Source organism: Phyllobates terribilis, unplaced genomic scaffold (genome assembly GCF_046119375.1).
Source record: "Phyllobates terribilis strain yellow unplaced genomic scaffold, ASM4611937v1 Scaffold_3__8_contigs__length_932513732, whole genome shotgun sequence".
NCBI lineage: Eukaryota > Metazoa > Chordata > Amphibia > Anura > Dendrobatidae > Phyllobates > Phyllobates terribilis.
In genome coordinates this window covers 881,497,995-881,570,083 of record NW_027362763.1, presented here as the reverse complement: position 1 = coordinate 881,570,083, position 72,089 = coordinate 881,497,995, and the positions used below count along the sequence as shown (strand labels likewise).

The 72,089-nt window shown below is 43.2% G+C and overlaps 1 protein-coding gene across 2 annotated transcripts; it reads left to right on the top strand.

The window, feature by feature from the left end:
* The first annotated feature begins 12,495 nt into the window (after positions 1 to 12,495).
* Positions 12,496 to 70,676, top strand: LOC141258383 (visual pigment-like receptor peropsin). Of its 2 annotated transcripts, none has more exons than XM_073673382.1 (6): positions 12,496 to 12,725; positions 39,874 to 40,079; positions 47,559 to 47,658; positions 58,771 to 58,875; positions 67,237 to 67,355; positions 67,888 to 70,676. In XM_073673382.1, the coding sequence occupies exons 1-6, from the start codon at positions 12,605 to 12,607 to the stop codon at positions 68,338 to 68,340; spliced, it is 1,104 nt and encodes a 367-aa protein (XP_073529483.1). In that variant the 5' UTR covers positions 12,496 to 12,604; the 3' UTR covers positions 68,341 to 70,676. The 2 variants fall into 2 exon arrangements, with proteins under 2 accessions (XP_073529483.1, XP_073529482.1); XM_073673381.1 differs by having other exon boundaries at positions 67,132 to 67,355.
* The last annotated feature ends 1,413 nt before the right edge of the window (positions 70,677 to 72,089 follow it).

Below are 72,089 nucleotides of genomic sequence, written 5' to 3'. Positions count from 1 at the left end.
CGGGCGCCTCAGGGCCTGTAAGATGGGAGGACGTCAATAAAGTAGTAGATCACTGCACTTCCTATATATGGTGCTCGAGCAGGGTCCAATGCCAGTATACATATGATGCAAAAACTAGGCACTCAAGGTTAAGTTTCAAAATTTAATTAGCCAGTAGTTAGAAGAGTGTTACACAGCAGACGTTTCGGTCGTATAGACCTTCATCAGTACACTCTTGGAGGCTGTATGGTAGAATAGATATGGGACACAGTGTCTCAATAGAGAGATATATAGATCATAAATCATGTGCAGCACTTCATAGAAAGTGTGGCGTCCTAAAGCGGTATCCACCGTTTGTCAGTGAGCAGCACTGCATCCTCTTTGATTGTGAGCAGAAAGCATTTCAGAAGAAAGAGAAGTGGGATGGTGACGCTAATTATGGCGTCATTGCTGCTCACCATCTTGGTGGAGTTCTCAAAGTTTTGGAGGATGGTACATATGTCTGACGTCCATGTCCACTCCTGAGGTCTTATGTGTGGAGTCTGAACTGAATACCAACGGCATGGTTGGCGCTAGTAGTCAACAACTGCCCTTTTCTGCTCACAAATCCTTCCCAACATCTGCAATGTAGAGTTCCAATGCGTGGGGACATCACACACCAGTCGGTGAGACGGAAGCTGCAAACGCTGCTGAAACACGGCAAGGGCGGCGGAAGCTGTAGGTGACTTTCTAAAATGGACAGACAGGCGGCGTACTTTGACAAGCAGATCCGGCAGCTCCGGATAGGTTTTGAGAAACCGCTGAACCACGAGGTTAAGCACATGGGCCAGGCATAGTATGTGTGTGAGCTCGCCTCGCCTCAGAGCCGCCACCAGGTTCCGGCCATTGTCACACACGAACATTCCTGGCTGTAGGTTCAGCAGTGTCAGCCACAGATCTGCCTGCTCTTTCAGAGCTGTCCACAACTCTTCAGTGTTGTGGGGTTTGTCACCTAAGCATATTAGCTTTAGCACAGCCTGTTGCCGCTTGGCTGAGGCAGTGCTGCAGTGCTTCCAGCTTGCGACTGATGTGGTCATTTCGGAGATGGATGCTGAAGAGGAGGAGGAGGTGCAGGAGCTGTAAAATGTGGGAGCAACCCTTATTGACCCAGTGCCAGCAATCCTCGGCGTCGGGAGGTCGTGTTCCGTCCCAAGGTCCAACTGGGTTCCGGCTTCCACTATGTTAACCTAGTGTACCATCAGCGAGATGTACTGTCCCTGCCCAAAAGCACTTGTCAATGTGTCCATGGTTAGGTGGACTTTCCCAGTAACTGCGTTGTTGAGGGCACGGCTAATGTTGTGGGACACGTGCTCGTGTAATGCGGGGATGGCACACCGGGAGAAATAGTGGCGGCTGGGGACCGAGTATGGAGGGACGGCTGCCACCATCAGGTTGCAGAAAGCTTGCGTCTTCACGAGCCTAAAAGGCAACATTTAGAGCGCAAGCAGTCACGAAATGTGTGAATTTAGTAGTGTGACCTGTGGGGTATTGGCTGCGTATTTGCGCTTGCGTTCCAAGTATTGGGGTAGGGACAACTGAACGATGCGCTGGGACAAGGACGTGGACGTGCTTGCTGATGGTGCTAGTTGAGAGTGTGCAATGACAGGTGCAGGGCAGGAGGCATCTTCACATGCGCCATGGACAGAGAATTGGCTTGCACGCACAACAGCGGAAGAAGCAGTGGTGCCACCCGCAGACACTGTTCCTGGACCCTGGGGTTCGGCCCACAAAGTCGGGTGCTTTGCTGCCATGTGCCTGATCATGCTGGTGGTGGTCAGGCTGGTAGTTTTGCTAACCCTGCTGATGCTGGCCTGGCAGATGGTGCAAATGGCCTTTTTGGGGTTATCGGCAGAGTCTTTAAAAAACAATTAGACTCGGGAAGACCTAACAGTTGTACTGGCAACTTCCGTCGTGTTGATGTTACGGGGAGCGGTTGCGCGCCTTCTGTCTGCGGCAACCACACTGCTTCTTCCTGCCTGTTGTGGTGCTACGCCTCCCTCCCCCTGTGTGCTGCTGTCCTCGCTCTGTATGTCCCCCTGGCAATTGTGTCTCATCATCATTCACCTCTTGTGACAGTTTCCCAACGTCGCCTTCGTGTGACCGTGGCTGCTCAAATATTTGGGCATCGCTACATGCTATCTGTAACGGGTCTGGGAGGCGGAACCTCTGAGCTATTATACAAGGGGGCGGCCCTTGTAAGGGAGCGGGTGGCAGTCTCTGGGTGAACGGACAGGGAGTTACGGCAAGTGATCAGGGCAGTCTCTGGGTAAGGGGTAGGTACGACCTGTGATGGCAGAGCCTCCGGGTAGGCTAGCAGGCAGATGGTAGATGTGTGCTCCCAGGTGAGCAAGCGAGAGTCTCTGGAATAGCAGGTGGTCACGGCACGTGACGGCGGAACCTCCGGGCTGGCAGGCAGGTAGGTAACGGAGAAGCGCTCCCAGGTGAGCGGGCAAGAGTCTCTGGAATAGCTGGTGGTCACCGCACGTGACAACGGGACCTCCGGGCTGGCAAGTAGGCAGGTAACGGAGATGCGCTCCCAGGTGAGCGGGCAAGAGTCTCTGAGATAGCTGGTGGTCACAGCACGTGACAACGGAGCCTCCGGGCTGGCAAGCAGGCAGATAACGGAGAAGCGCTCCCAGGTGAGCGGGCAAGCTGGTCCATAGACAGACTGACCGGAGTAGTAAGGCAGACCGTCGGACCTCAGGCAAGCAGGCAGGTAGCTGATATGCGCTCCCAGGTGAGCGGGCAGGCTGGTCCTTTAGATAGACTGACAGGAGTAGTAAGGCAGACCGTCGGACCTCAGACTGGCAGACAGGTAACAAGTATTCAGGCAGGAATCAGGCAGGTAACTAGCAGGAAACTGGCAGGAAACTGGCAGGTAACTGGCAGGTAACTGGCAACGGGACCTGAGGGCTGAAGCACAGGTGAGACACAGGTGCAAACAACATTGCTCGGGCACCTCCATCTTGGAGGAGGTGCCTTATATATGATGAAGTCCTCCGGCCATTGGCCGGGGACTCCTTAGGACGGCGCGCGCGGTCCCTTTAAGAGGAGGGGAGCGCGCGCGCGCGCGCCCTAAGCACAGGGGCCGGGAAGGAGCGCGCGCTGAGAGCAGAGCGGGAGGAGGACGCCGGGAAGGAGCGCGCGCTGACAGCAGAGCAGGAGGAGGACGCCGGGACGGAGCGCGCGCTGACAGCAGAGCGGGGAGAGGACGCCGGGCACGGAGCAGAGCGGTGAGGGGAGCAGCGTCCCTGCCTAGCAGAGGGCAGGGACGCCAGCGCTACAGTACCCCCCCCTTTAGGCCCCCCCTTTTTTTAGGCCAGACAGAAATTTAGCTAGGATGAGAGGGGCATGGATGTTCTCCCGGGGCTCCCACGTTCTCTCCTCAGGACCAAACCCCTTCCAATCTACCAGAAAAAAGGTCTTTCCTCTTACCCTTTTGGTGGCAAGAATGTTCTCTACCTCAAACTCGTCCTCAGCAGAAACCGGAGCAGGAGGCGTACCTGTAGACTTGGAAAAAGAGTTAAGCACTACAGGTTTGAGGAGAGACACATGGAAGGAGTTAGGGATCCGTAAGTTGGCCGGGAGTATCAATTTATAGGCCACCGGGTTGATCTGACTGATGACCTCCAGTGGGCCGATGAACCGAGGCCCTAACTTATAGGAAGGGATCTTGAGCCGGACATATTTGGACGAGAGCCAGACTTTATCCCCAGGGCGGAATTGAGGAGGGTCCAGACGTTTTTTGTCAGCGTGTCTTTTCATACGCTCGGATGACAGAAGGAGTGCGGACCGGGTACTCTCCCATATGGAGGAAAATTTGTTAACAAGAGATTCCGCAGCCGGATTGTCCGCCGAGGTGGAGACGGGAAACGGGATCCGAGGATGCTGACCGTAGACTATAAAAAACGGGGATTTGGAGGAAGACTCGCTCTCGTGATTGTTGTACGAGAATTCGGCCCATGGCAGGAGATCCACCCAGTCAGAATGGTGGGCATTAACGAAGTGCCGAAGGTAACTGGTCAGGTTCTGATTGATCCGCTCCACTTGACCATTAGACTGTGGGTGGTAAGCGGAGGAGAAGTCCAGGGTGACGTCCAGCAATTTACAAGTGGCTCTCCAGAAACGGGAAGTGAACTGTACCCCACGATCCGACACGATGTGACGGGGCAGGCCATGAAGACGGAAGATGTGGTGGATAAAGTCTTTAGCCAGCTCGGGTGCAGACGGAAGACCTGGCAGTGGAATGAAGTGAGCCATCTTGGAGAAGCGGTCAGCGACCACCCAAATGACCGTACAACCGGCAGAGACGGGTAGATCAGTAATGAAGTCCATCGCTATATGCTGCCAGGGGGCAGCAGGTACTGGCAGAGGTAGGAGGCGGCCGGCCGGCAGGTGTCTCGGAACTTTGTTGCGGGCGCAGGACACACAGGCAGAAACAAAGTCTATTACATCCTTGTGCAGGTTAGGCCACCAGTAGTGCCGGGTAATAAGCTGGAGGGTCTTTTTCTGACCGGCGTGGCCAGCTAGTTTAGACGAATGACCCCAGTGTAGGATCTTCTCCCGATCAGGTACTGGTACGAACGTCTTACCAGGAGGAAGACGATTTAGACTCACGGGAGCCACCTGCATTACTCTGGCGGGATCGATGATATGTTTCGGATCCTCCTCGAGATCAGACACCAGAAAGGACCGAGACAAGGCGTCCGCCTTGACGTTTTTGTCAGCCGGGCGAAAATGAAGGACAAAATCAAAACGAGCAAAAAACAAGGACCACCGGGCTTGGCGCGGGTTAAGTCTCTGGGCATGCTGGAGGTAAGCCAAGTTCTTGTGGTCAGTGTAAATTATTACCGGGTGAAGAGCCCCCTCGAGCAGGTAACGCCACTCCTCCAATGCCAGTTTGATGGCCAATAACTCTCGGTCTCCTATGGAATAGTTGCGCTCAGAGGAGGAGAAGAGTTTAGAGAAGAAGCCACAAGTTACCATCCTCCCGGAAGATGATTTTTGAGTAAGTACCGCTCCGGCTCCAGAGGAGGAGGCGTCAACTTCCAGGAAGAACTGTTTGTTGCCATCTGGGCGATGCAGCACCGGGGCGGAAGAGAAGGCCTGTTTAAGGGAAAGAAAGGCCTCCTCTGCTTCGGGTGGCCACTCTTTGGGATTAGTACCTTTACGGGTGAGCGCAGAAATTGGGGCCGTCCGGGAAGAGAAGTGTGGTATGAAGAGGCGGTAGTAGTTGGCGAAGCCCAGGAATCGCTGAATGGCCTTCAACCCCTCCGGTCGGGGCCATTTCTCGATGGCAGACAGTTTCTCAGGATCCATTTGTAGGCCGGTCTGAGAGATAATGTAGCCCAGAAACGGAAGCGAGGTCTGCTCAAAGAGGCACTTCTCAAATTTAGCGTAGAGATGGTTCTGCCTTAGCCTGAGCAGGACCTGACGAACGTCCCTCCGGTGAGTCTGGAGATCCGGAGAGAAGACCAAGATGTCGTCCAGGTACACCACTACGCAGGAGTAGAGAAGGTCCCGGAAGATGTCATTGACCAACTCTTGAAAGACGGCAGGAGCGTTACAGAGACCAAAGGGCATTACCAGGTATTCATAGTGGCCGTCCCGGGTGTTGAATGCCGTCTTCCATTCATCCCCCTGACGAATACGAACCAGGTTGTACGCCCCACGAAGGTCCAGTTTGGTGAAGATCCTAGCCCCCCTCAGGCGATCAAATAATTCTGGAATGAGCGGAAGGGGGTACTTATTCTTCACCGTGATCAGGTTTAGGCCTCTATAGTCTATACAGGGACGGAGAGAGCCGTCCTTCTTTTTGACGAAAAAGAAGCCTGCTCCCGCCGGGGAGGTAGATTTCCGGATGAATCCTCTGGCCAGATTCTCCTCAATATATTCGGACATTGACCGGGTCTCAGCAGCGGATAAAGGATAGATACGCCCACGGGGAGGAGTAGTACCGGGTAGCAGATCGATGGGACAGTCGTATGGTCTATGTGGTGGTAATGTCTCTGCCTCCTTTTTATTAAAGACATCTGCATAAGACCAATATGGAATCGGAAGTCCAGGTAGATTAGCTGGGGTAGGAGAGGGACGGACGGGATGGACGGGAACCAGGCAGGTTTTATGACAGTCTTGTCCCCAGCGAAGGACCTCTCCGGTTTGCCAGTCTAGCACGGGTGCATGTCTCTGGAGCCAGGGCAGACCTAGCAAGAGGGCGTGAGAGAGTCCAGGCAGAACATGAAAGGAGATACTTTCAGAATGCAGCATTCCCACCTGCAGGGTAATGGATTCGGTGATGAGTTGAATGGGGCGAGGTAAGAGGCCCCCATCCACGGCAGCGACAGACAAGGGTACAGCCAGAGGTTTGGTAGGGATGCGGTATTTCTCAACCAGGGACTGTGAAATAAGGTTCCCGGCTGCTCCAGAGTCAAGTTGGGCTAGTTCGAAATAACGGTTCTCCCCGTAGATGATCGAAACTGACAACAGCAGGGATGGAGAGGATTTATTCTTGTCTAGGTGGACCTCTCTGAGCGAACCTAGACACAGGCGTTTTCCGACCTCTCCGGGCAGGCACGGATCCGGTGCTCCTTACTGCCACAGTAGAAGCAGCTCCCCTCGGCACGGCGTGAGTCCTGACGGGTTTTGACCATCTTGGTCTGGTCGACCTGCATAGGCTCAGGAGAGTGTACCTGGGGAGAGATGGAGGGAATGACGGGTTTCTGGAAAGTAGGAGCTAAACGTGGAATCCTTCTCTCACGGGTGACCTCTTTGGCACGCTCCTGGAACCGTAGGTCAATCCGGGTGGCAAGGGTTATTAGATCATCGAGAGAGGTAGGAATGTCCCGACCAGCAAGTTCATCTTTAATACGACCGGACAGACCCTCCCAGAAGACGGATACCAGAGCGTCGTTATCCCAGGCCAGCTCCGAGGCAAGGGTGCGGAACCGTATGGCATATTGGCCCACGGTGAGACCCTCCTGACGGAGGCGTAGCAGAGAGGATGCGGATGAGGTCTTCCGTCCGGGTTCGTCGAAGACTTTCCGGAAAGCCGAGAGAAAAGCAGGCAAGTTGGACACCAGGGGGTCTCCTCTCTCCCATAGAGGATTTAGCCAGGCCAGGGCCTCCCCGGTGAGATGGGACATGATAAAGGCAATTTTGGCCCGGTCGGAATTAAACTGATGGGACAAAAGTTCAAAGTGCAGGGTGCACTGATTTATGAAGCCCCGAGCCTGGACGGGGTCGCCTCCGAAGCGAGGAGGTGCAGAAAGCCGGGGTCCGGGGTAGGATACCATAGTATTAGTGGGCAGCGGAGCTGCCGGATTGCAAGATATGGCACTGGCGGAGGTTGTTGGTGGATCAGACAGGGTGTTCAGGCGAGTATTAACATTCCGCAGATGGCCCAGGATGGCCTCCTGTTGGGACTTCTGACGGGACAGTTCAAGACAGAGGTCCGAGAGCGAGGGAGCTTGGGTGCCACCGGGTTCCATGGCCCGAGCAAACTGTAACGGGTCCGGGAGGCGGAACCTCTGAGCTATTATACAAGGGGGCGGCCCTTGTAAGGGAGCGGGTGGCAGTCTCTGGGTGAACGGACAGGGAGTTACGGCAAGTGATCAGGGCAGTCTCTGGGTAAGGGGTAGGTACGACCTGTGATGGCAGAGCCTCCGGGTAGGCTAGCAGGCAGATGGTAGATGTGTGCTCCCAGGTGAGCAAGCGAGAGTCTCTGGAATAGCAGGTGGTCACGGCACGTGACGGCGGAACCTCCGGGCTGGCAGGCAGGTAGGTAACGGAGAAGCGCTCCCAGGTGAGCGGGCAAGAGTCTCTGGAATAGCTGGTGGTCACCGCACGTGACAACGGGACCTCCGGGCTGGCAAGTAGGCAGGTAACGGAGATGCGCTCCCAGGTGAGCGGGCAAGAGTCTCTGAGATAGCTGGTGGTCACAGCACGTGACAACGGAGCCTCCGGGCTGGCAAGCAGGCAGATAACGGAGAAGCGCTCCCAGGTGAGCGGGCAAGCTGGTCCATAGACAGACTGACCGGAGTAGTAAGGCAGACCGTCGGACCTCAGGCAAGCAGGCAGGTAGCTGATATGCGCTCCCAGGTGAGCGGGCAGGCTGGTCCTTTAGACAGACTGACAGGAGTAGTAAGGCAGACCGTCGGACCTCAGACTGGCAGACAGGTAACAAGTATTCAGGCAGGAATCAGGCAGGTAACTAGCAGGAAACTGGCAGGAAACTGGCAGGTAACTGGCAGGTAACTGGCAACGGGACCTGAGGGCTGAAGCACAGGTGAGACACAGGTGCAAACAACATTGCTCGGGCACCTCCATCTTGGAGGAGGTGCCTTATATATGATGAAGTCCTCCGGCCATTGGCCGGGGACTCCTTAGGACGGCGCGCGCGGTCCCTTTAAGAGGAGGGGAGCGCGCGCACGCGCGCCCTAAGCACAGGGGCCGGGAAGGAGCGCGCGCTGAGAGCAGAGCGGGAGGAGGACGCCGGGAAGGAGCGCGCGCTGACAGCAGAGCAGGAGGAGGACGCCGGGACGGAGCGCGCACTGACAGCAGAGCGGGGAGAGGACGCCGGGCACGGAGCAGAGCGGTGAGGGGAGCAGCGTCCCTGCCTAGTAGAGGGCAGGGACGCCAGCGCTACACTATCTCCTATTGCCCCGCTTCAAGTGGACCGGGCAAGAGGCCTGAATCTATGAATGGAAAAGTGAACAGCTCTTCGGAGTGTCCAAGTGTGGGATCAGTTGTCTCTGGGTACTCAGCATGGTGGGAGGAAGGAGGATCAGGGTGAGGAATATGCAGTCCAGACTCACGGCTACTGAGACTTGACCGTGTGGAAGTCAGGGTGGTGGTGGTGGTGGTGGTGGTGGCTAAGTGACTGGAAGCATTATTTGCTATCCAACCAATATCCTTTCACACTGCTCTGTGTTCAATAGTAGTGTTCTGCGGTCCCCTATTAATTGGGACAGGAAGGTCGAGCGAGAAGATGTGAGTGCTTGTTGTTGCGCAATTTCAGCTAGCCCACGGCCTCGGCCTCGTCCTCTGCATGCACCATCATCACTATCATGTCCACTTCCCCGTCCCTTGCCACGCGCCTTACCCATTTTAAATGGAAGACAATATTTTCCACGTTCACTACAAAAGGCTGGATTTGAATTGCAGTGATATGTGATACGTGTGATGGAAAACCACAGTTTTAAATAGCTGGCCTGTAGGTAACTATTTTTAACAGCAAACTAGTGTTAATAACTTCACTAACACACTGCAACAAAATTTCAATGGAGGCCAGAAATGGCAGATTTTTCAGCACACTTATATGTGATCCGTGTGACGGACAAACCACAGTTTTAAATAGCTGGCCTGTAGGTAACTATTTTTAACAGCAAACTGGTGTCAATAACTTCGCTAACACACTGCAACAAAATTTCAATGGTGGCCAGAAATGGTAGAATTTTCAGCGCACTTATATGTGATCCGTGTGACAGACAAACCACAGTTTTAAATAGATGGATTTTTAGCGCTGTGATATGGAAATGATCTGGCTACATTCTGCAGTGCCAACAAGCAAAAGGAGCTGAAAAACGGTGGATTGCTTTTTAAGCAAATAATCAGGATTAAGATAAAAAAAAAAATTATTCCTGGCTACTGATACCAGGGGCTATTTCTAGAAATATCAGTAAAAGCACCAGCTGCAGACAGAACTGGAATGGACCCTATTGCTATATGCACTGTAGTCTGCCACATACACTGCCTGCCTGCCTAGCACTGATATCTATGCAGCTGGATTAGTGTTCAGAAGGACTGTTAGTTGAGATGGATATGTGTATAATATATGGTGGTATACCTACACTAACTAAGAAACAAGCAAATCTCTCCCTAGCTCAGCAACACCTCTCCCTACACTGCCTGATACCAGAGTAGACTGTGACGAGCATGGCGGCGCCAGGTCTGATATAGACCTGATGACGCTGTGCGGCCAGCCAATCACTGTAATGCCACAACCAACATGACCCTTTGGAATAAATAAATGCAATCAATCGCTTCCTATAACCATCAACAAGCTTCTTAAGCCTCTGAGCGGTAATTTTGGACCACTCTTCTTTTGCAAACTGCCCCAGGTCTCTCATATTTGAAGGGTGCCTTCTCCAACAGCAATTTTAAGATCTATCCATAGGTGTTCAATGGGATTTAGATCTGGAATCAATGCTGGCCACTTCAGAACTCTCCAGCACTTTGTTTCCATCCATTTCTGGATGCTTCTTGAAGTATTATTGGGGTCATTGTCCTGCTGGAAGACCCATGGCCTAGGGCGCAAACTCAGCTTTGTTTACTAATGCCATAGATGTATAGGTTCCCATACACATTAGATGGATGTCAGCCAAACTCACAATTGTGAGCTAACCATTTAATGTTTCTGCTGTCCTCTTGACTCTCCCCTTAGAAATGATGGAGGAGAAATTATGATTAAGCCATTAGAATTCAACTACCCAATCTTTTTTTTTCAGGAGAGATAAGCCACTGACAGATTCTGCTCTCCTCAATGAAAACACATGGACGCTGAGTGTTCTTTTCGCTGTAGAGATAGCTGTATACTAATCAAAACAATCAGCAGACAGTTACAGTATCTCTTGAATAATTGGTACAATCGCAAAGTACTTCTTAATTATTATTAAAAAAAAATCTCAGATCTCAAGAATGAAGGGATTTTTAATTCTATACTATTACAGTTTGTTGTCTAGATTACCAACTACCTCTGCAGTCTATCAGCAGTGGCCAGTCTCCTAGGCAAGGCACTCGCAATTGCAAACTCATGGCTTTAGAGCTTTTATACACTGCTCTGAGGCTGGTTGGATCACTGGATCCAACCGGTTTAAGGCTATGTTCACACATTGATGAAAAATTCCGCTACTGATTTGGTTACAAATCCACAACAAATCTACAATTAATCTGCACGTGTTACTTTCAGACTTCGTTGTGGATTTAGCTGTGGCTTTCACACTACCGCATATACTAAACATTGAATAGGGTGTAAACTGCAATGGAAATACAATATAATAATGAGATATGAAATTTGCACCATGATATCATTTTCATGCAAATTTTTTCCTCAAAGTGTGACTTGGTTTTTGAAGAATCCATTTGCAAATCCATGATGTATGAACATGTCCTTAGTTTCTTTGTGGTCTACTGGTGCTACAAAGGCAAAGCACAGTTTGGACCAATGGCGTGACCATTCCGCTGGTCCAAAAAAGTCAATCTTCAGGAGCACACCGCCCCTTGGCATGCAGGAAGTCAGGAGGTTGGGAATAGAAGATGAGAAAACTCCTTTAAGGCTGCTACTTCCTGTCTTAGAAACAATTTTGTGTGTTTAAACTGCTGCAGGTTTTATTATAGTGATTTTGGAGCAATCACATTTTTAGCTATAGATGGAGTTACTGTACACTTTAGAGTTAAAATTGTATTTCTTAAGTAAGAAAAAAATAAAAGAATTCCCATTTGTTAAGGTTTAGCTTGCATGTAGGCGGCAATTTAATGTGATTCTAATTGGAAGTTCTGTTGCGCAGCCCTAAAACAAAGTATGTAGTGTCACATATTTGGGCAATACCGAATTCCTGTGTAAATGTAGAAATTTTTCCTGTGAAGTAAAATGTAAATCCTCATATTTTTTTCTCGTGTAACTTAAATAGCTTAAGCCCTAATGAGATTAACCTCCTCTTACCAGGAACTTAAGATAGCAATAATATTCTTGGAACTGAATTCTGTTTTAATTTGTTCTGTGCATTCTAAGAGTGGTCATAAAGGTGGTATAGCTAGGATCCGGAAGCAGGTCATTTACCGATATTGCTGTCAACATCAACTAGTAGAGCAAATTTCCAATTTTTTTTGGAATGACAATACTTTTTTCTTTTCACCATTTATCTACTGCTTTTAATAGAAAACCAAAACACAATGAATGAACCAAGGTTGGTACTAGAGAAGAGCGGTAAACATAAATAGGATGTTTATAAAGTAATAAATGCATAAAAATAATCAAAAATAAAAATAAATCTAAAATTGAACACAAATATCTTTCTTCAAGCCCACTTATTCCACCATGACAATCCAGTTCAGTCTTACTTTTCAAGTACAGTACATTACATGCCCATTCAATGACAAAATCAGAATGATGGAGTCTTTTGGCCAAGTCATCTCCACGTATTACCTATTTTAGCAATTGTTAAATATTGTCATTTATTAAGAAGGCTAATGGTGCCTTAAGTAAAAGCACTCTATAATTAGGACTCAGTCTGCCCTGTCTTAATTTGATCTATATCCAGTAATGATAACAGACATCTCAGGTAAACCTATCTATTATATATGCTGTTCAGTGACATACTGTGATGTATTTATAGCCTGGATTACAGAATGAGGAGGAGGGGGTCAAACGTTTACACAGCTCCTGTCTGCTGAGAAGATTTTCATCCTTAATTTGTTAATCTTGGAACGCAAGCCACAAGCAAGTTCTAAATGCTGGACAGAAGGAAAATTCTCTCAATTCATGCCATCCTATAGGTAATTCAATATTTTCATCCAGACCCCATATAAAATGTCCATACAGTTTCCGCGGCCAGCACCATGGAGGAATAATAATATGACTCTACCGCAAAAAGAAAATCCACTGTCAGAGCAAGGGGAGACGATAATAGGCGTATATCTTCTATCTCTAGGTAAGTACAGTTAATAACATGTATAATTATTAAACATTATTCTTTTTTTGTGTATGGCCAAAACTCTCTATCCAGCTTTCTATCCATCCATCCATCCATCCATCCATCTATCTGTTTGTCTATTTACTTATCTATCAACCTTAACAGCAGGATTATGGTAATACAATATATTCAATGTACATAATGGTTCTTTCATTGCCCTTAGTTTTTTTTCACTGTTAATTTTCTAGCATTTTTCAATGTTATTTTGAAGTTAACGTTGTGAGTAATATCACTATTACCATTTGTTTGATACTTACTGCCATACAGTTGTTACATATTCCAATTCATTGGATACAACAATTCATCTACCAGCACAACAAGTAGATCTGTCATTAATGTAAGTGAATCTGTCAGGATAACTGAGCAACAACCTCTTTTACTACACACATGTCCTATTACACAATATATATTAATGGAAGTTCTTAACTCATTACATAAGCACAACTATCCTGCAATCAAGTACTTCCTGGAAAAAAACTAAAGTCAAGAAAGTCAATTCAAGATTTTAAATAGAAATACTTGTGATGATGGATAGATAGATAAGATAGATAGTGTCCAAAAAGATGAAGGCAGCACTCCAAAGTCCAAAAATTAATGGTTTATAGACCCATAGTGAAAAATGCAACGTGTTGTTCCAAGTGTGGAACTTTTTCAAGCGAAAAATTGGCTTGGTAAAGTGCAACACTTTGAACAAAATGTCGCCTTTTCATCATGGATCAATAAACCACTAATTTTTCGACTTTGGAGTGCTACCTTCATCTTTTTGGACATACAAGTTGAGGTTTGGTTTTTCCTGGAGGGCTTTGTATTTAGATAGACAGAGAGACAGATAGATAGACAGACAGCTTATAGAATTCAGCTTTTTAATTTAGTCCCATTGCTGGGGTCTGCCGACCATCTAATATTTATGGCAGACTGCCAACTTAGCCCCGACAGATGATGTTAAATAACAATATGCAATCTTATTATTTTCAATTATAGGCCATTGCCACAGTTGTCTGGCAGCAGCTTTCTCCCCTCTCCTTATTGGAAGCTCATGTATGCTCAACTGATCTTAATATTCAAGTGTATAAAGAAGTTGGAAAAAGATAATTTTTGGCCTAAAGAGCTTTTGACAGTTATCTTCTAAGGTGCATGGGCACCTTTAATGGAAGAGGAAAAGATAATATAAACTAGATTAATAGAGAGATAGAAAGTGAGAGAAAGAGAGTGAGAAAGAGAGAGAGAGATGAATGCTTTATTCCCAAAAGCCCATTGCCATCCCCTACTGAGTAATGCACTTTATATAACCTGGGAGGCAGAGAAAATGAAACTTCTCTGACCACATTCTTGGCTTAGAAAAAATGGTTTTGAGTTGATTCAGGATTGGACTGAAAGACTTAAGGGGCAATTTCACTGCACGGTTATCGTAAAATGGATAATCGTGCTGTTAACAGGATCATCTGTCGAACAAGTAAAATCCTCATTTATTGGATGAAATGATATTTTGGTTTGCACAAAATATCAGAACCGCATCGTCTTGTGTGAACAGGACCTGAGCAGCCAAGTATAATAGCAGCCTATGTTTACAGAACTATTACAGATCGTCCAGTGTGCATTCAAAGTTTGGTTGCCTGTGTCACCAGGCTATTTGCCGATTAGCATACAAATAGCGGATTGGCGGTTGTTTACTGCCACTGTTGGCTAATGTAAACCAACCTTAAAGGGAAGGTGCCATCCCCAAAAAATGTTTTCAACAATTGAAAAAAATGTAAAGTATTAATATTTAATTTTTAAAACATTATCATTTGTTTTTAATGAAGTAAAATATGAAAAATAATAAAAAAAAATTTGGTATTTCCACTTTTAAACACTAGCGGTAGCAGCTGCTGAAATTTTCCATGAAAGCGTAATGTACAACTAGATCACATTACAACTGCAGTAAATTTGGGCAGGATCTACTCACATTTGTGTGATGTCACTCCTCTCCTCCCCGTCTGGGTGTTTGCAAAAGGATAAGAAAGAATGAAGTCTAGAATCACAGTGCAATTTTGTTGGTGACTGCAAAGTGATACTGACAAGTAGCTTGTCACCGTGGACAACACCGATTCTGTTAGTTGGTGCTGCTCGCTGTATCATAAGATGGGGTTAGATACATGAAGTGTATCACGTGCATGATTAGATATGCTTAGAGTAACACACACTGGGATTAGATACAGGGCTGTGTAGTGTAGTTTATCACAAGATGGGATTAGATATTGAGCTCAGCAGAGTGCATCACATGATGGGATTAGATACAAAGTATCTAATGTGTGACCCTGCTCCATCCACTTCTATGTGAGCAGTGGTGTAATGTGTGACACTGCTCTGTCCACTTCTATTGGAGCAGTGGTGTAATGTATGACCCCGCTCGGTCCATTTCTATGGGAGCAATGGTGTAATGTGTGACCCGCTCTATCCACTTCCATAGGAGCAGTAGTGTGTGACCCTGCTCCATCCACTTCTATGGGAGCAGTAGTGTAATGTGTGACCCCGCTCCGTCCATGATATTACTATTCCCGTAGAAACAGACAAAGCGGGGTAATATATTACACCACTGCTTCTGTAGAAGTGGACGGAGCAGTGTCACGCATTACACCACTGCTCCCATAGAGGTGGACAGAGCAGGGTCACACATTACACCACTGCTCCCTTAGAAATGTGTGAACCTGCTCTGTCCTTCTCCGTCCACTATATTACTACTCCCAAAGTGGAAAGAGCAGGGTCACACATTAATTGCCCCCCCCACCTCCCAAAAAATAATATTTAGCGGGGTCACGGAAGAGCATATCTGCTAACTTTGCAGCCCTTACAAAGTGCACAATACAAGATTATATTGTGGTACCGTGTTAGCCAGAAAAATCAATGTAAATACTTTTATGCCCAAAATGACAAAAGTATTCTCGGAGTGATACCTTTATTGGCTAACCAGAAAAATATATATATATATGCAAGCTTTCAGAGCACAGAAGCTCTTTCTTCAGGCAATATTACAAATGAATTCTTAAGACTAGCATTTAAGAGATGTTACAGCAAGACATTTGTTCATGAGGTGTAAGGGATGATGCCTCCTAATGATGTCAGAGAGATCAAATTTAAGTTTTTAGTTGCAAATGGCAAGTCTGTGGGAATGTTTAATTATTTGGAGACCACCTGGTGGACGTGTGAATTGAATCCATGTAGTGAGTCATAAATCCAGGAGTTAGATTGAGTCCTGTTGTCAAGGAATTGAACATCCTTATCAATTTGAATTCCCAAATTTTTCTCTCTCTGTCGTCCTTGAAATTACCTTTTAGTACTAAAACTTTTAGATCTTTCATACAGTGTCTCGGGCCAGAGGCGTGTCCAGTTCATTCTTAATTGTGTGTCTGTGTAAATTCATTCTCGTTTGTAGTTTTTGCATACTTTCTCCAATATAAACTACTTCCGGGCACCTTGTACATTGTATCATGTACACCACATTGGAGGATGTACATGAAAAGACATCGAGAATGAATTTGCACAGACTCACAATTAAGAATGAACTGGACACGTCTGTGGGAAAACATTTCTCTGGCCTGGGACAATGTATGAAAGATCTAAAAGTTTTACTACTAAAAGGTCATTTCAAGGACGACCGAGAGAGAAAAATTTGGGAATTCAAATTGATAAGGAATGGATGTTCAATTCCTTGACAACAGGACTCAAGCTAACACCTGGATTTAGGACTCACTACATGGATTCAATTCACACCTCCACCAGATGGAGGCATCACCCCCTCCACCTCATGAACAAATGTCTTGCTGTAACATCTTTTAAATGTTGTGCCCCTGGTCTTATGAATTAATTTGTAATTAAACCTGAAAGAGCCTCTGTGCTCTGAAAGCTTGCATATATATATTTTTTTTCTGGTTAGCCAATAAAGGTATCACTCCGAGAATACTTTTGTCATTTTTGGGCATAAAAGTATTTAGATCAGCCCTTACAAAGTAATTTTCATCCTATTGAACTCCTTAGATTCCCCATATAGTCCTTTATATAGTCCAATGGGCCCCACATAGTGTTCCACACTCCTCAGTATGATAGTCTCACATGGAGAGAATATATAGATATCCTGTAGATATATAATTTCACAAGCCTCTACATATAATAAACTTGCACCCTTTAGTGCCTTTCATGAGGCAATAAAGGATGTTTAGCTTTGTTTGTAAATACATGAAAACAAGCCAGGGACAGATGTGAGCTGATAATATTAGGCTGGGAAGGTCCATGGTTACTTGGCCTTTCCCAGCCTAAAAATACCAGCCCGCAGCCACCGCAGAAGTGGCGCATGACATTAGATGCCCCAATTCTGGCACTTTGCCGGGCCCTTCCCGATTGTCCTGGTGCGGTGGCAATCAGGGTAATGGTAGTTGGGGTTGATGACAAATGTGAATTTTCAAAAATCACGGCTGCCATCAACCGCTTGGGTTAGTAGTGGAGAGGTGTCTATCAGACACCCCCTAATACTAACCCACTAATGAAAAAATAACACACACAGACAAAAAAATAAATTTTATTTGAAAAAACAGCCCCTGACACTTTGACTGGTTCACCAATTTATTTATTTGTTTTTAAAATCCCATGCAGGTCCACCGTAGTCCACTGAATCTGCCGTAGTCCACCAAATCCGCCGTAGTCCACAAATGGAAACCCGAAAAACAAAAATGAGAGAGCTAAGGACAAGACAGTGTCCCTCATTCTCCAATTTATTAGAAATCAAAAGGTTCCCATGCAGGTCTGACATAGTCCATGGCATTCCCACGATGTTCCCCGAATCCAACGTCCAAAGGCTACGGAGCCTTGTTCAGAGAACGAAGCTCCATAGGCTGTAGCAGCAGCCACTACAGGTCCCGCTGCGCTCTACGAGACTGGCAGCTGTAGTGAATGGTGACGTCAGTAACTATACCGCTCATTAGAGTCGCTGAGTCATACTAACCTCTGTATAATGGCCCACATAGTGCTCCACAAAATAATGGCCCCATATCACTATGCCCCACAGTGTAATGGCCCCATATAGTGCACCACACTATAATCTGCCTAACATAGTGCTCCACAGTATAATGGCCTCAGAAAGAGCCCTACAGTATAATGGCCCCATATAGTGCCCCACACTATAATGTGAACCACAGTATAATGGCCCCTAATAGTGCACCACAGTATAATGGCCCCATATAGTGCCCCACAGTATAATAGCCCCATATAGTGCCCCACAGTATAATGGCCCCATATAGAGCCCCAGAATATAATGATGCCATATAGTGCACCACACGATAATGTACCTCACATAGTGCTCCACAGTATAATAGCCGCATATAGAGCCTGTGAAGACCCGGGGTCTCCCGTGGGCATAATACTACACAGACAACACAGGGTGAGTGTTCAATTATTGAATCACCAAACAGGCAATAACATATAGAACAGTCCCAGCAAAATACCCAAGATGGTGCAAAATTACAGAGTCTCACCCTTCCGCTCACTGGGATTAGAGCAACTGAGATTTTCAGACTTCCAGGGCCAACTACCCCAACCAGTGGCACCCCGCTTTGGGAGGGCACCCACCGAGAGGAGGTAGCAGCAAGCTTAGGTAGCTGACAGTCCATTGAGGTACGTGACCAGGAGCTCATCCCTCAATGTTGACTTGCTAACACTGAAGGCTAAACTATTACCAGTACCACACAAACAATACAAGTCAACATGCTGCATGGACTTGTACAATGGTAATTAACATATGTAGCAAACATCCATTGTTCAAAGACCCTGAGTCCCTTACTTGCAAAGCTAGCAGACAATAAGTTGCAATAAGTATCAACTCAAGTGTTAACATCCAGGCTTATTCAATCAATAGTCTGTGCTGACCAACCAAAGAACACACATAAATTCAAAAGTCAACATAAAGATAAAAGCGTATGGCTTCTGGCCTACTGCATTTATGTCTGGCATAATTAAGAAGAAACGCTGTGTTGTCACAGTGCCCCACAGTATAATGGCCCCATATAGTGCCCCACAGTATAATGTATCCCACAGTATAATGGCCCCATATAGTACCCTACAGTATAATGTGCCCCACATTATAATGGCCCCATATAGTGCCCCACAGTATAATGGCCCCATATAGTGCACCACATTATAATGTGCCTCACATAGTGTTCCACAGTATAATGGCCCCATGTAGTGCCCTATAGTATAATATGCCCCACAGTATAATGTGTCCCACAGTATAATGGCCCCATATAGTGCCTCATTGTATAATAGCCCCATATAGAGCCCCACAATATAATGGCCACATATAGTACACCACACTATAACGTGCCTCACATAGTGTTCCACAGTATAATTGCCCCATATAGTGCCCCACAGTATAAGAGCCCCATATAGAGCACCACAATATAATGACCCCATGTAGTGCACTACACTATAATGTGCCTCACATAGAGTTCCACAGTATAATGGCCCCATATAGAGCCCCACAGTATAATGGTCCCATATAGAGCCCCACAGTATAATGGTCCCATATAGTGCCCCACAGTATAATGGTTCCATATAGTGCCCACAATATAATGGCCTCAAATAGTGCCCTACAGTATAATGGCCTCATACAGTGACCCACAGTAAAATGGCCCCATATAGAGCCCCACAGTATAATGGTCCCATATAGTGCCCCACAGTATAATGGTCCCATGTAGTGCCCCACAGTATAATGGCCCCATATAGTGCCCCACAGTATAATGGCCTCAAATAGTGCCCCACAGTATAATGGCCCCATACAGTGACCCACAGTAAAATGGCTCTATATAGTGCCCCACAGTGTAATGGCCTCATACAGTGCCCCACAGTATAATGTGCCTGTAAAGATCTGAGGTTGTGGGTTGTAAGTAATCACCTAGGCAGGGTAACGATGCAACAATATTTTATTGATCACAGCCATGGTAATAAAGCAATTCCAGGTAAATGGCCAAAATACAGATCTCTCAGTCCTCAAATTCCCAATCTGGGTTCAGTAGTTCCACTAGCTTTGTATAAGGCCATGCTCACTGTCTCCCAACTTTTTGTTGACCCACAGATTTCGTATCTCCAGCCAGTATAGTCTGTAGCCACAGTCCATGATCCTCTAGACGGCAGATAAAACAATGAAAGCACAGGTATCCAGTAGCAGCAGTCCTTTTAAGAAAGTGTAAATCCAAACGACATAATCCATAATGGTAACATGTTTATCCATTCATCCTTCCAAGTCCACAGTCTCCATCCTCTTCCTTCAATCCTTCCACCCAACTCTCCGACTAAAACATGTCTCTCCCCTACTTCCCTGGGGTCAGCCCCCTCCCAGCTCAGAAGTGCTGACACCCTTCCCCTTAAGCATTTACTGGTCGCTAAAAACAATGTAGAATTTTCTAGAAGCCTTCATCTGGGACTGCCTGTAAGACCCCCTGTGGTGACGGCTCCACTGTGTCTCAATCTACACTCACCTAATGAGATTATTGGCTGTTGAAACAATGGACTCCTGAGATAAAGATGAGATTAGTGGAATGCTGGACATTTTACAAGTGAATCTTACATACTGACAAGTAAGCAGAACTATATAAAACATAACAAGTAAATCACTAATAAAACACAATAATCATATTGACAAAAGTGGTGGTCCGTTGCTGGAAAAGTATCATAGTCTTTAGTAAGTGGGCAGCTCCTCACAGTGCCCCACAGTATAATGGTCTCATATAGCTCCCCACAATATAATGGCCCCAGATAGTGCCTCACAGTATAATGACCTCATATAGTGTCCCACAGTATAATGTGCCCCATATAGTGCATCCTGGTATATGCCCCTCCATCCTGGTATACAGTGAGTACGGAAAGTATTCAGACCCCTTTAAATTATTCACTCTTTGTTTCATTGCAGCCATTTGGTAAATTCTAAAAAGTTCATTTTTTTTCTCATTAACCACTTCGCACCAGAGCCTGTTTTTGCCTTCGTGACCGGGCCAATTTTTTCAATTCTGACCACTGTCACTTTATGAAGTAATTACTCTGGAATATTTCAACGGATTCACCTGATTCTGAGATTGTTTTTCGTGACATATTGTACTTCATGATAGTGGTAAAATTTCTTTGATATCACTTGCGTTTATTTGTGAAAAAATCGGAAATTTGGCGAAAATGTTGAAAATTTTGCAATTTTCAAACTTTAAATTTTCATGCCCTTAAATCAGAGAGATATGTCACACAAAATAGTTAATAAATAACATTTCCCACATGTCTACTTTACATCAGCACAATTTTGGAACCAAAATTTTTTTTTGTTAGGGAGCTATAAGGGTTAAAAGTTGACCAGCGATTTCTCATTTTTCCAACAAAATTTACAAAAACATTTTTTTTAGGGACCATATCATATTTGAAGTCACTTTGAGGGGTCTATATGACAGAAAATGCCCAAAAGTCACACCATTCTAAAAACTGCACCCCTCAAGGTGCTCAAAACCACATTCAAGAACTTTATTAACTCTTCAGGTGCTTCACAGGAATTTTTGGAATGTGGAAGAAAAAAATTAACATTTAACTTTTTTCACAAAAATGTTACTTTAGACCCAATTTTTTTTATTTTCACAGGGGTAACAGGAAAAAATGGACCCCAAAATTTTTTGTGCAATTTCTCTTCAGTGCGCTGATACCCCATATGTGAGGGAAAACCACTGTTTGGGCGCACAGCAGGGCTCGGAAGGGAAGGAGCGCCATTAGACTTTTTGAATGTAAAATTTGTCTGAATAATTAGCAGACGCCATGTTGCCTTTGGAGAGCCCCTGATGTTCCTAAACAGTGGAAACCCCCCACAAGTGACACCATTTTGGAAACTAGACCCCTTAGGGAACATATCTAGATGTGTGGTGAGCACCTTGAACCCCAAGGTGCTTCACAGAAGTTTATAATATTGAGCTGTAAAAATAAAATTTTCACATTTTTCCCACAAAAACGTTTTTCATCCCTTAATTTTGCATTATCATAAGGGTAATAGGATAAATTGCACCATGAAATTTGTTGTGCAGTTTCTCCTGAACACACCGATTCCCCATATGTGGAGGCAAACCACTGTTTGGGCGCACGGCAGGGTTTGAAAGGGAAGGAGCGCCATTTGACTTTTTGAATGTAAAATTTGTTTGAATAATTAGCGGACGCCATGTTGCATTTGGGGAGCTCCTGATGTGCCTAAACAGTGGAAACCCCCCACAAGTGACACCATTTTGGAAACTAGACCCCTTAGGGAACTTATCTAGATGTGTGGTGAGCACCTTGCACCCCCAGCTGCTTCACAGAAGTTTATAATATTGAGCCATAAAAATAAAATTTTCACAGTTTTCCCACAAAAAATTATTTTCATTCCCTAATTTTGCATTATCATAAGGGTAATAGGATAAATTGCACCATGAAATTTGTTGTACAATTTCTCCTGAGTACGCTGATACCCCATATGTGGGGGAAAACCACTGCTTTGGTGTACGGCAGGGTTCGAAAGAGAAAGGAGTGCTATGTTGGCTGGGATAGGCAGCAGACACCATGTCACATTTGAAGAGTCGCTGACATGCCGAAACAGCAGAAACCTCCACAAGTGACCCCATTTTGTAAACTACACCTCTCAAGGACTTCATCTAGGGAAGTAGTGAGTATTTTTTAATTTTTAAATTTATACCATTGGGCAGTGAAAAAAGCATAATTATATTTTTACCACAAAAAAATGTTTTACCCTCAGATTTTACATTTTCACACAGGGCAATGAGTAAAAATGGTGCCGAAATGTGTCACACAATTTCTTCTAAAAGTGGCAATACCCCATATGTGGCTGTATCGTACCACTCAGCCATACGGCGAGATCTGGGGGGGACGGAGCGCTATTTGACAATTGGAGACCAAATTATTGTAGAATAGGCATTTGGATTTGGGAGCACAACATTTTCTGAATTTCTTTTGGGGGGCAAGGGCCATTTTGCTTTTCCAGAGCCTTTCTGCTACCAGTAACTTGGAAGTCCCTTATATTTTTAACAGATGACGGACCTGAGTGGGGACTAGCTTTTTTTGAGGACTGAGTTGAAGCTTTTATTGGGAACATTTTACGTAACATTTATCCGGCGCTCTAGGCTGAGCACTTACATCGGGGTTTCCATCTAAATTTCCAAGTGATGTATTTCAGATGAAACCCCTGCGGGATCCATTCACTGTAATGAGGCAGCAGAGTTACTCTGGACTCTGTCTGGCCTCTGTTTAGTGGTGTCCTTTTTTTCAGAAGTGCACAAAACTGTGGCCAACCGCACTTTTATGCACGCCTTAAACAAATGACACCATGGGATCACAGGCCAGACGGCATCCACAGTGGCCTATATCGGCCTCATTACAGGGAATCTTCCGTCATGGGTTCCGGCTGAATCACATATTTCAGAGATTTACATGGAAACTGTGGCGTAAGTGCTCAGCGCAGAGCGCAGGATAAATGTGTGCCGAGCCATACTGCGATCTTTGGGAGACATAATAAACAAATCAGTAGCAGGTGAAGAATTGGTTTTATTTTTTTTTTACGCCGTTCCTAGTGTGATATAACTGATTAGATTACTTTATTCTTCGGGTCGGTGCGATTACAGAGATACCAGATTTATATCGGGTTTTTATGACTGACAGCTGTCACACATTAAGAGACGCTTTTTTTTTGCAAAATCTAGTTTTTGCATCGCCATATTTTGAGAGCTATAATTTTTCCATATTTTGGCCGACAGAGTCATGTGATGGCTTGTTTTTTGCGGGACGAGTTGACATTTTTATTGGTACCATTTTTGGGTACGAGACATTTTTTGATCGCTTTCTATTCCGTTTTTTGGGAGGTAAAATTAACAAAAACCAACAATTCAGGAATTGTTTTTTGAGGGTTTTTTTTTATGCCGTTCTGCGTGTGGTAAAAGTGATCAGGCAGCGTTATTCTTCGGGTCAGTACGTTTACAGCGATACTACACTTACTGTATATTTTTTTTATGTTTTGGCGCTTTTACACAATAAAAGAAAAAATATTTTTTTTGCATTGCTTTATTCTGAGCGCTATAACTTTTTTATTTTTCGGCTGATGGAGCTGTATGGCGGCTTTTTTTTTGCGGAACAAGATGACGTTTTCAGCGGCATTTTTTTCCACTTTTTGTTTGGCGATATGAGGAAAAAGCATAGTTTTTTGCTCCGTTTTTTATTTATTTTTATTACGGTGTGCACAGAAGGAGTTAATTAGTGTGACAATTTTATAGCTCGGGTTGTTTCGGACGCGGCAATACCAAATATGTGTACTTTTTTTATTTTTGCATAAATATACGGATGTATCGGTTTAACATTTTATTTATTTATTTTAATTTATTTTGTATTTTTTTTTTAACAGTTTCAAAACATTTTTTTTTACATTTTTACTTAGTCCCTGTATGGGACATTAATTTTTATTTTTCTGATCCCTGATCTCATGTAATGTAATAGACATATATTACATTACATGAGATCTTCACTGACTTTCACAGTCAGAGTCTCCTGCCAGGCTTCAGCTGCAGGCTGCAGGCTGAGCCAGGCAGGACACCATATATGGCAGAGCCGAAGGCGGTCATGTGACCTCCAGCTGCCATAGCAACGTCAGGTCCTGGAAGGTATAAGGGGGCCGTCAGAGAGGTAAGTGGACGACCCCCTCTCCTCCTGCTGTCTTCTATATGCCGCGATCACTATAGATCTTGGCATATAGAAGACAGCAAAGGGTTAACATCACTGGGACCTGATCCAATCAGGTCCCGATGATGTTCCCTGTCAGAGCTATCGCTCTGCACCGCTCCTGCAGCACTTGCAGGACCCTGGGGGTCCTGAGCGCTGCGGGACCACCCACCGTTTTTAAACGTCCGCGCTGCACAGAGCCCAGGCAGCGCGGACGTTTATCTACAGTGGGCGGTCGGGAAGCGGTTAAAGTACACTCTGCACCCCATCTTGACTGAAAAAAAAACAGAAATGTAGAAATGTATGCAAATTTATTAGAAAAGAAAAACTGAAATATCACATGGTCAAAAGTATGTCCTCTATCTTGGTATATGTCCCTTCATCATGGTATATGTCCCTTATCCTGGTATATGTCCCCCATCCTGTTAAAGGGGTTGTACACTACTATTTAAAATATGCCAAAGCGTTTTTATGTTGAAAAGCAACTTCTTTATAATTACCTCCCTCTGCCTTTTCTGCCTGTTAGCGGCGCTATCGGTGGCCGCTCACAGGCATCACGACAAGTGAGGCGTGACTCAGCGCTGGGATCGGCTGCTGGGTTGTGGCCGGGGTTACCCCACCGCGCCACACCCAGCATCCACCGCGCGCTTTCCCAATGAATGGAAAGAGGGATGGATACTGGGTATGATGAGCGGGGGTAACCCCGCCCACAACCCAGTAGCCACCATGGAACGCGGAAGAGAGAGACCCCCGGCTGCAGCCTGGACTTGTCGTGATGTCAGAGCCGGCTGCAGCCGGGGGTCTCATGATGTCTGTGAGCGGCCAGTGATAGCACCGCTCACATGCAGAAAAGGCAGAGGGAGGTATCTACAAAGAAGCTGCTTTTCATAATAAAAACGCTTTGGATATTTTAAATAGTAGTGGACAACTCCTTTAAATGTCCCTTAGCCTGGTATTTGTCCCTCATCCTGGTATATGCTCCCCATATGTTCAATGCATAGAAAAAAAATCAATAAATGCTTCTACTCACCTTCCCTCCACTCCAACACAGTGCTTCGTCCTATTTTGTGTGTTCAGAGCACAGCAGCGTGATGATTTCCCTGCTGTGCTGAACGGGTGGGCAGTGAGCGGTGATACTGATGACAGTATGCAATCACGTCTCCCCACGGATGACGCCGATACTCATCTCACCCCGGACCTCCACTCACTGACACCTCCTCTCACTGGCAGCTCCGATCATCACATGCACTGAGCAGTGTGGGCGATGACAGGAGGAAACTGCAGCCTACAGCATAAACTGCAGGCTACACAAATATGGCGCAAATCTCCTTCCACAGCTGTGACCTGGATAGGCCAGGTGGCATGCCCAGGTCACAGTTAGAGGCAGGAGGATCAGCCTCAATACAAGACATGTGGTCGTAAGGCGACTGCAGTCTCCTATGCCCAGGGGCTGCCATATTTAAGGTATGTGTTGTTCTCAGACATTTACACACCCCAAATGAAGCCCCCAGTGGCTGAAGTAAAAATTAATAAATAAAAACTATTAAAGTAGTTCATTTAATTTTGTATTAAAAATAATTGATTATTTAATAAAAAATTATTAATACAAAAAAAAATTGCGGCACCTTCTCTTTAAGTTGATAGTCATTCCCAGCACCAACCACTATATTTTTATGCCATATGTGATAAAGTAGGAATCTGAACAGATACAGAGATTTTAATTTAGTTCGACTTGTGTTTGTGGCACTAGTGTCATAATATACGGTAGATATTTTATTCTGCTCTTGACCTTCTTGCTATCTAATTTCTTCAGTTCCAATAATAGTAGTCTAATAATGAATACTGTGTATACAATGTCCTTATATCCAGGTATGTACAGAGCAGGGTATGTTCTTAATATTTTGCCCAAACCTGATTAAATTTCATTTTATTGTAATTAATATTATAAGCTACTGCACTAAGAGGGACAATTTTTGATGACTCTGCTGGTCTCAGTCAGTCATTGATAGTCCCTTACTATGATCGGGAGTAAAAAATACTTTGCTTAGGTTATTACAATAGTGCCTGATAGTGATGGGTGAACCTGTGGATGTTCGGTTACGGCGGGTTCGCCCGAACATTTAAAAAAAGTTCAGTTCGGGTACAGCTGGGGGCTTCTAGTCTCAGACTGGGAAGGGGTCATGAATATTGGCCCTCCCCAGCCAAAAAATAGCAGCCCGCAGCCACCCCAGAAAAGGTGCATCTATTAGATGTGCCAATTCTGGCACTTTGCCTGGGTCTTTACACTTGCCCTGGTGCGTGGCAAGTGGGGTAATATCTTTGGGGTTGATGTCAGCTGTTTAATGGCCGCTGACATCAAGCCGAGGAGTAGAAATGGAGAGGCGTCTATAAAATGCCCCCATTACTAACCCCATAATCATGTTGTAAAAAATACACAGCCAGAATAAAGTCCTTTAATTGAAAGAAGGACACAGACTCCTTTATTTTAAATGAATACTCCCCACCCTCTTTTACCCATTTTTTACTGTAAAATAAAAAATAATAAACTACCATATTCCTTACCTGTCAAATGAGAAAATAATCCATATCTGTCCCTCAAAGAACTCCAGCTCTGCTATATCTGGGTGGTTTGTTGAGCGGTGGCATGATGCAACAGCTCAACAAGCCAGCCAGAACACACTGAGACAGGAGCATGATTACTTTCCTGCAGTGTGTAGTGCAGATGTGAGAAAGGTAACCAGAGATCATAGCTAATGAACCCCAGTCACCTCAATGACATCACCGCTCGCTACGAGAGAAAGTTCTCATGCAGCGATCGGTGATGTGAGTAAGGTGACCAGGGTTCATCAGCTATGAATACTGGTGACCTTTCTCACATCAGCGCTATACACTGCAGGAGCATAATCACTCGCCTGTCTCAGTGTGTTTTGGCTCGTCTGGAAAGTGGTCGCATCACTGATGTGACCGCTCTCCAAATTATCTGGATCATCGTGGGACATGGCCATTAATGGATTATCGTGGACAGGTGAGGAATATGGTGTTTTATTATGCTTTGTGTTTTACAGTGGGACATGGGCATTAATGGATTATTGTCAGAAAGGTGAGTATAATTTAGCTTTTTTATTTTTTGTGAAAAAATGCGTAAAAGAGGGTGGGGAGTTTTTATTTAAAATAAAGGAGTCTGTGTCTTTCTTTCAATTAAAGGACTTTATTCTGGATGGGTATTTTTTACAACATGACTATGGGGTTAGTAATGGGGGTGTCTTATAGACGCCTCTCCATTACTAACCCCTGAGCTTGATGTCAGCGGCCATAAAACAGCTGACATCAACCCCAAAGCTATTACCTCACTTGCCACCGCACCAGGGCAAGTGGGACGAGCAAGGCAAAGCACCAGAACTGGCACATCTTATAGATGTGCCTGTTTTTAGAGCGGCTGCGTCCTTAAATTTTTAGGCAAGGGAGGGCCAATATCCATGGTCTCCCTTACCAGTCTGGGAATACCAGCCCCCAGTTGTCTGCTTTAGCTGGGCTGGTTGTCAAAAATGGGGGGACCCTATGCCTTTTTTTAAAAAAAATTATTTATTTAAATAATAAAAAAATATGGCGTGGGATCCCTCTATTTTTGATAACCAGCCAATATAAAGCTGACAGCAGGAGGTTGAAGCCTGCAGATGTTGGTTTTCCTTGCACTGGTTACCAAGAGTAGAAGAGACTCCTTGTAATTTTTTAAATGTTGTTTATTTATTGCACAGACGCCGGCTGATACTATCATCAGTCTAGCCTGCTCTTGCTGATATCAGCGACAGCGGGTGTAGGATGATGAGAGTAGTACTCTCATCAGCTGATGCCTGTGACAGGTGGTAACCTTTTTAACACCAGTCAGAGCTCGGACAGGCGGTAACGAACTTATCGCTGATCAGAGCGCCGGTGTTTTTCGCGTTGTCACACAGAAGACAGCATGGGCTTCTGAACCCGAACAATAACACGGACATCCTGGAGAAGTCCGTGTTTGGGGTCCGTGCACGGACACTAGGTGTTCGGTACGGACCTCGAACTTTACTAGTGTTCTGATAAAATGAGTTTTAATTAATTGCAAACCATTACTTTGGATACTTGCAAGGGTTTATTCCAAATTACTAAAATCATAAGTAAATAAACCTACAAATATATCATCAACAAAAAAGTACTATAGCCACAATTTGCACACAAAGGGGATAGACTAAAGCGATAGGAAAAAAAGTGCAAGGCATAAAGATATGAATAAAAAGTTGATTTTATTTCAACATTAATTAAAAAATGAATAAGTTAAAAAACATATACATGACACAAGACATTCATGGCTGGTGAGTACTATAATAACACAATAGACGCACAATATATATGTATCATTGGCGTCTATGCCTCATGCCGGGCAGAGACGCCTTTCCCCTCAACGCCGCAGGCCTGGTCCGGCGTCTTCCTGCTCGCCTGCTGCTGTGGCGCGCACCTCGTGCAGCTTCCCAGGCACTGTGCTTAGGGCGCGCATGCGCTCCCTCTTAAAAGGGCCGTGCACCGTCTTAAAGAGTCCCCGGCCAATGGCCGGAGGACTTCTCCTATATAAGGCACCTCCTCCAATATGGAGGTGCCTGTGCAAGGTTGTTGTTCCGTGTGCTAACACTTGCTTCAGCCCTCAGGTCCCGCTGCCAGTCAGACCAGCCCGCCAGTCTGTCTTACAGTCCAGCCCGCCAGTCTGTCTACTGTCCAGCCCGCCAGTCTGTCTAATTGTTCTGCTCGCCAGTCTGCCAGTTACCTGCCGTGCCCGCCAGCCTGCTTACCTGGAAGCACCTGCCAGTTACCTGCCATGTCCATCAGCCTGCCTACCTGGAAGCACCTGCCAGTTACCTGCCGTGCCCCCAGCCTGCCTACCTGGAAGCACCTGCCAGTAACCTGCCATGTCCGCCAGCCTGCCTACCCGGAGCACCTGTCTGGCTATCCGCCGTGCCCGCCTGCTTGCCTACCCGGAGCACCTGTCAGGCTAACCGCCGTGCCCACCTGCTTACCTACTCGGAACACCTGTCTGACTATCTGCCATTCCTGCCTGCAGAAGTACCCGGACTACCCGTCTGCCTTCTTGCTGTGCTCATCTGCTGTATGGGCCAGTTCCTGTCATCTGACCCGTGGGAGTCACCTGCTCTCACTTAAGGTCGGTCCCAGAGTGGCACCTGGTTCACCTGCCCGATCCCTCCCTGGTTCATGGAGTCGACTAAGCCACCATGTGACCTTGGTCAGGCCGAGTAGGCACTTAGTCACGCCCGTCGGGTCCCTCCTTACACCGAAGCACAGAGGTTCCAAAACCCGGACCCGTAACAGTTTGCACAGGCCATGGAACCCGGTGGCCCCCAGGCTCCTTCTCTCTCTGACCTGTACCAGGCGGTCTCGCGTCAGAGATCCCAACATGAAACTATCCTGTCCTATCTGCGGACTGTCAACTCCCGTCTGGACACGCTGTCCACCCCGTCTGTATCCGTCTCTAGCCGAGCGGCACCCGCTCCGGCGGCACCCCAACCCAGTGGCGATGTGGCACCCGGCTTTGGACCCCAGCTCTCTGCGCCTCCACGTTTTGGTGGTGACCCCGTTTTATGTCGGTGCTTCATAAATCAGTGCACCCTGCACTTTGAACTCTTGGCTCACCAGTTCACCTCCGACCGGGCCAAGGTGACATTCATCATGTCTCACCTCACCGGGAGGCAATGGCATGGCTAAACCCTATGTGGGAAAGGGGATCCCCTGGTGTCCAATCTTCTGGCTTTCCTCGCTGCCTTCCGGAAGGTCTTTGATGAGTCCAGACGAAAATCTTCTACAGCCTCCTCACTTCTCCGTCTCCGCCAAGGGAGTCTCACTGTGGGCCAGTATGTCATATGTTTCTGAACCCTTGCATCTGAACTTGCATGGAACAACAAGGCCCTGGTGTCCACCTTTTGGAGAGTCTTTCCGGATGGATCAAGGATGAACTAGCTGGTCGTGACATCCCTTCCACCCTGGATGACCTGGTGTCATTAGCTACCCGGATTGACATCCGTTTTCTGGAACGTGCCAAGGAGACTAACCGGGAGAGAAGATTTCCGTGTCTCGCTCCAACTTTCCAAAGGCCAGCCTCACAACCAGCAATTCCCCGGGCATGTTCGCCTGAGCCTATGCAAATTGACCAAACCAAGATGGTCAAGTCTCGCCTGGAGAAACGCCGAGCCGAGGGAAGTTGCTTCTACTGTGGCAGTATAGAGAATCTGATCCGGTCCTGCCCGGTGAGGTCCGGAAACTCCAGTGTCTAGGACCGCTCGGAGAGGCCATACTAGGCAAGAGTAAATCCTCTCCATCCTTGACTCTGTCTGTTTCTATTTCCAGTGGTGAGACCCGCTTCTTCGAGATCGTCCATCTGGATTCTGGAGCCGCTGGGAACCTCATTCAACTGGCTGTTGTGGAGCGGTATCAGATTCCTACCGTACGTCTGGCTGAACCATTGACGGTTGCCTCCGTGGATGGGAGGCTCCTTTAGGAAACCATCCTGCTTGTTACAGAACCTGTAACCCTTCAGGTGGGAATGCTGCACTCGGAGAAGATCTCCTTTCATGTGCTGTCTGGTCTCTCTCACTCCCTCTTGCTTGATCTACCCTGGTTACAAAGACATGAATCCGTCCTGAATTGGAGATCTGGAGAAGTGCTCCGTTGGGTCAGGAATGCCATGGGTCCTGTCTGGTTCCTGTTCGCCAAGCTCGACCCCCGTCCACTCCGGCTAATCTACCTGGTCTGCCGGCACCCTACTGGTCCTATGCGGACATCTTTGATAAAAAGGAAGCGGAGACACTACCACCTCATAGGCAATATGATTTCCCCATCGACCTGGTACCTGGTGCTTCTCCTCCCCGTGGGCGAATCTACTCCTTGTCGCTGGCTGAGACCCGGCCCATGTCTGAGTACATTGAAGAGAATCTTGCTAGGGGATTTATCCAGAAATCCACCTCTCCGGCTGGAGCAAGATTCTTCTTTGTCAAGAAGAAAGACGGCTCTCTACGTCCCTGTATCAATTACAGGGGCCTTAACCAGATTACCATCAAAAATAAGTACCCCCTGCCTCTCATCTCGGAGCTGTTTGACCGTCTTAAAGGCGCGAAGATCTTCACCATGCTCGATCTTCGTGGGGCGTACAATTTGGTCTGGATCCGCCAGGGAGACGAGTGGAAGATGGCATTCAACACCCGGGATGGTCACTACAAATACCACGTGATGCCCTTTGGTCTCTGTAATGCTCCAGCCGTCTTCCAGGAGCTGGTTAACGACATCTTCCATGATCTCCTGTATTCTTGCATGGTGGTGTACCTGGACGATATCTTGGTTTTCTCTCCGGATCTACCCTTACACCGGAGGGATGTTCGTCAGGTTCTGCAAAGGCTCCGGAAGACTCGCCTATACGCTAAATTCGAGAAATGCCTCTTTGAGCAGACCTCTCTGCCGTTCCTGGGCTATATTATCTCAGAGACAGGTCTGCGGATGGATCCCGAGAAAGTGTCTGCCGTCTTAAAGTGGCCCTGACCGGAGGGGTTGAAGGCGATTCAGGGATTCCTGGGCTTCGCAAACTACTACCGCCTCTTCATTCCTCATTTCTCATCCTGGACGGCTCCCATCTCTGCACTCACCCGTAAAGGAGCAAATCCCAGGGAATGGACTTCCGAAGCGGAGAAGGCCTTCATCTCCGTTAAACAAGCCTTCTCTTCCGCTCCTGTGCTGCACTGTCCGGATTGCAACAAGCAGTTCTTCCTGGAGGTTGATGCTTCCTCCTCTGGAGCCGGAGCGGTGCTCACCCAGAAATCCTCGTCCGGGAGAATGGTAACCTGCGGCTTCTTCTCTAAGCTCTTCTCCTCATCCGAGCACAACTACTCCATAGGAGATCATGAGCTGCTGGCCATCAAATTAATGCTGGAGGAGTGGTGCTACTTGCTGGAAGGGGCTCTGCACCTGGTGGTCATCTACACTGATCACAAAAGCCTCGCTTATTTGCAGAACGCCCAAAGACTAAATCCGTTTCAGGTCAGGTGTTCTCTATTGTTTGCCCGATTCTGCTTCACTCTACATTACCGCCCGGTGGACAAGAACATTAAAGCTGATGCTCTATCCTGCTCATTTCTGTGTTCTGACCAAGAGGCGGAGCTTCTACATATCATTAACCCCTCCAAAGTAATGACTGTTGCTCCGTTTGACCTGTCTCATCTTCCACCCAGTAAGACCTTTGTAGCGGTTCCGGATCGAAAGAAGGTTCTACTCTGGGGCCATTCATCCAAACTAGCCGGTCATGCTGGCCAGAGGAAGACCTTTCTGCTCGTCGCCCGACATTACTGGTGGCCTTCCCTGCTCAAGGATATTGCGGACTTTGTCGCGGCTTGTTCCTCTTGTGCCCGTAACAAGGTTCCCAGGCACCTTCCAGCCGGCCGTCTTCATCCTCTTTCTGTGCCTTCCCCTCCGTGGCAACATATTGCAATCAACTTCATCACGGATCTCCCTGTTTCTGCCGGTTGTACAGTCATTTGGGTGGTCGCTGACCGCTTTTCTAAAATGGCCCACTTCATCCCTCTGCCTGGTCTTCCATCTGCATCTGTGCTGCCTAAGAACTTCATCCATCACATCTTCCGTCTTCACGGCACACCCCTTCACATTGTGTCTGATCACAGAGTTCAGTTCACTTCGCGCTTCTGGAGAGCTACGTGCAAGCTGCTGGATGTCTCTTTGGATTTCTCTTCTGCCTTATCATCCTCAGTCCAATGGTCAAGTGGAATGTATCAACGTTTTTTGTGGTCTACGGTCGACACCCCCGGATTCCGTTTCCCATCTCCTCTTCAGTGGACAATCCTGCCGCGGAGTCCCTCGTCAGTGAATTTTCGGCTATTTGGGAAGACACAAGATCTGCACTTCTTCAGTCCTCCGAGCAGATGAAGAGACATGCTGATAAAAGACGTCAGGATCCGCCTCAATTCCGTCTGGGAGACAAGGTCTGGCTTTCCTCCAAATATGTCCTTCTCAAAATACCTTCTTATAAGTTGGGTCCACGGTTCATCGGTCCGTTCGAAGTTCGGAACCAAATCAATCCCGTGGCCTACAAGCTGAAACTCCCGGTCACCTTACGGATTCCCAACTCCTTTCATGTATTCCTCCTTAAACCAGTTGTACTTAATTCCTTCTCTGACGATCCAGGTACCACTCCAGCTCCAGTCTCCGCTGAGGACGTCTTTGAGGTAGAAAACATTTTGGCCACCAAGAGGGTAAGAGGAAAGACTTTCTTTCTTGTGGATTGGAAGGGGTTTGGCCCGGAGGAGAGGTCTTGGGAACCCAGGGAGAACATTCATGCCCCTCATCTTCTTAAAAAATTTCTTGTGGGCCTAAAGAAGGGGGGGGGGGGCGTAAATGGGGGATACTGTAGCATTGGCGTCTGCCTCCTGCCAGGCAGAGACGCCGTTCCCCTCACCGCCGCGGTCCTGGTCCGGCATCTTTCTGCTCCCCTGCTGCTGTGGCGCGCACCACGCTAAGCTTCCTGGGCACTGTGCTTAGGGCGCACGCGTGCGCGCTCCCTCCCTCTTAAAGGGACCGCGCGCCATCCTAAAGAGTCCCCGGCCAATGGCCAGAGGACTTCTCCTATATAAGGCACCTCCTCCAATATGAAGGTTCCTGTGCAAGGTTGTTGTTCCGTGTGCTAACACTTGCTTCAGCCCTCAGGTCCCGCTGCCAGTCAGTCCAGCCCGCCAGTCTGTCTACTGTCCAGCCCACGAGTCTGTCTAATTGTTCTGCTCCCCAGTCTGCCAGTTACCTGCCGTGCCCGCCAGCCTGCTTACCTGGATGCACCTGCCAGTTACCTGCCGTGTCCACCAGCCTGCCTACCTGGAAGCACCTGCCAGTTACCTGCTGTGCCTGCCAGCCTGCCTACCTGGGAGCACCTGCCAGTTACCTGCCGTGCCCACCAGTCTGCCTACCCGGAGTACCTGTCTGGCTATCCGCCGTGCCCGCCTGCTTGCCTACCCGGAGAACCTGTCTGACTATCTGCCATTCCTGCTTGCAGAACTACTCGGACCACCCATCTGCCTTCCTGCCGTGCTCATCCGCTGTACGGGTCAGTTCCTGTCATCTGACCCGTGGGAGTCACCTGCTCTCACACAAGGTCGGTTCCAGAGTGGCACCTGGTTCACCTGCCCAGTCCCTCCCTGGTTCACGGAGTCGACTAAGCCGCCGTGTGACCTTGGTCAGGCCGAGTAGGCACTTAGTCACGCCCCTCTGGTCCCTCCTTACACCGAAGCACAGAGGTTCCACCACCCGGACCGGTAACAATATACAATCAAATACAAACAGGAAGAGAGTACATACATATCTTACAGAGGGATACCAATATAATAAAGGTTTTGAGGTACACTACATGTAAATAGTGATTCAAAACCAATCAATTAGCACAGGTAATTTAATATATTTCCATAAGTATGGGGCGTAGAGACATGCACAGTGGCAATAGAGAAAGCGTAACAAAACTCACCAGATCATGAGGAACTGCGCTCGAAGTGCGTTTTGCATCTAGCTTCGTCAAGGAGTCACAGGGCATTGACAAAGCTAGATGCGAAATGTACGTTGGGTGCTGTTCCTCATGGTCTGGTGAGATTTGTCACCCTTTCTCTATTGCCACTGTGCATGTCTCTACACCCCTTACTTCTGAAAATATATTAAATTATCCTGTGGTCATTTATTCTTTTTGAATCACTATTTACATGTAGTGTACCTCAAAACCTTTATTATATTGGTTTCCGTCGGTAACATATGATTGTACCCTCTTCCAATTTGTATTTGATTATATATATATATTGTGGGTCTGTTATGTTATTATAGTACTCACCAGCCATGAATGTCTTGTGTCATCTATATGTTGTTTAACTTATTCATTTTTTAATTGAATTGAAGGGGCACATTTATAAGATTATCTCAGGACAGGAACATCTTTTTAACCCCTTTACTACCCAAGGTGGTTTGCACGTTAATGACCAGGCCAATTTTTACAATTCTGACCACTGTCACTTTATGAATTAATTACTCTGGAACGCTTCAACGGATCACCCTGATTCTGAGATAGTTTTTTTCGTGACATATTGTACTTCATGATTGTGGTAAAATTTCTTTGATATCACTTGCGTTTATTTTGCAATTTTCAAAATTTGAACTTTTATGCCCTTAAATAAGAGAGATATGTCACACAAAATAGTTAATAAATAACATTTCCCACATATCTACTTTACATCAGCACAATTTTGGAATCAACAGGTTTTTTTATTAGGGAGTTATAAGGGTTAAAAATTGACCAGTGATTTCTCATTTTTCCAACAAAATTTACAAAACCATTTTTTTAGGGACCACATGACATTTGAAGTTACTTTGAGGGGCCTTTATGACAGAAAATACCCAAAAGTGATACCATTCTAAAAACTGCACCCCTCAAGGTTCTTAAAACCACATTCAAGAAGTTTATTAACACTTCAGGTGCTTCACAGGAATTTTATAATGTGGAAGAAAAAAATTAACATTTAACTTTTTTCACAAATTTTTTTTTTATTTTCGCACGAAACAGGAAAAAATGGACCCCAAAATTTGTTGTGCAATTTCCCCTGAAATGCAGATACCCCATATGTGTGGAAAAAAACACTGTTTGGGCGCACGGCAGGGTTCAGAAGGGAAGGAGAGCCATTTGACTTTTTGAATGTAAAATTTGCTTGAATAATTAGCCGACGCCATGTTGTGTTTGGGGAGCTCCTGATGTGCCTGAACACCATTTTGGAAACTAGACCCCTCAGGGAACTTATCTAGATGTGTGGTGGGCACCTTGAACCCTCAGGTGCTTCACAGAAGTTTATAACATTGAGCCGTAAAAATACAATTTTAAAGTTTTTCCCACAAAAATGTTTTTCAGCCCCCAATTTTGCATTTTCATAAGGGTAACAGGAGAAATTGCACCATGCAGTTTGTTGTGCAATTTCTCCTGAGTAAGCAGATACCCCATATGTGGGGGAAAACCACTGTTTGGGCGCATGGCAGGGTTCGGAAGGGAAGGAGCACTATTTGACTTTTTGAATGTAAAACTTGCTTGAATAATTAGCGGACGCCATGTTGCGTTTGGAGAGCCCCTGATGTGCCTAAACAGTGGCTCCCCCCACAAGTGATACCATTTTGGAAACTAGAACCCTCAGGAAACTTATCTAGATGTGTGGTGAGCACCCTGAACCCCCAAGTGCTTTACAGAAGTTTATAACATGGAGGCGTGAAAATAAAAAATCAAACTTTTTCCACAAAAATGATGTTTTAGCCCCAAATTTTTCATTTTCACAAGGGTAAGAGGAGAAAATGGACCCCAAAAACTTTTGTGCAATTTCTCCTGAGTACGCAAATACCCCATATGTGGGGAAAATACAGTGTTTGGGCGCACAGCAGAGTTCAGAAGAGAAGGAGCACTGTGTGTGTGACTTTTTGAACGCAAAATTGGCTGGAATTGAGAACGGACGCCATGTCGCGTTTGGAGAGCCCCTGATGTGCCCAAATAGCAGAAAACCCCCACAAGTGACCCCATTTTGGAAACTACACCCCTCAAGGAATTTATCAAGCGGTATAGTGAACATTTTGAACCCAGAGGTACGACACAGAATTTGATAACATTAGGTCATCATATTGAATAAGTTGTCATTAGTCTTGAGCGCAAGTGCTCGCTACTAGAGTTTGCATCGGGTACTCAGGTATGCACCATGTATCACACATGCTCGAGTGAAATGCTCGAGTCCCCGCCCGCATGTTTCACGGCTATTAGGCACCCAAAAAAAACATGCGGGGATCGCTTGTGCATGGCAGGCAATCCCCGCAAGTTTTTTTGGGCTGCGTAGCATATGGGGTGGAGACTCGAGCATGTCACTCGAGCACCTGCGATACTCAGTGCATACCCGAGCACCCGATGCAAACTCAAGTATCGAGCACTTGCGCTCAACACTAGTCGCCATATCATCTTTTTTTTTTACTTTTGAAAAAAATCCTAACCCTAACCCCAACCCTAATACAACCCTAACCTTAATACAAACCTAACCCTAGCCCAACCCTAACCCTAGCCCAACCCTAACCATAGCCTAACCCTAACCGTAGCCCAACCCTAACCCTAGCCCAACCCTAATTCTAACCCCAACCCTAACCCTAGCCCAACCCTAACCCTAGCCCAACCCTGACCTCAACCCCAACCCCAACCCTAGCCCAACCCTAACCCTAGCCCAACCCTAACCCTAGCCCAACCCTAATCCTAACCCCAACCCCAACTCTAACCCTAGCCCAACCCTAACCCTAACCCCAACCCCAACCCTAAACCTAGCCTAACCTTAACCCTAGCCCAACCCTAACTCTAGCCCAACCCTAACCCTAGCCCAAGCCTAATACAACCTCAACCCTAATACAACCCGAACCCTTACCCTAACCCTAACCACAACCCTAACCCTAGCACAACCCTAACCCTAGCCCTAGATTTTATTTTTTACGCCGTTCCTTGTGCGGTATAAGTGATTAGAAGAGTTTATTCTTCGGGTCGGTGCGATTACAGCGATACCAGAATCATATCGGGTTTTTATGATTGACAGCTGTCACACACTAAAAGACGCATTTTTTTGCAAAATCTAGTTTTTGCATCGCCATATTTTGAGAGCTATAATTTTTCCATATTTTGGCAGACAGAGTCATGTCATGGCTTGTTTTTTGCGGTATGAGTTGACGTTTTTATTGGTACCATTTTCAGGCATGTTACATTTTTTGATCGCTTTCTACTTTGATTTTTGGGAGGCAAAATGGGTCAGTACGTTTACAACGGTACCATATTTATATAGTTTTTCTATGTTTTGGCGCTTTTACACAATAAAAGCTATTTTATAGAAAAAATTATTTTTTTGCATCTCTTTATTCTGAGAGCTATAACTTTTTTATTTTTCGGCTGATGGAGCTGTATGGCAGCTTGTTTTTTGCGGGACAAGATGACGTTTTCAGTGGTACCATTTTTATTTATATTCGTATTTTTTATCACGTTTTATTCCATTTTTCGTTTGGTGGTATGATGATAAAGCATTGTTTTTTGCTTCATTTTTTATTTTTATTTTTTACCGTGTTCACTAAAGGGGTTAACTAGTGGGACATTTTTATAGGTCAGGTCGTTCTGAACGCGGCGTTACCAAATATGTGTGCTTTTGTTTTTTTTTGTTTTTTTCATAATAATATTTATTGATGGGTACATTATATTTTTATTTTTGGAGGATTATTTTTTATTTTTTTTTAATATTTTTACAATTTTTTTTTCCATTTTTTCACACTTTTTTTTTACTTTTATACTTTGTCCCACTATGGGACTTTCACTTTTTTTTACTCTGATCGCCTGTATAGCATAGGGATGGAGCACCATCCCTGTGCTATACAGGCTGTCAGCGCTGCAGATGCAGAAGATACTTTGGATATGTACTGCGGGACAGCTCCCAGCACATAGAACCGGGTGTCAGCTGTGACAATCCGCTGACACCCGGCGGTGATCACGCCCGTACAGCCTGTGTGCGGGCAAAATCAACAGGGCGTACTAATACGTACCAGGCTCTTAAGTCCCAGGGCGCAGATATTTATTAGTACGCCCTGGGCTTTAAAGGGGTTAAACACATCAAATTATGGAACTTATTTTTATTCCAAGATGTATTGATGAAAATCAACTTTGCTCGTGGGACAACCTCTTTCAAGCAATGCCTACACGGCGACTTATTGCGCGACACTGAAATTGTAGTGTTGCATTGCGAGTCGACATCACATCTCAAGATTTCCTATGGAGTCAGACTGCAACCTGAGAAACAAATGTAACATATGTTTCCAAATTTGTTGAAATTTGTGTCGCAAGTCTCCCACAACTTTCTTGTCATAGACTTCAGTACAAGTCACATACCATTGTAACTTTGACAAAATCACAGTTTTAAAATAGTCACCAACAGCAAGTTGCAGACATGTTGCACAAATTGTAGCCAAAGCTTTAATGTTACTTTTTGATGAAATTTATTAAATTATGGGTGCATACTTTGTCCCGTTTTCCCAGTTAGATTTTTGCATTATTTTACTGTTATTGATACATTGTAAGAGGCTGAAAGGTAAGTACAGTACATGTATAATATAGGTTTACAATATTCCTCAGCTACTACAGTATTACATCTGCTCATTCATCACCTTCACTAAAACTCAAATTATCACCATTAACTATTACTTATTAATGATTATTACATATTATTAATTATTAACACATCATACGTTTCATTTTCAGGATGGATGTCATGGTTTGGAAACAGTATTGTCATTTTCATATTGTACAAGCAGAGGAGCAGTTTGCTGCCCACAGATTACCTGACTTTTAACCTGGCAGTTTCAGATGCCAGTGTCTCTGTGTTTGGCTACTCCAGAGGCATCATAGAAATCTTTAATGTTTTTAGAGATGATGGATTTCTAATAACCTCAATATGGACATGCCAGGTAAGAAAGTAAAGCATGAACCTAGCTGTGAATGTATTGGAATCTCCTCTCCTATTTATTTTACAGTAATTTGGGGATCAGATGTCAAAGAATCTTATATATTTTATGACTGGCTATAAGGGAACTGTAATCTCAACAAACTTCACATAAATTAATAATACAGGTGAATATAATAAACTTTGTAACATATCTTGTCAGAGATATCTGTTTTATTCCCCCCTTACCAGCCACTTCTTTCCCTTGTCATTGCCTCCTATATTTATCATAAACTCTGATAAAAAATAGCACAACTCCCTCTTGGACTGTTAGCTCACTGTGGGGTCATGCTACTTAGTCCATTATACTCTATGGACAAGAAAGTCAAAAGGAGGAGTGAGGAGCAGAGTGAGGAAACAGGCAGAGCAAGACACAGGAAGATTGCTGAGCTTTCTAAAATCCTTTACCACGCATGAGAGCATGATTCTCATCAACAGAGCTCAGGACTGCTGTATAAATTACTCCATGCTGCTGTTGCTTGTCTCTGTGTGCTAAAAAATGAATGAAGAGCAGGAATTCATCTATATATGCTGCTGTGTAAGAGAGAAATCACAGCAGCTATTCTTCTCCTACCAGCTCAAAGTCAATTACAAACAAAAGGTATTTTATACTACTATTTGACCCCCTTTCATATGTACCATATCCAGGGCATAGCTAGCCATAGTTAAGTGGCCTAAACCCACCCATGTCTTTCCATATGACCCCACTTCCTGCCATTTAAAAAAATGTATTCATACATAATTATCATGTACCAGGCCTAAATATTACCTACAGTATATACAGTACTACAATACACTATATAAAGACCAATATTACCAAAATTATCACTATGCAAAGCACAAATAATACCACCACATGATGACCACTACCATTACCACTACATAGTGAATAAATAATATTATTACCATACCCCTGCAGAACAATATACACGCTGGCTGTACAAAGACCAATATTACCAATTATACCACCATACATCTATCACTGCATAATGACTGAATTGCACCACCAATCTATTATATATAAAACATTACATTAAAAAGATATTAAAAAGATATTATCCACATACAGTGACCAGATAGTGATTACAGCTCAGTTATATACAGTATTCGTCACCTACAGGTGACGTTCTTTCTGGTTCGGGTGGTTCACTTTTATAACCTTTCCAATCTTTTCCATCTAGCGGAAAAATTGATGGGACAACTTCTTCCAGTCAAGACTCATCTGCAGAATTTATAAGAAAGACACATTTGACTTCTCAGATTTCCTACACTGTCCCCATCGAATCCCAACCTAAACTCCTCATTCTAGCTACACCTGCTGCATGGAACAGTGAACCCAATAATTCAAAAATTGTATCACTAGTATTATTATTTCCTTTCCCTAAAAAAGCTATACATACAATGCACCTGATAGAGTGTGCATCTAAAAATAATAGTGTCCTATGGAAAGTAAAAGTACTCTCCACTGTGCTATCTAGAAAATAATACTAAGGCTATGTGCCCATGATGCAGAAATGCTGCATATTTTTTCTGCTTCTCCCTGGCAGGAAAAATGCATGCGGATTTTACATGCGGTTTTCCCGCCTGGTAGAAGCGTTTGTCAAGCATTTTTGTATGCATTTCTGCATGTGGGTTATCAAGCTCTTTTCCAAGCGATTTTAGCAACACTTGGAAAACTGCTTGACAACTTGGTCACACTATATAAATCCATGCAACCGGCATGGATTTATATAGTTTAACCAAGTAATAGTTAAAAGAAAAGAATAAGAATGGTAAAAAAATAAAAAATAAAGATTATACTTACCTTCTGATGTCCCCCGGCGTTTTCTCCGCCGCGTCCGGTCTGTTGTATGGGTCGCGGTGGTGTAAAGGACCTGCGATGACATCATTGACTAAATGACGTCATGGCAGGTCCTCACACCACCGCGACCCATACAGGAGATCGGACGCATCGCTGAGGAGGCTGGGGGCCATCGGAAGGCAGGTATAATCTTTATTTTTTATTTTAAATTCTTTTTTTTACAGGTACTATGGTACCCGGGTCTGGAGGAGAGTGTCCTCTTCTCCAAACCCGGGTACCATTCACACATAGAATCGCTTAATATCCGTGTGTGCAAATGTGCTGACACGGATATTAAGCGTTTCAATGCAAGTCAATGGCGGCAATTACGCTGCGTGTCCGCAAAATTAATGGACATGCTGCGTATTTTTCCGCAATGATAATCCGCAGCGGAAATTTCCGCAGCATGTGTACAGCACAATCGGATTATCATTGGGGACCATGGGGCACGTATTACCAAGCATTTTTTAAGCGTTTTTGCTGCGGAAATTCCACGGCAAAAACGCTTGAAAAACGCATAGTGGGCACGCAGCCTAACCCTTTTTGTCCTTGAACAGTAATAATGTCCCATATGCTTCTTTGAAGGTTATAGTACCCCAATGCCCCCTTCAAGTAATAACAACCACTGAGTCCATACATAAAAGTCATGGGGCCACATAGCAAATGTCCTAATTAGGACCTACATAACAAAAACTAAATGTGACAGAGTAGGTGTGGTCACAGCTCATAGGCACAATCACAGAAGGTCATACTTCCAAATTTTTAAAGACAGAGTTAGGGATGTATATTACAGCACTTGCACAGTAATTTTGCCCATATTGAAGCCCCCTAGTGTACTCAAATACTACAATACCTATTTAACAGCCCTTTTCGAGTAAGATGTTCTCTAAAATGAACCACACACACAGTATGATACTGCTACAGTGCCCCTTCACAGTATGGTGTCCCCTGTCATCCCCCAAAGTGTGATGTCCCCACGATCCCCCTAAGCACTGACAATCAGATAGCTAAGCACTACAAGTTAAATCAATGGAATGTGTCAGGAATTTTTTAGTACATGAAATCTTAAGGGGTTCATACACCTTAGACAGCTGTTGGCATGCATTCGGAATCAAATTCAATATCCTCAATCCTTTTTACCCCAGACATCATCTGTCCAGAAGGGTCAAGATATCCCACCTTTTCTAATATGGATGGGACCTCAAGAGGTTGAAGCGCCACTCTTAATTCTGAACATTAATGTTAGCCATGAGATTTTCTGATACATACCTCTGACATGTCAAGTAATCATTTTTGCCTGGATTTCCCCTTTAATTCCCAGGCAATATTACATTACATGAGTTGTACATATACTGTAAAAATTCATGAACACTTGACTAAGCAGTTTCCTCCTTTACACAAGCAAACAAGGTTTGGAAGCCATTTAAGAATGCCAAAGTGTTACTATTCGTTACAAGGTCCATTTTTAGATACTAAGTCATTATCTGGAAAGCAGCAACAGAAATGTCTTTGATTACAGAACAATAAAGTGCCCTCTCTGCTACTGAGAAGGAAATAAAACTCAGCAAAACCAATTGACAAAAAAATCGGATGTGGTTTCTGTGACTTGTGCAGCAGCTTTATTAGCAGATAATGGAAGGATTAGAGCTGCAGACTAAGTTGACATACAATAGCTACTTTGGCAATCTGTTTTCAATCCATTCTAACTCTGTTAAAAAGGGATTAGGGGAGAAATGTTGGTAAAATATTCAATGACAGCTGAGATGTGATAAATAAACAGGAGCAAAGTGCAAAGCATTGAGCAAAGTAAAATACATTATGCATGGATGAAACAAGTATCAGGATATGTGAACATGTTAAGTGTTTGCAACAGATTTTTGTGTGGGCAGTAAAAACGCTGTGTAAAATATGCATGTTTTTTTACATTTTTTTTTACATGTTTTTGTTGCAAAAATGCTAAAAGAATTGACATGCTGCATATTTAAAGAAACGCTTTGGTGGTTTAAAGCCACAAGGAAAAAAATAAGCTGCACGTGCATGAGTTTTCAGAAATCTTTCACGTCGCTAGTACTGCAAAACTCTGTGTTTTTTCCAAAAATGTATGGGGGAAAAAAAACAGTAAAAACATTGTCTAAACAAACTCTTACCGTACATTAATTTCACTGGAATCATTTTCTATTGCTTTCCATATATTAATTTTGCCTCATCAGGAATTCACACATCAAATAATGAAATATTAAAATACTTATATAGAATATATACAATATAGAAATTTGGATCCCAAATAAATAGGTCACAGCACACTGCTTATAAAGTAGATATAGTTAAAGAGAATCTTTCACTAGCTTTTTGTTACATCGTCTGAGAGCAGCATGATGTAGGCAAAGGGAAGCTGAATACAATGATATATCACTTAGATTACTGGGTTCTGACACAGAGTTTTTAGGTCTAGCAGAAAAAGTTAGCCCCTTCCACACCACAGCTTTCTGTGTACATTGTCTATTGACAGTGAGCTGCTTATCAGAGGAGGGGGCGTAATCAGACCACTTGGCACAAAGGAGCTAGCCTGGGTACTGATAATCTGTTTGTGATAAAACATTAATTGTATGGAAACATTGGCACACAAGCTAATAAGTGACACATCTCTGAAATCTGTGTCTCAGCCATTACGTCATGCTGTCCTCAGATTAGATAGCAAAAACCTGCTGACAAATTCCCTTTAATGCATGCAGTGCCTGGTTGAGAAAGGTATACAGTGCTTAGATAAATGAGCCCAGATAGCACATACAGTGCTCAGATAAACATTGACATAAATATCACCCAGATGAATAACAACCTTGTCCATGTAAATAGTGTCATGCAGTTAACACAAACAGTGCATACAGTACACTGAACATACCTATAGTACATTTAATGTCCATGTAAATAGACTTTTAACAGGGCCGATTCCAATTTTTTGCTGCCTCAGAGTAACAAATCAAATGGTACTCTCACCCCATCTCCACCGCTAAACAATGAAAAAAGTGTACACATAACTATATATCAGCAGTGAAGAAACCGTATACATAAGTATATACAAGCATCCAGAAATAAAAAAAAAAATACATACAATTCAGCAGTGAATAAACTATATAAATAATAATTATATACAAGCATCCAGCAATGCAGAAAACTCTACATAAATAGAAATCAGCAGGCAGTAGCACTAATCATCCATCAATTGCTTTTATGTCTTTTATGTTGAATTTACACTTCATGATTATCATTTGCCTATAATCATGTTGCGCAAACAAGCTGCCAATTACCTTATGAATGAGTAAAATACTCATTAATCAGGCTAAATGATTGTTAGACTGGCATTGTCCATAGTAAACAGGGCATGTGCTGTCGAGATCAATGATTGTTCTGTGCACATAAACTATCTATTACTGATCTATTACTGATTATTCTATGTGCATATTAAATGCAGTCTGTCTGAACAGTCCATTAAACGATTGCCAATCGGCAAACATGTAGCCAATCAGCAGTTGTTTAATGCCACAAATTGACTGGTGTAGACCTATAATGTGCTCCATTCTGGCCCCCATAGAATAATTATGTCCCCTAATGTAGTCCACATACAGTATTTGACGCCCATTGTGGCCCCAATACAGTATAGTGTCTCACATTCTGACCTCCATACAATAATGATGTACTCCATTCTGGCCACCATACAATAATAATGTTCCCTATTTTGGGCCCCAATATAGTAATAATGCCCCAATTCTGGTCCTAAATACAGTAATAACTGTGCCCCCCATAGAGAATAATGTGTCTTATTATGGCCTCAATATAGCAATAATGTCTCCCATTCTGGCCCCCAAACCGTATAATGTTATCTATTCTGGTCTCCATGTAGTACAATATCCCCCTATTGTGGTCCCCATAGAGAACTATGGCCCTCCATACATTACAATGTCCAATATTATGGAACCCACACACAGTATAAATTCCACCTTTCTGCCCGCCTAAAGTATAAAGTCCCCCTCTGTGGCACCCATACAATAAAATGTCTACCTTTCTGGCGTTTTTTACACTGTAATTAAAAAAAAGAACAACCAATTCACTCACTTCTCCTTACTCCCGTGATGAGCAGCTCCTTCTTCTGAGAGCTGTGTAGATGGCGGTGCAATGCAGTGACATCAGTGCGCTACTTGCAACAGGGATGTCAACATCAGCTGCTGCTGCTAGCATTTTATAGGCTGGTGGTATGTACAGATATTGCGGGGAAGGGATTCAGTGGATCTGTGCTCCACAATATTTTTCAACCATGTGTGCATCTGAGGACGCTCATTCAACTGAAAATAGAGGTGGCCCTAGTGAGCTCCCTCAAACCTGGGACCACGATCCTCACGCCTCTGTCTGAGATGCTGCGACTGGCCATTGACTGCTGATCATTGCTCAGCGTCTCAGTCTGACAGGGGAGCCGCAGCAAAGAGCAAGCCATAATTTGAACCCTAGCTATTTGATATGGGACCTCTTTTTGATAATAGATTAGTGGCCATATTTCCTTTCTTTTATGGATAAGATAACAGATGACATAAACGTTTCTTTTACGGCAGTAAGAAATTCTATTAATCAATATATGAACATGACAAATGCTCATTGCTTAGGGCTTTGGCTTCAGCTTTTGAAATGTGATCTAACGAGTAAAGGAAGACCTCTTTTTGGTCTCTAGAGATAGTTTATGGCTCATTGCTTATCAAGGGATCACTGGAAATTACGTCAACTGCCCTTTGGCACATCGATGAGTCAGATATGTTAAGGTAAAATATTTGTGTCTTTGCATCCTAAATTATTGTTCCTACTGACAACAAGTTACGGCTATGTTCTAAGGATGCGCTGAAAATTTTCCATCTGGATTTGCAGGCAAACAAATCTGAAGTGTATGGCAGCACCAGAAAAGTGGATACGATTTCAACAAATCTTATCCATATGATGCTTAAAAAATGGGGAGAAAATGACATGCAATAAGGATTTCAATTCTGTAGTATGGTAACTGTATCTGCGGATGTTAACCATAAATTTCATTCTCTGCAATGCATAAGGTGAAATCTGTGACAAATCTGAGACAACATTTTTATGGCACCCAGATTGTACCCAGCACCCAATTCTTTAAGAACAACCTCCTAAACAGAAAATTATTCTACCATCTGAACATTACACTCCCAATCTAAAAGTTATTTTCACTGACTTTACATCAGAAGCCAACATTATTTCCTACCTTCCCTTTTGGTAACAGCAAACCAAAAGGGAAAACTTCTCTAAAATCCCAATTTCTGCCAACCAGAGACACGGTTCCCATAAAAACTGCAAGAACATGAGGGTTATGGGGTATAACAGAACAGTGACATACAATTCCTCTACTTAATGCTTGTGTAAGCACAATTATTATATATACAGCATCACTTTGGGCTTGATACTTCAATTATGTGTCTGTGCGTGTGTGGGCACACCAACACATGCTAACTAAATTGCTGTTCTCAGAAAGGTTCATTAAAAATAATAACTTTATTTATACAGTATTAAATTAATTGAAATGTCTTACATCTGTTTTTACTTTAGGTGGATGGATTTCTCACTCTACTATTTGGCCTGGCCAGTATAAATACCCTTACCCTAATTAGCGTAACTCGCTATATTAAAGGTTGCCATCCACAAAGAGGTAAGTAAGCATTGAAGAGACACATTTACCTAGTAGTTTCTGAAACTTCCTTTCATTTCCATATATTTCATGCATCTTTCCTGTAGATGACTGGAACCAAAACTGACCTGTAGCGGGTCACCATAGCAGGAATCTGTGGAAAAGTTTTCCTTGAAATACTCTTACATTAAAAAGATATTAAGTAAACAAGAGTTCATCTCTAGAAAATGACAAGTTCTGCAAAATTATGAGAACATGAACATGATAAAAAATTGAAACACAATGTACCCGTATAACTCCTTTAACCACCAAATCTGGAATTGGGACTGGCTCAAATGACTTTACCATTTCATTTTTGCAATATCTTCCTGCAAATAGCTTTTAGAAACCGCAACATCACAAAAGGTTAAACCCATGATGACTAGAAGAGTTGAGCTAAAAGATTCACAGGACCCTATTCCAGCAGCCATGCCGTAAGTCCGAGTCCACCAGACCAGAACCTAAGAGCCTCTTCCTACCTCCTGGCAACCCCGGCACCTCTTTAGATTAGTAGGTATGGCACGACTCGTATCATCATTACACACAAAAAGTCATGCCGCACCCACCAATCAGAAGAAGTTTCAGGGATACTGATAAGTATAAGGAGGTTTGTAAATTAATCAGGCTCCTGCAATCTTTTTGATCAAATCTAATTCTGTCAGAACAGCTATAAAGATCTAAATTGATGATACATTTGTAGAAAAAAATATATTATTACTAATTTATTCTTTGACATTGCAAATTATTTCCAAAGGCACATTGTACGTTCAGACTGAAACCTATAGTAGAAGGAATATAACCCTAATCAAAACATATAGAAGGGCAATGAGACACTGATTCAAGCACAGACAAATACAGTGGTTTGAAAAAGTGTTTGCCCCTTCCTGATTTCTTATTCTTTTGCATGTTTGTCACACTTACAGTAAATGTTTCAGATCACAAAACAAATTTAAATATTAGACAAGGAAAACACAAGTAAACACAAAATGAAGTTTTTAAATGAAGTTCATTATTATTAAGGGAAAAAGAAATCCAAATCTACAGGGCCCTGTGTGAAAAAGTGACTGCCCCCTAAACCTAATAACTGGTTGGGCCACCCTTAGAAGCAACAACTGCAATCAAGCATTTGCGATAACTGGCAATGAGTCTTTTACAATGCTCTGAAGGAATTTTGGCCCACTCATCTTTGCAAAATTGCTGTAATTCAGCCACATTGGATGGCTTCTGAGCATGAACCACCTTTTTAAGGTCATGCCACACCATCTCAATGGGATTAAGGTCAGGACTTTGACTAGGCCACTCCAAAGTTTTAATTTTTTTTTTCTTAAGCCATTCAGAGGTTAGCTTGCTGGTGTGTTTTGGATCATTGTCCTGCTGCATAACCTAAGTGCGCTTCAGCTTAAGGTCACAAACAGATGGCCGGACATTCTCCTTCAGGATTTTTTGGTAGACAGCAGAATTCATGGTTCCATTTATCACAGCAAGTGTTCTAGGTCCTGAAGTAGCAAAACAGCCCCAGACCATCACAATACCACCACCATATTTTACTGTTGGTATGATGTTCCTTTTCTGAAATGCTGTGTTACTTCTACGCCAGATGTAATGGGACATATGTTACGGGTCCGGGTGGTGGAACCTCTGTGCTTCGGTGCAAGGAGGGACCAGAGGGGTGTAACTAAGTGCCTACTCGGATCGACCTAGGTCAAACGGTGGCTTAGTTGACTCCGTGAACCAGGGAGGGACCGGGCAGGTGAACCAGGTGCCACTCTGGGACCGACCTTGTGTGAGAGCAGGTGACTCCCATGAGTCGGATGACAGGAGCTGACTGGTACAGCGGATGAGCACGGCAGGAAGGCTGGCGGGTGATCCAAGTAGATAAGCAGGCAGGTACAACTGATAGCCAGACAGGTGCTCTGGGTAGACAAGCTGGTGACCACAGCAGATAGCCAGACAGGTGCTCCGGGTAGGCAAGCAGGTGGGTAAAGCGGATAGTCAGACAGGTGCTCCGGGTAGGCAAGCTCACGGGCATGTCAGGTAATTGGCAGGTGCTCCAGGTAGGCAAGCTGGCGGGCAGGGCAGGTAACTGGCAGGTGCTCCAGGTAGGCAGGCTGGCGGGCATGGCAGGTAACTGGCAGGTGCTCCGGGTAGGCAGGCTGGCGGACACGGCAGATAGACAGACTGGTGGGCAGGACTGTTAGACAGACTGGCGGGCAAGGCTGACAGGCAGTGGGACCTGAGGGCTGGGGAAAGTGTTAGCACACAAAACAACAACCTTGCACAGGCACCTCCATTTTGGAGGAGGTGCATAATAAAGGGGAAGTCCTCCTGCCATTGGCCGGGGACTCTTTAGGACGGCGCGTGCTGCCCCTTCAAGAGGGAGGGAGCGCGCACGCGCCCTAAGCACAGTGCCCGGGAAGCTGCGCGCGGAGCACGCCACAGCAACAGCAGGAGGGGAGCAGGAAGACGCCGGACCGGGACCGCGGCAGTGAGGGAAACGGCGTCTCTGCCCAGCAGGAGGCAGAGACGCCGATGATACAACATACACCTTCCAAAAATTTCAACTTTTGTCTTGTCAGTCCACAGAGTATTCTCCCAAATAGCCTTGGCGATCATTAAGATGTTTTCTGGCAAAACTGAGATGAGCCTTTATGTTCTTTTTGCTCAGCAGTGGTTTTCATCTTGGAACTCTGCCATGCATGCCATTTTTGCCCAATCTCTTTCTTATGGTGGAGTCATGAACACTGACCTTAACTGAGGCAAGTGAGGCCTGCATTGTTTTGGATTTTGTTGTGGGGTCTTTTGTGACCTCTTGGATGAGTCGTTGCTGCGCTCTTGGGGTAATTTTGGTCGGCTGGCCACTACTGAGAAGGTTCACCACTGTTCCATGTTTTCGGCATTTGTGGATAATGGCCCTCACTGTGGTTTGCTGGAGTCCCAAAGCTTTAGAAATGGCTTTATAACATTTTCCAGACTGATAGATCTCAATTACTTGCCTCTCATTTGTTCCTGAATTTCTTTGGATCGCAGCATGACGTCTAGCTATTGAAGATCTTTTGGTCTACTTCACTTTGCCAGGCAGGTCCTATTTAAGTGATTTCTTGATTGAGAACAGGTGCGGCAGTAATCAGGCTATGAGAGAAGTAATCAGACTGTGTGGCTAGGAGAATTGAGCTCAGCTTTCCAAAGATGTTATAAACCACAGTTAATTTATGCTTTAAGGGGGTAGGGGTTAATCACTTTTTCACACAGGGCCCTAGAGGTTTGGATTTCTTTTTCCTTTAATAATAAAGACCTTCATTTAAAAACTGCATTTTGTGTTTACTTGTGTTATCTTTGTTTAATAAATATATAAACAGACTATTTACTTTATTGTAAGGACGCGAGACAGACAAAACAGAATAAAAGAAACATCAACAAGACAATAATTAAAAAACAACACAATATTAAAAAAAAGGAGGTGGAGGAACATGAACACCATGAACCATGCATGGTTGTGTATCAGCAATATAATGAGTAAATATATTCATATATAAAGCACAAGGGACAAGTATATAAAAATAACAATTATAATTAACAAAAATAAAGGATGAATATTAAAACCACAAATGTGTATCAGAAAAATGAGTGAGAAAAATTTCTGCCCTGGTTTATGGTGCTCATGTTCCTCTGCCTCTTTTTTTTATATTGTGTGTGTTTTTTAATTATTGTCTCATTGATGTTTCTTTTATTCTGTTTTGTCTAACTGGTATCCTTATAATAAAGTAAATAGTCTGTAAATCCTTTTGGGGTTATCTAATGATTATTCAAAGCAGTTCTTTTGGTTACATCTTACATTCAGCTCCATGTTTAGCTATACATGTTCTTCTGTATGACTCCTCTTGTTAAGACTTGATGTGTCACTGTAATATATGATTAGGAAAAAGTGGCATCATGCTCACCTTATAGCAGCCTGTAGTTACCCTTTTCCTACCTGGAGGCTCTCTGTAAATCCTTAAGTCACCCAAAAATCCAACTAATGTACAATATGTGATAGTAGATGGAAATAATGCATCCTAAGTCCCTCTGTCTCTGTGAGACTCATGTTATGATAGGGCAGGTGGTTTCAGAAGGATAAGCTAATAAATTAATTATGGCTGGACTGTAAACCTTCCAATCACTTACTGGCAGAAGAAGTCAGGGGAAAGATCATGTATGTTGGATCTCAAAACATGCAAAATTGTTTGTTGTTGGGACCGAAAAGCTCACTACCAGAGATGATTGGAAGTGGTTGTTCTCTTCTCCCAGATGAAAAAAACTCCACCTAATGACATAGTGAAATAACTTAAAATTGTAGGCCAGCATACTCTATTTAACTACAGAGCAGTCATATATTTCAGACTAGTCAATACATCAAGGAACTCCTCACCTTTATGACCCTGAACACTGCTTCTGGTTAATACATCTGTAAAAAAATGAAAGATGAACAGGGTCATTGCTGGAGCAAACTAGAACAGGAAGATTTTAGAAATACATCAGCAGTGACGCACTTTGCTCATTTTCACCCTTTGGACATTGACCTTACACCCTTGTCTCCGCAGCTAATTTCTAATTTTTTTAAGTTTGTATTTCTCCCTCCTCTTCTTCCAATAGCCATAACTTCTTTGTTTTTCCATTGACAGAGCTGTAGGAGGGTTTGTTTTTTGCAGGCTGAGTTGTAGTTTTGAATGACATCATTCATATTACCATAGAATACACTGAAAACCTGGAAATAAACTCCCAAGTGGGATAAAATGGTGTAAAATTTCAATTCCTCCATTGTTATTTGGGTCTTGTTTATACAGCTTTCAATTTATAGTAAAAATGACCTGGCGTTGGCAGCATGATTCTCCAGGTCAGATACTAAACCTGCATAGATTTTTTTATTTAAGTAATGCAAAAAATTCAGGAGTTTGCAGAATAGCTACACAAACCAACATATCTATTTTTTTGCAATCAGTGAAAACTGCTTGAGAGAGCAGTAATGTTTTTATTCTTCCAACGATTAAGCTGTGCGAGGGCTTGTTTTTGCATGGCGAGATGATGGTTTTGCTGACACCAATTTTAAATACATATGATGTTTTGATTATTGCATTTTTTCAGAGAGGTATGGTCACCAAACAAACTCAATTTCGACATTTTGATTTTTTTTTCTTCTTTAGGCCACGTGCACATGAATGTTTGGTGAGTTTTTTTACCGCAGTATTCGTAAGCCAAAACCAGGAGTGGAACAATCAGAGGAAAAGTATAATAGAAACACGTCACCACTTCTGTATTTTTTAATGACTCCTGATTTTGGCTTCCAAATACTTAGGTGATGAGCTTTAAGTGCATTTTTGACGTTGCATATTTTAGGTGCATAAAAAATGCAGCGTCTTACAGTTCCAGAAAAGTGGATACGATTTAGAAGAAATGTCATGGCCACTGTGCTTCTTTTTAATGAAGTGTAAACTGACCTCCGGTGTTTGTTTCAAATCCACAACATGACAATTTCTCTTGCGGGTACGCTGAGTTTTCTGTGTGAAATTTCTCGATAGATTTGCATTAGGTGCAGAAATTATGCAGGTAAAAAACGCACATACCTTTTTAGGGTATGTTCACACTGGGCGTTTTTTTATGCTTTTTTTATTCTAATTTTTAGCTGCGTTTTACAGTTCCAGTAAAGTCTATGAGATCTCAGAAATCTCATGCATACGCACTTGTTTTTGTGTCAAGAGTATTTTGTGCTATGCATGGTTTTTTTGCACAATAGAGCATGTCACTTCTTTCAGCGTCTTTTCAGCATTTTTTCACCCATTGAAAGTAATGGGCAGTGACAAAAATGCTGAAAAAATGCAGGTATCAGGTTTTGCTGTGTTTTTGGTGCCAAAACCTTATAAAGTTGAATAGGTTTTTTTTTTTGCCCACTGAACTTTATCAGCATGCATAATGAGACAAATGGACAGTGAAAAAAAACGCAGCAAAAACGCAGCAAAAAAACAAGCAAAAACAAAGCAAAACCTGCTTTTTGGAAGCAGAAACTTTACTACCAAGAGATCAGGTTTTGTTGCAGATAAAAAATGCTGAAAAAATGCCTAGTGTGAACATACCCAAAATCCGCACCTAAGAATGTCAATAAAGTTTTGTCAAAGCCAAATACCAGGAAGTATCAAAAACAAAGCAGCTTTATTTAAAGCATGACACACCAAAAAGAGACAAAAACCACAGCGTCAAAAACATAATAATAACGCATGTTAAAAAACCACACACAAAAACGCAGTAAAAAAACATAAGTAAACTAACTTAAATAAGGCCACGTACACAATTTAAGTATTTGGTGAGTTTTTTACCTCAGTATTTATAAGCCAAAATCAGGAGTGGAACAATCAGAGGAAAAGTACAATAGAAACACGTCACCACGTCTGTATATTTTACCTACCGTATATTCCGGCGTATAAGACGACTTTTGAAGACTGAAAAATCTTCTGTCTAGTCTGGGGTCGTCTTATACGCCGGTAATGCTTTTAAACTTTCAGAAATTGACATGCGGGGATACTCTGGGGGTGTTAATAAGCTGCCGTGGCCGTATCCCTGCCATGTCGGAGTTAATATAAGGTGGAGGGAGTTAAAATACGGCGGCGGTAGGTCCAGACAGTCAGCGCTTCTGTGCTGAAACTGACACATCGCTGCGTATTCCCAGCTCCGGACACAGCGCAGGGCTCCTGTGCCGACAGCTTTCACTTGTCACAGAAGCGCTGCGCTGTGTCCGGAGCAGGGAAGTTCGCATCGCTTCTGTGACAATATATGAAAAGCCGGCAATTCAGCAGCGGCATAAGCCGGCACCCGACAATTTAGAATAGAAAGAATAGAGCTTCACACATAGATTAGATAGATAGAAACATGTCAGTCACATATATATGAAGTACAGTGACAGTATTGCTTACTGTACTTGTCATTTAGTGTAAAGGATTTATTAAAACAAATAATAGTGTTTTCATGCACCGTCTCTTTAAAAAAGCCGGCCGGCAATTCAGCATCGGTACCCGACAATTTATAACAGACAGAATAGAGCTTCACACATAGATTAGATAGATAGAAACATGTCAGTCACATATATATGAAGTACAGTGATAGTGTTGGTTACTGTACTTGTCATTTAGTATTAAAATAAAGGATTTATTATTAAAAAAATTGGCGTGGGGTTCCCCTTAATTTTAGTCTCTAGCGGAGGTTAAGCAGACGGCTGGGGCAGATGTTTGAAGCCTGGGAAGGGGGTAATACCCACGGAGCTTCCCAGGCTACTAATATCAGCCCCTAGCTGAATACATAGCCTTTACTAGCTATTAAAATGGGGGACCCCCCAAAAAAATGACGTGGGGTCCCCCCTAATTTAATAGCTAGCAAAGGCTAGGCAGACAGCTGGGGGCTGATATTAATAGCCCAGGAAGGGAGCCATGAATATTGGCCCCCTCCCAGGCTAGAAACACCAGCCGTCAGCCGCCCCAGAAATGGCGCATCCATAGGATGCGCCAATTCTGGCACTTAGCCTCGCTCTTCCACGCTGCCCTGGTGCGGTGGCAGGGGGTAATAGGGTTGGGGTTGATGTCAGCTTATAATGCCAGCTGACATCAAGCCCAGGTTAGTAATGGAGAGGCGTCTATAAGACACCCCCATTACTAACCCCATAGTCAAAGTTAAAAAAAACACAAACACCCAGAATAAAGTCCTTTAATTGAAATAAAGACACAATTCTTTATTGTTCTAAATTAAACCATACTTACCGTCACGCCCATTCCAGCTGAAGCCAACGATCTCCTGCAATAAAAGAAAAATAATAAACCAACCTCATCCTTACCTTTCCATGGCTCCCAGGACCGGTCCAGCTCTGCTACATCGAGATGACAGGCTGGACCGCAGCAGAACGCTGCCATCCAGCCTGTCATCCCGCAGACACTGAGAAGAGCAGGCATGCTTGCGCTCTGCAGTGTCTGGCTGTGACGGCATCCAGATGAGCCGACAATGAACTCAGCTCACCTCCTGGACGTCCGTCACTGACAGCGTGGGAAACTTCTACTGCGCATGCGGGGAGCAGGAGAATTTTCCCACGCTGTCAGTGACGTGCATGAGGTGAGCCGAGTTCATTGGACATGATCTCGGCTCATCTGGATGCCGTCACAGTCAGACACTGAGGAGCACAAGCATGCCTGCGCTTCTCAGTGTCTGCCGCATGGCAAGCTGAACGGCAGCGTTCTGCTGCGGTCCAGCCTGTCATGTGAATGTAGCAGAGCTGGACCGGTCCTGGGAACCATGGAGAGGTAAGGATGAGGTTGCTTTATTATTTTACTTTTATTGCAGGAGATCGTTGGCTTCAGCTGGAATGGGCGTGATGGTAAGTATGGTTTAATTTAGAACATTAAAAAATTGTGTCTTTATTTCAATTAAAGGACTTTATTCTGGGTGTTGTGTTTTTTTTAATTACTTTACTAGAAATTCATGGTGGTCATGTCTAATATTGGCGTGACCCCATGAATTTCGGGCTTAGGGCCAGCTGATAATGCCAAGCTGGCCCTAACCCCTTTATTACCCAGTGAGCCACCGCACCAGGGCCCTGGATGAGTTGGGTACAGCGCCAGAAGATGGCGCTTCTATGAACGCGCCATTTTCCGGGGTGGCTGCGGACTGCAATTTGCAGCGGGGGGGGCCCAGAAAGCTTGGGTCTCCCTGCGCTGCAGATTCCAGCCCCCAGCTGCCTAGTTGTACCTGGCTGGACACAAAAATAGGGCGAAGCCCCATGTCTTTTTTTTTTAATTATTTCATGAAATAATTAAAAAAAAAAGGGCTTCCCTATATTGTTGTGTCCGGCCAGGTACAAATAGGCAGCTGGTGGTTGGGGGCAGCCCGTTCCTGCCTGCTGTACCTGGCTGGACACAAAAATATGGCGAAGCCCACGTCAACATTTTTGGGAAAAATTAATTACAAAATTAATAATAATTTAGGGACTGCATCTTTATTAACCCCTCAATTGTCATTTAGTGTTAAAATAAAGGATTTTTTAAAAAGAAAATTGGCGTGGGATCCACCATCATTATAGTCTCTAGCGGAGGTTAAGCAGACGGCTGGGGCAGATGTTTGAAGTCTGGGAAGGGGGTAATACCCACGGAGCTTCCCAGGCTACTAATATCAGCCCCCAGCTGAATACCTAGCCTTTACTAGCTATTAGAATGGGGGACCCCCCCAAAAAATGACGTGGGGTCCCCCCTATTTTAATATGTTTATGAGTGACAGTTTTCCTGCTATATACCTGCATGTCATAAGAATTTAAATTAAAAAAGGACCATGTTAAATTCAAATCTGTTTTTTTTTAATTTTTACCGGTGTTTGGTATGCGTTGGAAAAGGGGTAGTCTTATACGGTGAATATATCCTAAACTCTATATTTTAACAGGAAAGTAGGGGGGTCGTCTTATACACCAGGTCGTCTTATACGCCGGAATATACGGTACTCCTGATTTTGGCTTACTGAGGTAAAAAATAAAAATACTGAGGTAAAAAACTCACCAAATATTCAATGTGTGCACATGGCCTAATACATGCAAAAATGGTGCAGAAATTCTGAAACATCAAAACGCTCCAAAAACTCATTGTGGGAACATAGCCTCACAGTGTCGACTGTGAGGGTTGATTTAAAGGGGTATTCCCATCTCTAAGATCGCATTCCAATATGTAGTGGGAGTAATAATAATAATATTAGCAAATACCTCCAATTAGAAATATAGTATAGTTTTTCAGATTCGCTAAGTCTCTTTCCTCATGTGCAGGCATTGCAGGACCTTAGGTATCCATGGTAATGACCACTAGCAACTAGCTAACTGTCACTATATCAGTGGTCGTGACCATGGATACTTAAGGTCCTGCAATGCTTGCACTTAATGAAAGAGACATAACGAATTAGAAAAACTATGCTACATTTTTAATTGGAGGTATTTGCTAATATTATTATTATTACACCTACTACATATTGGGAAAGGATCTTGGAGATGGGAATACCCCTTTAAATTTACATTTTGAAAACTGGACTTTTATAGATGTGGCAATACCAAATATGTTTTTTAATTTACTTTTTTTTAATCGAGGAAACGGGGAAAAAGAATGATTTGAATTTTTATATATTTATTTAAAAAAAACTTTTTTTAATCCTTAGGGAACTTGAACCTGCGATCATCTGGTTGTTTATGCTATATATTACAATACCACATCTCTTGGTTGAGCTTCACAGGAGGACTAAGATGGCAGTGATGGGGCCTTCAGCAGGACTCGGCTGTCTTGGTAACCCATTGATGCCTCTTGATCACGTCACGGAGAGCCGATCAGAGCCGATATTCACAAACACTGACAATCTCTTTTTTTAAATGCCACTGTCAGAGAGTTAGAGCAGCATTTAAATGGTTACTATCAACGATCGGAGCTCAGCTACGCTGTTGTTAGACACAGATGCCAGCTATGTAACATAGCCAGCATCTACAGCTAATGTAGGGAGCTCAGCCTTTATGTCCTCTCCACACAAGGGCATCCCAGCACTAATGTACCAATACGTCATTTTGCATTAAGGGGTTAAGGCATGTAACTTAAAGGGGTATTCTCATCTCCAAGATCCTATCTCAATATGCAGTAGGTATAATAATAATATTGGCAAATACCTACAATTAGAAATGTAGTATAGTATTTTTGATTCGCTATGCCACTTACCTCATGTGCAAGCAATACAGGACCTTAGGTATCCATGGTTACAACCACTAGCAGCTAGCTAACTAACTGTCACTTTATCAGTGGAAGTAACCATGGATACCTAAGGTCCTGCAATGCCTGCACATGAGGAAAGAGACATAGCGAATCAAAAATACTATACTACATTTATAATTGGAGGTATTTGTTAATATTATTATTATTACACATACTACATATTGGGATAGGATCTTGGAGATGGGAATACCCCTTTAAGGATCCATTGCAGCTAAATTCGTACTTTCTAATTTTCTTTGAATTGCTCTTTTTTATATATTTTTACCAAATACATCAATAATACTTACGTTATATTCTACAGCAAACTGCATTAGCAACGGCAGCATTACAATATCATTGATACTGATCTGGATTGCTGCTTTGTTCTGGTCAATGGCACCTTTACTAGGCTGGGGAAGCTATAGAGGTGAGTTGCCTACAAAGTGGATTTTTGCACATTATGAATGAAAGTGGTTCAGAATAATTAAAACAGAATCTAAAATGTAAAGCAAAAAACATACATGTAAAAAAAAATGTAATTAAATTTTAGAGATTACTTAGTAATTTGATTTGGGCTGCCCTAGTACAGCATCCATGACGCCAACACAATCTCATACTTTTACAGTGGCCCTGTTATTATTACCTCCTTATAAAATCTACCATAGTGTGGTGACATGCGAATTGAGGGTGTAAACACTGGCTAAGTTACAGTATACTAACCACGCTCATGCCAGCATGTCAGGTACCACTGGATAATTGTGCTGTATATTATCTTTATATTGCAGCAACTTTCAGAGCTCATCATTATGTTTATTAAATCTGTTTGAGTTTTGTGCTCTTGAGATGTTATATACACTAGAGAATATATTCATTCACAATTTCATTCATTCATTCATTCACATTCTGTGATTGGCTCAATGTTTGAAGTGATGCATATATTCTATCTTTGTTATATTTTCACTGTTCGAATAATATATTCCAATGTTTCTTGAATATATGTGTGTGTAGACACATATACAGGGTGGTCCAAAAGTTGGTGAACAGAAAGTTTAACCCCTTTACAACCCAAGGTGGTTTGCACGTTAATGACCAGGCCAATTTTTACAATTCTGACCACTGTCACTTTATGAGGTAATTACTCTGGAACGCTTCAACAGATCCCCCTGATTCTGAGATTGTTTTTTCATTACATATTGTACTTCATGATTGTGGTAAAATTTCTTCGGTATCACTTGCGTTTATTTGTGAAAAAAATGGAAATTTGGCGAAAATTTTGAAAATGTTGCAATTTTCAAAATTTGAATTTTTATGCCCTTAAATCACAGAGATATGTCACACAAAATAGTTAATAAATAACATTTCCCACATGTCTACTTTACATCAGCACAATTTTGGAACCAAATTTTTTTTTTGTTATGGAGCTATAAGGGTTAAAAGTTGACCAGCGATTTCTCATTTTTCCAACAAAATTTACAAAAACATTTTTCTAGGGACCACATCACATTTGAAGTCACTTTGAGAGGTCTTTATGACAGAAAATACCCAAAAGTGACACCATTCTAAAAACTGCACCCCTCAAGGTGCTCAAAACCACATTTAAGAACTTTATTAACCCTTCAGGTGCTTCACAGGAATTTTTGGAATGTGGAAGAAAAAAATGAACATTTAACTTTTTTTACAAAAATGTTACTTTAGACCCAATTTTTTTTATTTTCGCAGGAGTAACAGGAAAAAATGGACTCCAAAATTTGTTGTGCAATTTCCCCTGGGCACGCAGATACCCCATATGTGGGGAAAAAACACTGTTTGGGCGCACGGCAGGGCTCGGAAGGGAAGGAGTGCCATTTGAATTTTCGATTGTAAAAATTGCTTGAATAATATAGTGGACGCCATGTTGCGTTTGGAGAGCCCCTGATGTGCCTAAACAGTGGAAACCCCCCACTAGTGACCCCATTTTGGAAACTAGACCCCCCTGGGAACTTATCTTGATGGGTGGTGAGCATTTTGAACCCCCAGGTGCTTCACAAATTAATCGGTAAAAATGAAAAAGTATTTTTTTTTCCACTTTTTCATTTTTACGAATCAATTTGTGAAATACCTGGGGGTTCCAAGTGCTCACTATACATCTAGATAGGTGCCTTTTGGGGTCTAGTTTCCAAAATGGGGTCACTTGTGGGGGAGCTCCAATGTTTAGGCACACAGGGGCTCTCCAAACGCGACATGGTGTCCGCTAACAAATTGAATGGAAAATCGGCTCAAATTGTTAGCGGACACCATGTTGCGCTTGGAGAGCCCCTGTGTGCCTAAACATTGGAGCTCCCCCACAAGTGACCCCATTTTAGAAACTAGACCCCCCAAGGCACCTATCTAGATGCATAGCGAGCACTTGGAACCCCCAGGTGCTTCACAAATTGATTTGTAAAAATGAAAAAGTGGAAAAAAAAACACTTTTTATTTTTAGGGATTAATTTGTGAAGCACCTGGGGGTTCCAAGTGCTCACTATGCATCTAGATAGGTGCCTTGGGGGGTCTAGTTTCCAAAATAGGGTCACTTGTGGGGGAGCTCCAATGTTTAGGCACACAGGGGCTCTCCAAACACGACATGGTGTCCACTAACAAATTGAATGGAAAATCGGCTCAAATTGTTAGCGGACACCTTGTTGCGTTTGGAGAGCCCCTGTGTGCCTAAAAATTGGAGCTCCCCCACAAGTGACCCCATTTTGGAAACTAGACCCCCCAAGGCACCTATCTAGATGCATAGTGAGCACTTGGAACCCCCAAGTGCTTCACAAATTGATTCGTAAAAATGAAAAAGTTGAAAAAAAAACACTTTTTTATTTTTACGGATTAATTTGTGAAGCACCTGGGGGTTCCAAGTGCTCACTATGCATCTAGATAGGTGCCTTGGGGGGTCTAGTTTCCAAAATGTGGTCACTTGTGGGGGAGCTCGAATGTTTAGGCACACAGGGGCTCGCCAAACGCGACATGGTGTCTACTAACAAATTGGAACCATGTCGCGTTTGGAGAGCCCCTGTGTGTCTAAACATTGGAGCTCCCCCACAAATGACCCCATTTTGGAAACTAGACACTCCCTAGGCATCTATCTAGATGCATAGTGAGCACTTGGAACCCCCAGGTGCTTCACAAATTGATTCTTAAAAATGAAAAAGTATTTTTTTTTCCACTTTTTCATTCTTACGAATCAATTTTTGAAGCACCTGGGGGTTCCAAGTGCTCACTATGCATCTAGATAGGTGCCTTGGGGGGTCTAGTTTCCAAAATGGGGTCACTTGTGGGGGAGCTCCAATGTTTAGGCACACAGGGGCTCTCCAAACGCAACATGGTGTCCACTAACAATTTGAGCCGATTTTCCATTCAATTTGTTAGCGGACACCGTGTCGCATTTGGAGAGCCCCTGTGTGCCTAAACAGTGGAAACCCATCACAAGTGACTCCATTTAGGAAACTAGACCCCTCAAGGATTTTATCAAGGGGTATAGTGAACATTTTAAACCCAGAGTTACGACACAGAATTTGATAACATTAGGTCATCATATTGAATAAGTTGTCATTAGTCTTGAGCGCAAGTGCTCGCTACTTGAGTTTGCATCGGGTACTCAGGTATGCACCATGTACTGCGTGTGCTCAAGTGACATGCTCGAGTCCCTGCCCCACATGTTTCACGGTTATTAGACACCCCAAAAAAACCATGCGGGGATCGCTCGTGCATTGCAGGCAATCCCCGCAAAGTTTTTTTGGCCGTGAAGCATATGGGGCGGAGACTCGAGCATGTCACTCAAATACCCACAATACTCAATGCATACCAGAGCACCCGATGCAAACTCAAGTAACGAGCACTTGCGCTCAACACTAGTCGCCATATCATCATCTTTTTTTCTTAATTTTGAAAAAAATCCCAACCCCATCACAACCCTAACCCCAACCCTAACCCCAACCCCAGCCCTAACCCTAGCCCAACCCTAACCCTAGCACACCCCTAATCCTAGCACAACCCTAACCCGAGAGTTTATTTTTTACGCCGTTCCTCGTGCTGTATAAGTGATTAGACGACTTTATTCTTCGGGTCGGTGCGATTACAGCGATACCAGAATCATACGGGGTTTTTATGATTGACAGCTGTCACACACTAAAAGATGCATTTTTTGTAAAATCTAGTTTTTGCATGGCCATATTTTGAGAGCTATAATTTTTGCATATTTTGGCCGACAGTCATGTGACGGCTTGCTTTTTGCGGGATGAGTTGACGTTTTTATTGGTGCCATTTTCAGGCACGTAACATTTTTTGATCGCTTTCTATTCCGATTTTTGGGAGGCAGAATAAACAAAAAACACCAATTCAGGAATTGTTTTTTTTAATTTTTTTTTTATTCTGTTCCGCGTGTGGTAAAATTGATAAGGTAGCTTTATTCTTTGGGTCAGTATGTTTACAGCGGTACCACATTTATATCGTTTTTCTATGTTTTGGCGCTTTTACACAATAAAATATATTTTATAGAAAAAATTATTTTTTTGCATCGCTTTATTCTGAGAGCTATAACTTTTAGATTTTTCGGATGATGGAGCTGTATGGTGGCTTGTTTTTTGCGGGACAAGATGACGTTTTCAGGTGTACCATTTTTATTTATATTCGTCTTTTTAATTGCGTGTTATTCCATTTTTTGTTTGTCAGTATGATGATAAAGCATTGTTTTTTGCTTTGTTTTTTTTTTTATTTTACCGTTTTCACTGAAGGGGTTAACTAGTGGGACAGTTTTATAGGTCAGGTCGTTCTGGACGCGGCGATACCAAATATGTGTACTTTTATTGTTTGTTTGCTTTTTTTCATGATAATATTTATTGATGGGTACATTATATTTTTATTTTTGGTGGATAAATTTTTTTTTTTTTTTAATATTTTTACATTTTTTTTTTTTTTTCACTTTCTGACAGTTTTTACACTTTTTTACTTTGTCCCACTCGGGGACTTTCACTTTTTTTATTCTGATTGCCTGCATAGCATCGGGATGGAGCACCATCCCTGTGCTATGCAGGCAGTCAGCGCTGCACAGTGAGAAGATTGTTTGGTCGTGCATTGCGCATGACCAAACAATGTTCCTGCTGTCTGGTGACCCGGATGTTGTCATGACGACATCGGGTCATCATGGCAACACCCGGGAAGCCGCGGCAGACAGCGCTGGAGGCCGGAAGAGGAGGTGAGTATTGCGATCACCTCCCCTTGCCACCGCAATGGTGCGATCGACTTTGATCGCAGCATTGCGGGGGTTAATGTGCCGGGAGCGGTGCGGGACCGCTCCCTGCAAATAGTACCGGGTGTCAGCTGTGACAATCAGCTAACACCCGGCGGCGATCGCGCCCGCACAGCCTTTGTGCGCGCGCGATCGCGATGACGTACTAATACGGGTCAGGCTCTCAAGTCCCAGGGCACAGACGCATATTAATACGTCATGGGCTGTAAAGGGGTTAATAAGGTTATGAAGGGAGAGATTTATCAAACACTAAATTGCAGCCGCCTGTCTGGATCTCAACGGTTTCAGCATTTTGAGATTTCCAATACTCTGTTAAAATCCATTTTCTTTGATCTGTATTTAAATTATTTGCCATTATGTGTTATCTGAATTATCTGAAAAGAAAACAGATTTGGGGGAGATCTACAGTATCTGTGAAAACTAGATCTGTGAAACTGGCTCAGTTGCCCTTAGCAACCAATCAGATTACACCTTTCATTTTCCAAAGAGTCTGTGAGGAATGAAAAGTGGAATCTGATTGGTTGCTAAGGGCAACTGAGCCAGCTTCACTTTACACCGTGTTTGATAAATCTCCCCCTTCATAACCTTATTACACTTTCTGTCCACCTACTTTTGGACCACCATATATATATATATATATATATATATATATATATATATATACATATACATACACACACACACACATACATATACGCAATAGTTCCTCATTCTTATTAATATTTCATATTCTTATGAATATTGAGGATGTGTATATTTCTTGTATTATATTATCAGTGGCAACTGCTTGATATAATTTTCAATTTATACGGCAGTAAGGAGCCCTCATTTCTCTTCCTTTATTTATTTTATTATATGTATTATTGTATTGGAAATAAAATTATTTTTATAACATAAACTAGTCCAGTCCTCCACAGTAGCCAGTGTTTGCTTCTGAGCCTGGCATCAACGTCATATGAGGCTTAGTCCTGCTTATGTCAAGGTGCCTAGTAAGCTCCCGGCTGTCATGGAGAAGCAAACTGGACGCCGAACCAGTGCAGTGCGAAACAAAATGCTCATGTCTGTTAAGTATGTGACTAAAACCTGAGACAAATGTTGAGAATTAATGACTTCTGGTAATTTATATAGACAAATAAATGAATAAACCTTATAATAATAGCTTCACTTTCAGATAGGGAATAAGTACCCATAAGATTTTTTGTGGACGTCTTCCAAGCCCCAGATTGAGTTGGTTCAATCACTAAATCAATTTTTACACCTTCCTCCATGGTTTTAAGAGATGAACATATTGTGGAGCACATACTTGTATAATTATGAAGATTGAACAATATATGTAGAGTCTACTAGGTTTGTAATGATGCAGGAGATATGTTACAATGTCACAAACATGTAATTTTACAGTAACACAGATTTTATGTGAAGTATGCCCCCTAGCAGTTATAATTGTCCCCTTGTGTATTTACATTCTCCGGTGATATCTTTTGTGTCCCCCTTCATCGTTTTTCCCTTTCTGTCAATGTGTGTCTGTTCCCCCACTGTGTGATCTGTCTGGGTTGAAGGTGTATTGAGTATGAAAAGGTAGAAGTCCATGAGATTTGCTCTGAGGAGTCAGTGGAAGTTGGTGAGGAGGCATTTTTGGATTCTTTAGAAGCTGCTGGTGGGACAATTGAGAATGAAACCTCAAATGAATCGGCCTTTGTGGTGCAGCACCAATAATGCTTGCCTTCCTGTAGTATGTAAGAAAAACTGAAATCCTGATAAGTGAAAGAAGTGATCCTGCTTGCAACATACATAGATTGGGGTGGGACATCTGCAAGATTGATTTCCCTAAGGCCATTTTGTATACCTATTCTTCAAGTAACTGCGAACAGACCTATGTGGTCAATTAAGATAAACTGAATCCATAGTGTTTGTATCATCTTTGTCAGGGATTCCAACAGCGACAACACCGGGGAGATCACGCAATATCTCGCCGTTGCCATCACGCTGTCAGTATTTCGTCCAGAATTGCGAGCACACGATCCAGACTACTTGCTATGTGGATATTGGCAAGCGACCAGTGAGAGTATGGTGTCACACCTCGGGATTCCAACGCATGGAATCGTGTTTATGTCCTGTCACTGTCAGCTTCGCGATAGCCCAATTATTATTATTCTCTTTCACCACCGGCTGAGTTTGAAATATAATACAGGCCTGGCCGGACGCCTGCGTTTTGGTAGCGTATATGGCTTCAGGGAAGGGAAAGATTACAGGACAAAAGAAACAGAACTATTAAATTTTATATTTAATCCAAAAGGGAGACAGTGTTTAAGAAAAAAATTTAAACAAGGATGTTACAAAGGAGACATTAAAATACATAAGCAGTTACATAAAATCAAAACAGAATAAAAGAAGACAATTTACACTATATGATCACAGAGACGATTCAATATAGGTGGAGGAAGGGCTCCCCAGTTTAATTTGAGCGTTATCGAATGCGACCCGCTGCATATAATCCTTATACCCCCTGGCAATGAGTGCTCCTCTAATGTCCATGGGTTCTCTTATACCTAAGGATAGATTTACACACACCCCTTGTGATGACATCATGTGATTGGTCTCCAGCCTGTACATTTTTATTAAAAATGCTAACTTCTGAGATAACTGGTTGATCGAAGAAGCTTGCAAACGACGCCATTTTTCCCGTTGTGATTTTACCTTCATTTAGAGACCACACATCGCATAATTGCAGTCTGCTATTCTGGTTTTTTTGCGCTACAGCTCTCCAGAGGGGCCTACGACTATGAAAAACTGAGCATCTTGTTTCTTAGCTGTCCCTGCCACTAAAAATATGGGTCCCATTATTGTCAGAATTACGAAACATAAGTTATTCCATATTTCATATCACAGTCGACGTGGCTGGAGATCTCTTTTTTAAGCTCGGGAAAGCAACCCTTCTCAGTTGCACACAAATTATTGCAATCCTGTCACTAATTGCCCCCTGCCTTTGCCAGGGGAAATCTCCTTGCATTTCAAGTAGGTAGTTTTACCAGTCCCTTCTCAGCCATGTGTTAATTTGGTCTTTGTGCTGAGGTTTGCATGGAAACTGCTCTTGTCTTGGGACAAATGGTTGATTGCTTACAGACAGCTGCATGAAGTGTCAGCTCTTGTCTGGGGACAAGGTGGGTAGGGGAGGGGTGAGATAGAAGAGGAGCTTGGGAGGAATGGTCAATATTCTGTTAATTTTTTTCCTGACATTAATATTTCCCTGACAATCTTCATATAAGGTCATGCTTGTGATCTTACTTTAAATAAAATAGAAAATAAACTGTACCGCATATTTCATAGGTCCACAATGTCTGCAATCATGTCATATCACACATTTTTCTCATTTTAGTTTGGCTAAAATATTAACTACTCATTATCTCATTTTCTTAGATCGCATGTACGGGACTTGTGAAATTGACTGGACCAAAGCTAGTTTCTCTACAATTTATAAATCATATATTGTATCCATTTTTATTTGCTGTTTCTTCCTACCAGTATTGGTCATGGTGTTCTGCTATGTTTCAATAATTAATACTGTGAAATCAAGTCGTGCTTTAACTACGGAAGGAAATTTATCAGAAAGGCAAAGGAAGATGGAAAGAGATGTAACCAGGGTATGTTTCATGAAACAAGTATTAATTACATATTTAAGAAGTATTATTACTGAAAACTTAGCTTAATATCCAATTAATGAACAAAACCTAAGATAATAACAAAAAGTGCATATATCCTGCAGAAATAAATAAATAGTAATAGTACTAAGAGATTCGCAAACATCCTGTCCAATGGGCAGAGACTACTGACCTGGCAGATGGACTGGCGTACCAAAAAAATTGATCATCCCATTTCGAATAATAGTAGTTTCAAACTGATAATATATTAATTTTCAGCCATGTTTTCAGTAACATAGCCAATAATTTGCTTAGGTTCGGCCGTCAATGCTTGATAAGGCCATTGGTGAAAGACAATGTAAATTAATGTTCTCGGTGAGAGAAGCCTAATGAGAGGTGGGTCTGACAGAGCAAGAGACTCTTTTTGTGACACTTTCTCTGTCTAATTACCATATATTATAATATTTCAAAGTACTGTAACATTTACAAATTGTTTTGAACGTGCAAATATTTATCTTTATTTTACGATTCTCAGGTTTCAATTGTGATTTGCACAGCCTTCATTATTGCTTGGTCTCCATATGCTGTTATATCTATGTGGTCTGCGTGGGGATTCTATGTGCCCAGTCTTACCAGCATATTGGCAAGCCTCTTTGCTAAATCTGCCAGTTTCTATAATCCTCTGATCTACTTTGGGATGAGCTCTAAGTTCAGAAAGGACCTAAGTATCTTGCTTCCCTGCACGCAGAAGAGTGGCAAGGATCCAGTCCGACTGAAACGTTTCAAACGTCTAAAGCACAAACAGGAACCTGTACAACAATTCAGGCATAAAAACTGTATTGAAAATCCAGAACCACAAGTAGTACCATGTGAAGACTCTGGGGTGGGAAGCCCTAGCAATAGCCCTCCACTGGAAATGAAAGATGTCTGCAACTGTCATTTAGATATAGCACCTGATAATCCTAGTTATCAATGTGATCGATTATGAATTTCTATAAATAACCAGGTTTTCTTAAAATGCATGACTTTTCTTAAGCCAAAGTAAATGCATGCAAAGTATTACAAAAATAAAAGATCTCATTTGATTTTAATTTTTAATAAATATGTTTACGCTCAACAACTTTAAAAATATTGTTTCATATTGCACGCTACACTCCACAATCTTATACTTCAATATTACAATGCAATACTTAAAGAAATGTGTAAGCAGAAAATGACATAGTATTTAAATCAGGTTTTTATGTTAAATGTATTTTTTAAATATTTGATAATGTTTTTTTTTCCGATATCACTATCTACTGTATGTTAAAAATTAAGAAATCTTGCCATTTTCACACTGCCACTAATTCAAATATTGGGCCAATACTTCCTGTGGTGTTCAGCAGCCATAGACTAACATTCATTCATCGACTTGTATAGCGTTTTTTTCTGCACATGCATTGTTAATGGAGGGGGAGCAGGTGAGCTGTGATAATCACCTACTGTGAATGGTGGATCCTGTAGTTATCTACTGTATAATAGTGGAGTTACTGGTAATTTTTATCCTCCCTGTCATGGTAATAAAATAGAAAAGGACGTATGAGTCTAGTATAATGGCCCATTTGGACAGATAAATGACCGCCAATTGGTTACATGTAAACTTATTGAAAGTCACTGAACCTCTATGCTCAGAGAACGCCCAAATAATATGATAGCTCTGTGCACATAGCACATCATATTATTAGCAAAGTCCTGATTATACAGTGTCAATCAGCAAACAGGTGTTTCTATATTTCTAGACATGCTTGTTTCTAACTATTGGCCTGTCAATATGGGCCCTAAGGATTAGCGCCCATTATGAAAACTGCTTGATTTTTTTTTTTTTTTAGAGTTGAGCTTTTCTTGATTAGAAGATTACATCATGGGGGGCTCTACAAGTCAGAATGCGAGAAAACCAGCAATCTCTCCATTTAAGTGCTGCTATCAGAGATTGACAATAAAGCTCAGCTCCAACCACTGCTCTTAGACACAGATGTTGACAATGTAACATAGCCGGAATCAACCCTGTGTAGAGGAAGTTCAGCTCCTGTGCCCCCTCCACATACAGGCACCCCAGCACTTACATATTTGTATGCTATGTTTTGTAAAGGAGTTAATGAGTAGGGGTGCTATTACTATGTACCATAATTGTAGAAAGAAAGAAATTCTATGTGCAAACACAAAGATAGTGCATTATTGGGCACTGAAACTATTTGGGGGCACTGATACTGTGTGTGGACACAAAGTGGAACCACAATTAGTTAAGCTTCTTGGGAGTTCGTGTCGAGGTTGAGAAATTGATGAGAAAGGTGATAGAAAATCCAGGAACCAAATATATCTGGACAGCAAATTCTGGAGAGAAAAGTTGTCATGGAGGTACAGCTGGGATACAAAAAAAAAGGAAAGGGAAAGTGAAGAACTGCAAGATAGACAACGTGAAATGTGAGTCATTGAATTTACTTGTACTCTAATCACTTATAAGGTCTGCAGATTCTCTAAGTAGAACTGGTATCTTCAACTATATATTCACTGTATTGGTGGTATTATCTTTGAAGAAGTATCACGAGCAGCTACATCATTTGCTTAGCCACTGTAGTAGAAGGTATGAAAATGGGGAAAAGTGCACATTGTACAATACTCTAAGTCCGGCTGAAATGTCAAACCTATCATAGCCATTACCTTGAAAATATCCTGTTTACAGAAACTCTACTCCTACACCATAATAGTACACACAGGCATACTATAATTTCCCAAAGATAGGCAAAGAATTTAATACAGTTCCCAGTACACAATACTGCAAAGCTTACAAATACTCCAAAAAGATGTCTGTAACATCCTGAAATCTCCAAGGACTCTATACAACCCATTTCAAGCTCTTTAAGACAAACTCAGCATTGTAATGTAATGTCAAAGTGGCCTCACCATAGTAACAAATGGTAGCTGGTTGTAACCAACAGCCCATTTAATAGCACAGCATACTTACAGACTTTTCATGGGTTTTTTAAATTAAAAAATGGTACAGAAGTTCTCAGTCATTTGTGATCACACAGATTATTCTTTTCAAAACACTGACTCAAATTACGGTGTCACTGTCAGAGGTAACCTCGTTTTGTGACTGAGACATGTGGGCCATATATTCCATTCTTTATAATGTCCAGCGTCCCTCTCCCTGACACACCCCCTGAGGAAATGTGTACAAAACGCGTGTCGGGGTTGAGGGATGCCTAATAGCCCGGTCCAGCATCTACATTCCTGTCTTGTCATAGGTATACTATTACTGATTGGTCAGCCTTGCTTTTCCTCTTTGAGCACAGACACTTTATTTAGCCACTGGCATGCAATTGAGTTGGCTATGAGCTGATTTCTTATGCACCTGCACTTTTAGGATTAATTTCTATATGGTCATTGGATATGGAGACTAAGGTCACATGTGATATTGTGAAGAAGACCTATGTATAGAAATCCCTTGCAGTGTTGCTATGTGCTGTTTTTGAGAAATATATTTATATTTAGTATCCTGACTTGACAGTGAATGTATTTGCATTAGCTGGCTTTTGTAATGGCATTTTTCAGCCAGTCCCTCACACTAGAGGCACCTGATTTTTAACTTTGTGTCATCATTTTAGCGTGCTATAATAAAATTTGTTACTTTTACATAATTATTGAAGTGTTCATTATTGTTTACCTTACCATTGTTTATGGTTGCTTTGGGTATCAGTGTTGATTGTGAACTTAGCTTGTGACACTGCACTTTGTGTATGGACTCATATCTATTGATCTAGTAACAGTTAAATGTCAGGATTTTGAGGAATTTATTTTTGTATTAAAAAACAAAAAGACAATTATTCTCCTTTCACAAAAATGATCGCACAAGAAATGCAAAAAGTCAGTACAGTCACTTGTGACTAGCAAGCAAATCGTCTATGACTGACACTGATTTCAAATTTTTTTTCTAAACAATATTGTGCTGCCTTGCTTCTGCTTTAAAGTTCATTATGACTAAAAACATATCATATTGTAAGTCAAATTCCGCAGAACAGATACAAGTTGCACCATATCACTGATCAATCATCCTGAGTCTGGCACTGCTGCTTCTAGCATCTGCTTATTTCTCTCTACCAATTGAATATCTATTAATCACAGACTACTACACTAATCTTCTTCACTGTTAAAGCTTTACAACATATTACTGTATGAAGTATTTGTCCAATACTTTAGGGTTTTCTCTGCGTTTCTCTGTTGCTGAACTATGACTATGTCCTCTCATTATTATAAATCACTTTAAAATGGCTGAGTCATTCTCTACCTAGGCTATTATATAGGCTATGATGGTCCCTTCTGATTAGTTGTACTATATAATGTGATATTAAAGCTGCAAAGCATTATAAGGACTCATAAGTGGTTGTTCCTAATGTAATTTCAGCCTTGTGTGGCTGAGACAATCATCTGCAATGTATAAAAAGGCAAAGGGCATTTTTTTTGACAATTCGCTCAAATTGAATTGCAAATTGTTCAGATTCACTGGGACTGTGAATCTCATATAATTCAACTCAAATTCAATGTACATTTAATCAATAAGGTCATCTCTAGTACCATATCTTAGACTGCCACAGCTTTTGTGAGTACTACCTTTGTCAACCCTTCTATCAAAGACTTATAACACAGGCAAATTCAGAAGAAATATTGATCAATACTTTACTTTTTGTTGAATCTGCACTT

Excerpts from the sequence above, each read along its gene's own strand:
- LOC141258383 (XM_073673381.1), top strand. The coding sequence starts at position 12,605 with ATGTCCATACAGTTTCCGCGGCCAGCACCATGGAGGAATAATAATATG. Across the intron at positions 40,080-47,558 it reads CCTCAATATGGACATGCCAG|GTGGATGGATTTCTCACTCT; the intron begins GTAAGAAAGTAA and ends TTTTTACTTTAG. Across the intron at positions 67,356-67,887 it reads TGGAAAGAGATGTAACCAGG|GTTTCAATTGTGATTTGCAC; the intron begins GTATGTTTCATG and ends TACGATTCTCAG.